General features: G+C 43.8%; 1 protein-coding gene across 1 annotated transcript; it reads right to left on the minus strand.

Moving 5' to 3' along the window:
- Positions 1-3,826: 3,826 nt before the first annotated feature.
- LOC137420805 (A disintegrin and metalloproteinase with thrombospondin motifs 17) lies at positions 3,827-58,567 on the minus strand (the record flags this gene model as incomplete). Its single annotated transcript, XM_078769273.1, has 6 exons — positions 58,472-58,567; positions 43,547-43,687; positions 27,934-28,033; positions 8,561-8,809; positions 6,575-6,750; positions 3,827-4,002 (listed from the first exon to the last, which is right to left on the minus strand). Coding segments are annotated over exons 2-6 (841 nt in total), but the record flags the coding sequence as incomplete, so codon positions are not given.
- Between the last annotated feature and the right edge of the window lie 13,522 nt (positions 58,568-72,089).

Raw genomic sequence — 72,089 nt, forward strand, 5'->3', positions numbered from 1 at the left:
CCTGTAGGTCCCGTGTTGACATTCTTAGGTTCTTGGAGACTTCTTTCAGCATCTTGCGGTCTGCTCTCGGGCTGAACTTGCTGGGGCGGCCTGGCCTGAACAAGTTGGCAGTTGTTTGGAGTCTTCTCCACTTGTAGATGATCTTCCGGACAGTCGAGTGATTGATTTCAAATTGTTTGGATATCTTTTTAAATCCCTTCCCAGACTTGTCGGCATCTATAACCTTCTTTCTGAAGGCCTCAGAGAGCTCTTTTGATCTAAGCATGGTGACGCCACACACTTCAACAACAAAGAGCAAACCAAACTAAATGTCTGAGGTTGAAATAAGACAGGTTCATCCAAGATCCTATCTAACAATGTTCTAATCATTTGCACCTGAGCTGGTGCACCTGATTCTAATTTTAGGTATTTGAAGTAGTGCTAAATGTAGGGGTGTACTTACTTTTTCCACATGCGAAATTTGCATGTGTGTTTATTTAAATTATACAATGGACTACAAAATGTAAATGTTTCATGATATTTGTTATATTTTATCACCTTTATCTATCAATATTGTTGAAATGAAGATCAAATAGCTGTATGTTGAAATATATTGAAAACGTCAAAAATTTACATGGGGTGTACTTCCTTTTTCACGTGACTGTATCGTGCTGTCAACATTCATCTTACTATAATTCACCAAATGTCCGTCCGTCCGTTCGAAGGTACCGCAAAAATGACTCAACCGATCGCAACGATATTTTGGGTGGGTATTCCTGGGACCCCTGGGAGTAAAATAGGCTTATTGTTTTTAAAAGTTTTCCAATTTTCCCAAATACGATGGAATAATATTTACCGATATGAACAGTGATGTGGCTTTTGTTGAAATTTTACAAATACTGTTTATTCTACGTACCAGGAGAGAGTAGATCGACTCCTGACAAACTCTCCCTATATAAACGTGCGGCTCCGAAGTAACATGGCAGCGTGTGCAAAGCGACTGAGATACAGGTGTAGTGGCCGCTTCTGTGTTACAGATTCGGTGCGCACTCTTCACACATAAACGTGTGACTGAGAAAGACGTGTAGCGGCCACTTTCATTTTGCAGAATTCAATCTTTTTTCAAAATGGGCGCCATGTACTGTTTCGATTTTGATGATTTGCTTGTGATATGATTACCTTCGCAAAAGTGGAAGGTTATGTTTTGATCGCTGTGTATTTATTTTTCAACGGATGTTTATATGAATCGTTTAAAATTAAAAAGCCTTCAATTTCTGATATTTTGCCTTTTCATTTGGGCTTCCAAATTGAAGCCCCGCCCATAGGTCGGGTACCGTTGCTAGTTTGGATAATGAGAAATATTTGGGTCACAAATTATTGTGTTATTTTAAAAAGGCCAAAACAAAAACAAACTATTTCGGTGCTTGAGAAGGACAACAAAACTTGTCATGAAAATCTTCTGCTGGATGAAATTTTTTTATACCAAAGATGAATGATGTCGTCATTTTTTCACATCACCTTTGTAAACTTAAAGCAGGAAAAGACATTACCTCATTCCTGTTTTAGCCAGATTAATTAGTGTGATTACAGATTATAAAGTGTGAAAGGTCAGTGGGCTATTGCGGTTGAAATGGCTCTGGCCATAGAAGACTGCCATCAAATGACATCCCTTAATATTGGAGGAAATTGTTAATTATCTGCTTAATTTAATTCATGCATATCAGCATCTGGCTGTGTGTTTGCATCATTTCTAGAGACGTGACTTTGTCTCATTGGAATGAGGGAGGAATTTGGATTTTTTTCATGGTACTGTTACGGATTTATGTGAATTACTATTCAGGTCTTTGCTTATCAATGTGTCGTTGATTAAAGGTTGTTGTGATTAAAGGGTCAGGAGCCCTTCTGGGAAAAAGGAGACCGGAAACGGAAGAAGAAAAGACACGAGGTCCTGGAGAAGCGACGATCTTCTTCCTCTTCCTCGCCGAGCTCCGACGAGAGTGGGTATCGATATTGAGCAGCGTGGAGGACGCTGCGTTTGAAAGCCCGTCTGACAAAAGGAGTTACCTGCGCGGGGTAATTACCCCTTGACACGTCAAGTTGCCGTGGGTTCGTGCACGGAACCAAGCGTCCGGCACAGTTCGCCTCACCGTCTACAAGGACGCGTACGGGTCGCACCTTGGGCCTCGCGCGCGTTGCAAGCCGCGCTTGGTTTTGCCCCGTTGCTTGGCAAGGAGGTGTGCGCTGCAGCAGCTGTCCCCGGTATGAGACGTGCACGTTTGGAGCACGTCCGCCCGGGGTTCGTTCCACCGCCCGTGTGCGGAGAAGAGAGACATTGTGAGGGACAGTGGCCGAAGTGGTCGTGAGGGGGGACAGGGGGGGACACATATGTAAGATGGCCATCTTAGTGATTGATTGTTGATTGTTGATGGTTGTTGATTCCTTGGGGGAATATACTATTGATTACTCCGGATCCTTGGTGTGGGGTTTCTTATTGACTAGAATTCATATTGATTGCGTTACGAAAGCGTATAAATCATATATCTTTCTGGCGGGGTGCCTCCCATGGTCCGGGGGTCACCGAGACCAGGTAGTTACCGGGAGGACCACGTAACAGTACGAGCAGGCAATGGCTTCCAGTTTTCGAAAGTGACCGTGGGATCCTTAATGTCTAGACCTGCTAAACATCTCTGAAGGACACTGCACTGATTGGTGCAACTCTCTGCTTGCAAAGCACCAATAAAGCAGTTTATAGTCAGGTCGGAATCAAACCAAGATATGACAGCTCAAAGGAGAGCATCCATGGATTCATAACATGGGTTCATCACTTTGATCATTAATCTCCACCTTAACCATTAGATTTCCACCTTCCACCATTAGATTTCCACCTTCCACCAGCTTCTCTTCAATAAATATAATTTTGGATATCGTAGGTGTTATCCTGGTAGATTATCTGAAATGCGGTCAAATAATCATAGGCGAATGCTATTTATATCTTTTGGTTCGTTGTAGAGAAGAGAATAAAGAGATGCATTGTGGAAAGGTTTAGAGGTGGTGTTCACTTGCGCTTAGGCCAATGCTCCTGCTTACAGTGAGCACTGTAACTTTGTGACTCTAGATTTCAGCTGTTGCTCCATCCACCTTATTGACTTGTCAGCACCTTGACACTTCTTTCTCTTTCTAATGTGAATAACTATTTGAGATGAATTTTTTTTTAAAGTCTGATTAAGAGGTCATTTTTTTTGCTGTGTATAACTGGTAAAGAACCAGGAAAAACAAATTCTCTTGGAGGGCCTCCAGAAACCTGCACGACATTGGGAGAAGTGCATAACATGTTCCAGAGGATTATGCTGGGAAAAAGGATTACTGGTATAAAATTTCCTTTGTCTACAACCTCCCTTTCTAGGTTTGGCACAAAACCTTTTGAACGACCCCTTTAGGTGCATGGGAGGGCTGGGATTTGGTTACATTACAACAGCCTGACACAGGTATGATGAGCCAAAGCTCCTTAAACCCAATGCATACATTGTGTTGTGATCATTGTACCTGGCTTGCATGTGAATTTATAGATTGTAAATGACATAAAGAAATTATGGATAAATTAACATAATATATCAAATCTTAACCCATAATCATAAAATCATCAGGCAAGCACTCGGACAGGATCATCAAACAGTCTAGACTAAATTATTTGATTTAAAGTACTTTATACCAACTGGCTTACCTCCCAATTGGAATCAACCTTGTGCTACAGAGGTGATATAATAATTTATCATTTGCAGAAAGCAGAGCATGTTACAATGATGTTTGGAAAATATGTACTGACAACATATCCTGCACTGTGCCTCACCATGCCTCAGGACAGATAACCAACGCCGAGCCTGGGATTCAGGAGGATTTCTCTGGTGATGCTTTTGACACTGTTGGTCTCTCCACGAAGGTGTACCTGGTGAGCAGGCAGCTACTGTGCATACACCATGCTGAATGCCAGTACCATTGCAGCTCCTGTCTGATACACCAGGCCAGCTGGAAAAAAACAAAAACAGATGGGTCTTAAATTTCCAAATGCATGCACTCAACATACAACCCCTGGCTATGAACAGAGAGTACATTTTCAACATTTTAATGGTCAAACATATTGTTACGTTTGTAGGGGGTAGGTAGTGATTACTTTAGACCAGGTAGATTTGGATGGATTAGTGTGCTCCGATTGTCGTGAAGAAGAAGAACCACCATGTAATAAGTCGGGATCCGGTAGGTCGTGTGTTCGGATTAAGTGTGACGTGTGGCCATACGAAGGGTGACTTGTGCTAATTAGCTCAGGGATTATGAGTAAAATGTCCCTTGTAAGTCGTTACCTCTGTATCTATTCCTTTGTCTCTTTTGGCACCGCACCATAGACACGTAGAGCTAGAATCGCGCATTTATAATAATAATAATAATAATGCATTTATTTTATATAGCGCTTTTCAGGGAGCCCAAAGACGCTTTGACAGAGTGCAAAACATAATGCATAGCAAAACATAAAAACAATTGCAAAAAACAAGAATCAATAGGGAAATATTCAAAGCAAAAAGGAGGGAGAAGGAGAAGAGATAGTCAGGGGTTAAATGCTGTGGGTTAAATGTTGAATGCAGTGTTGAACAGGTGGGTCTTGAGTGATGTTTTGAATGTGGTGAGTGAGGTAGGAAGGGGCCAGGTTATGGAGGGCCTTGTAGGTCAAGAGGAGGATTTTGTACTGGATTCTCTGGGAGATGGGGAGCCATTGAAGCTTGTAAAGGACGGGGGTGATGTGGTCGCGGGTCCGGAATGGGTGAGTAGACGGGCAGCGGAGTTCTGAATGTATTTAATGGCACATTTAATGGCACTAATTGAATAATAAAACCACCGGAAGCTAGTACATTGAGCGCTACCGCTAATGACATTGACTTTTGAAGCGCACAGGATGGGCAGGCCGAGGCCACGCCCCGAGGAGCCGTGATTGGCCAGGGAGTTGATTGACGGGAAGGACGAGTAAGAAAGGACTCGCTGATTGGTGAAGGAAGGACAAATGACGTCAGAGCCTGGGTGATAAAAGAACACACCTGCGGACATTTTTCTCTCTTCGCTTCACTCTGCTCTCTGCTTCTGGTCTTGATTGCGGAGTCGACATTTATGTCTCGCGATTTTGGATGCGATAGTAGACCGTTGTGCGTTGACGTTCCTTCTTGCTCTTGCTCTTCTCATTCTGGACATTGAAGTGAACGGTCATCCTTGGACGACGGGCTCCAGGAAGCGATCAGACCAGCCATGTTCGGAGACACCACTGGTAGACGTGTGGAGCCGCGGAACAAGGGCTGCAGTTTTCCGCCAAAGACGACGAAGACAGGCACAACTGGAGGAGCGAGCTGCACGTGGCCCGTTCAATTTGCCCGGAAGGCCTGTTGCGCGCCAGCAGGCGTGGCATAGTGAATGAGGGCATACAGAGACCTAGCAGCGCGGGAGCGAGCGGTTCCCGCCAATGACCGGGCGGCTCCCGCCAATGCCCAGGACGATTTTGACGACCCCTGACAAGACCCCACCAGTGATCAGAATTAAGTGCACCCACACACACATTGTTTTCAGTTATCTTTCCCTGTGTCCGTGTTTAAAGTCTGTTTGTGGGGACGTTCGGTTAGGAATCTAGTTTATCGTGCGTTATTTCATTTGTTTTAATAAACCTGATTCTTTTTGTAGATTTTAAATCCGTTTCCGTTTGAGTTAATTTTTTTCAGGGTATGTCGATCGCCGGTGGGATCCGTGCAGGTAAGTGCTCTTCAGCATCTTCCTCCTCCTCCTTCCTTCACCCCCCCCGCCCCCCCCCCTCTCCGCTTGTATTAACTCCGTCACATATTGAACTGAATGCTTCGGAGTAATAACTTGTTCGGCTATCCGTTCCGTGGAAAGATTTTAATCGCCGAGAAATGCGATAATATTCAAATTAAATTGATTTGAGAAATGCAGCTCAGTCTTTGAGAAATGTGGGATGTGCTAGTGTTGATGAAACCAGGTTTCATTCGATACTTGTCTTTAAAATCCTGCTTGTAACACCATGTGAATACATTCAAATTAAATCATGTCTTAAGCACAGAGTTATAAATCATATTCATATTTTTCAACTTGTAACATTGTGTGACGCATACACTGACATTATGAGCATCCATTATATAATACTGAGTCAGTTTTTTTTTTTAACAAATCGTTAACATGCTTGCCAATTGTTTTCATGTCTGAAGTTTGGATAATGCATCACTCATGTTATGGACCTTCACTGTGTGTGATTGACCATGAAGGGTATTCTGAAAACGTGATTGTGATTGACCATGAACCCTTTTTTGACATGTTTTGTACACTCACTTTTTCCATTTAACTTGTATGTTTTTAAACGTGGATTTTTCCACGGGTATTGCTGGTATGTTATGAATACCAAGTTTCAAACGCTATTGCATGCACAAGCAATCCTATTATAATCCTAGCAACAACACAAACAAATGGTCATCTTGTGAAACTCTACACACCGAAACAAATCCCACTTCTGACACCAATACTCAAGAACATTTAATTAGCCCGATGCACTCACACTGGATTGTTGCACCATCGGTAGCGAAAATGAAGACCTGGGCCGCATGACTGGCTGCAGCTACTCCAAGGACTCCAGGCACTCCATATTTCCATTTGAGGGCCTACCGATTTGACTGTGCTTTCTTTATTCCCATCCGCAGTTGTATGAACAAATTCACCATCCAAACTACTCTCCTTCAACACAAGATTAAGAAGGTTTTATACAATGTTTTTTTAAAATTTTATTTCGAAAATGTTTTTATTTCAACAACATCTGAAATGAACATGATTATTTTCAACAAATAAAAACGGAACTCTTAAAATTCATAGACAAATCAGAAAATAAAAATGGACAAAGCTAATTTAGAGATATATAATGTACTCGTACTTATAAATCATGTACATTGTCGAGTAAATGAGACAAAATGCTTCATTTGCAATGAGAAACTAGAATGAGGAATCAAAGATTGCATACCTTCGCCCGGACTTGATTTGTGTGGCTTTATAGCATATATTTTATAGATGTACTCACATTATAAATGTGCCTCACATACTTTATATACGTACTCACATTATATTTGTACATACTTTATCGACATACTTGCTTTCTATTTGTACATATTTTATCGACATACTCACATTCTATTTGCAAATAATTTATAGATATACTCACATTCTATTTGTACATACTTTATAGACATACTCGCATTCTATTTGTACATATTTTAAAGTTGTACTCACATTCTAATTGTACATAATTTATAGACATACTCACATTCTAATAGATAGTACATACTTTATAGACGTACTCGCATTCTATTTGTACATATTTTACAGACGTACTCACATTCTATTTGTACATACTTTATAGACATACTCACATTCTAATAGTACATACTTTATAGATGTACTCACATTCTATTTGTACATAATTTATAGATGTACTCACATTCTAATTGGACACTTTATAGATGTACTCATATTCATTTTGTACATACTTTATAGACATACTAACATTCTATTTGTACATAATTTATGAAGGTACTCGCATTATATTTGTACATACTTTATAGACGTACTCGCATTCTATTTGTACATACTTTATAGATGTACTCACATTCTAATTGTACATAATTTATGGATGTATTCACATTATATTTGTATATATTTTATAGACATACTTGCATTCCATTTGTACATACTTTATAGACAATATAATTGTACACACTTTATAGACATACTCGCATTATATTTGGTCATACTTTATAGACGTACTCACATTGTAATTGTACATACTTTATCGACGTACTCTCATTCTAATAGTACATACTTTATAGACGTACTCACATTCTATTTGTACATATTTTATAGACGTACTCACATTCTATTTGTACATACTTTATGAATGTACTCACAGTCTAGTTGTACATAATATATGGATGGACTCACATTCTATTTGTACATACTTTATAGATGTACTCGCATTCCATTTGTACATACTTTATAGACATTCTAATTGCACACACTTTATAGATGTACTCACATTCAACTTCAAATTGTACATACATCATAGACGTACTCACATACTATTTGTACATACTTTATAGACGTACTCACATTGTAATTGTAAATACCTTTAGAGGTACTCGGTTGAAAAAAATAGATTGTGCACTACTGGCTATCACTCACTAGGTGGCATTTGTGGCCTATGTTAGCACATTCTGTGCGGAACAAACAAACAAACAAACAGAAAAACGGACAAACTGACAAACTGACCCAAATGCTATAGCTCCTCCTTTGGCAAAGATAATAAGTTGTAATATTTGGCTTAATTATATTTTACATACAAAATATACAATGAGCCTTGTTTCTGAAAATACAAAACCCAGGGGCATCACACAATAATAGGTAATTGGTCATAGTGTTAACTTCAATAAGCCTATATAACAACATGCCAATCTTTTAAAAATCTGTATTTTTCTTTCAAAACCCTTGCCTAGCACACCTGGTAATTTTTCCCCAGATCATTCACAGGTGCAGGGTGTGATATTCGAGGTGATTCAGGCTGATATCCAGCTCTATCTTGGTTTGGGAGAGCTTGAGATCCACAGTCACGAGGTTGAGGCAAGCTTGGATCATGCCTTGGAGTCTGGGGTGGCTGGCCGCTTCTTGATGGTGTTCGCCACCAAGGATGCAGCCAGTTGCTATGTGGTCTTTGTGGCCAAGTGGTTGCGTTTTCACAGCCTGTACATCCCTGAAGGGGGACAATGAACACATATGTTTCTCATGTAGAAGAAGTTGGAGGTGCAAGGTGAAATGTCAATGGGATTTGTGGACCTGTAGAAGGCATATGGCACTGCCCCAAGATAGATGGTGATGGCGACACTAAGATGGATGGCATTGCTGGAAACAGAGGTTTGGTTGTTGGATGGAATGTACAAGGGAAAGAAGGGAAGAGTTTTGGTTGGTCCTGGGATGTTGGAGGAGTTCTGTGTGAACATCGGTTTGAGGAAGGGAGGTGCTGTCAGCCCACACATGTTTATCATGGTGATGAAGCTGTTAAGCAGGAGGGTAAATATGGAAGGTATTCTGGTGAGGATGTTGAATGCGGAGGATCTGGCTGTTGTGCCGTAGAGGGTGCGGGAGATGCAAGAAGTACTGGGGGAGTCAAATGAGGGATTTGGGAAACATGGGCTGGGATGAGCATGGAGGTGATGTGGGTTGGGCAGCAGAGAAAAGAAAAGAATATCAGGTTAAAGCAGAAGGAGATCGGACAAGGAAATAGGTTTGAGTATAATATGTGCGGGGAACAGTGACTTTGACTTTGACGAGTTTGAGTATATGTGCGGGGATGGTAAGTCGGAGGCGGAGGTGCGGAGGAGGATCCAGTTGGGCGTGAGTACTTGGAGGAGGGTGGAGGGAGTAATAGCAGACAGAAAAGTATTAAGGAAATTGAAAGGGAAAGTTTTGGTGTATGACGCCGGCCTTCCTTAAAGTTCTTCTAAACAGTGAACTGCCAGAAAGACAATAACATAGGTTCCAGGTCTGTGAGAACAACTGGGTCACGAGGATTGCGGGAGCGAAGAGAGTGGATAGGAGAATGGATGAACTAAGGGAGGAGATTGATTGGTGTGCAGAGGAGCTTGACGGGGAGATTGGTGAAATGCTGGCTGAGACGAGCTGGACACTTGGTGTGGATGTGGGAAGAGAGAATGGCAAAGCAAGTGGATAGGTTGAGGGAACAAGGTAGGAGGAAAAGAGGTAGACTGTGGTTGAGATGGGAGGATTGTGTGAAGAGGGATACAAGGAAGGTGTTGGTGTTTGTAGAGTGGAGAGAGTTGGCTGAGGACAGGGGGGAATGGTGGAGTATTGTGGTCACGGCACGGCAGAAGCTCAGTGCCATTCAAACTCACCGCTTATAAAGGGTAGAGGAGAAGAAGAAGATGGTCTAAATTTATTCCCTCCCTCACATTGTTCATTCACCCTTAATATATATATATATATATATATATATATATATATATATATATATATATATATATATATATATATATATATATACTGTATGTATATATTATATATATTATATATATATATATGGTATATATATATATATATATATATATATATATATATATATATATATATATATATATATATATATATATATATCCTGGAGCCTATGGTGTATATATATATATATATATATATATATATATATATATATATATATATATATATATATATATATATATATAACCGAAAGAAACGGTTGGTGAAGCCGTGAGTCCGGAATTATATGTCTATTAATTACGTACTGGTTGAACGCTAGTTGCATCCTGTCTAATAAATATGTACGTCTATTAATTCCGTACTGTTGAAATATACCTGGTGACCATTTCGACTGCTGAGAACCCAAAAGACCCCGAAGACCCAGAATATCCGAAAGACCCAAAAGACACTTAAAGACCCAAAGGACCCCAGAAGACCTTGAGGACTCAACATACCCAAAATACCTCAAAGACCGTTAAAGACCCAGAGGATGCAAAATACCCCAAAGACCAAAAAGACCCTGAAGACCCAAAGTACCCCAAAAGGCCCAAAGGACCCTTGAAGACTCAAAATACCTTGAAGATCCAAAATACCTAAAATATCCTGAAGACCTTTAAAGACCACGAAGACCCAAAAGACCCGCAAGATCATGAACACCCAAAAGACCATGAAGATCCAAAATACCCAAAATATCCTGAAGACCCCAAAAAAACAAAATACCCAAGGGCCCAAGAGCCCCTTAAATGCCCAAATGACCCAAAAGACCCAAGATACCCTGAAGACCCAAAAACCACAAAAGGACCAAAATACCCTGAAGACCTCAAAGGGCCCAAAAGACCCTGAAGACCCAAAATACCCCAAAAATCCCAAAAGACCATGAAGACCCAAAATACCTGGACGACCCTTAAATACCACGAATACCAAAAATACCCCAAATATCCCAAAGACTAAAAATACCCAAAATATGCTGAAGACCCAAAAAGACCCTGAAGACCCAAAATACCCCAAAAATCCCAAAAGACCATGAAGACCCATAAGACCCCAAGATCCTGAAGACCCTTGAGACCACTTTTACCTTTAAGACCCTTTCAATACTTTAGGAACCTTTAGATCCCTTCACCCTTCCAGCCCTTTAAACCTTTACAACCCTTAAGTCCTTTTCGACCCCTTCGACCTTAACACAATTTAGACCCCTTACACCCATCAGACCGATTAGACAGCTTGGACCCTTGACCATTTAGATAGAGCTTTACACCACTTGGACCTTTTTAGATTACATATAAATTACAAATAAATAATATCACCAATATTAGAAATACATTTGTACAAAATAAATTTTTGCATTGTAATTGGTGTAAATCATGACCACCCTAATTCAGTGAGGTCATTATCTTCAGTTTAAACAGGCTCGTGCCTTTGGGGCGACGTGTGGTGAGGTGAGCATAGCGAGTGAATCCATGCAAAAAAATTATAAATTCATTCTTCATTCACGTTTGTTGTTCATTCATTCATGCTGGTTGTTTAAACTTGTATCATGATTAATATGCGAGTCTGAATAACAAGTCATTACATTTTGAAAGCAGCAAACATATTTCACCAAGCACAACATACCACAAAGTAAACACTGCACAATATGAAATAAATTTGAAGATTTGCATGGAAGGTTACAAAATTTGTTCAGAATGTTGAATGTTCAACAAAAAAACTTGTCGGATATTCACCAAAAGTGTAATTGAAATAAGTCTGGGGTAGCTATATACGAGGTGTGTTCAAAAAGTATGCGACCTTAATTTGTCGTGCGTAAACAAATGAAGCTAGGGAGGCGTTGATTGGTGCACGTATATCGGCGATCCTAATGCGCACGCGTGAATTTTTTCCTACCTGCAGAAGCTGTCATTCGACGGCAGACCGCCGATGAGTGAGGAAGTGTAAGTGAGCGCAGTCGGATTTTCGTTTTTGACAAAATGACGGAAAAACATGAACAACGCTACTGCATCAAATTTTGTGTAAAGCTTGGCGATTCCCAAGTGGAAACGATCCGCAAGATTCAACAGGCCTTCGGGGACGAAGCAATGAGCACCACACAGATAAAGGAGTGGTACAACCGCTTCAAAGATGGCCGCACATCAGTGGAGAGTGAAGCACGTTCGGGTAGGCCCTCAACATCCCGAAATGAGATAGTCATTGACCAATTGAGGACCCTGGTGATGCAGGATCGTCGAATCACGATCAGAGAACTTGCAGACGAGGTGGGCGTCAGCATTGGATCCGTTCATTCCATTATGAAGGAGGATTTGGGCTTCAGGAGAATCTCAGCGAAATTCGTACCAAAGCTGCTAACGATTGAGCAGAAGCAACTCCGTTTGGAGATCGCACAGGACATGCTGGAGACTATGAACAGCAATCCCAGCTTCCTCAACACAGTGATCACTGGCGATGAGTCCTGGGTTTATGGGTACGACCCAGAAACCAAGTTGCAGTCATCACAATGGAAGCATCCAACATCCCCGAGGCCAAAAAAAGCAAGGCAGGTCCGCAGCAATGTCAAAGTCATGCTGACCGTCTTCTTCGACTCCAGTGGCGTGGTTCATCACGAGTACGCACCACACGGCACAACCATCACCAAGGAGTATTACCAAGAGGTTCTGCGTCGCCTTCGTGACGCTGTGCGACGCAAACGGCCGGACCTGTGGGCAGCGGGCAATTGGCAGCTCCATCACGATAACGCACCCGCCCATTCTTCACATTTGATACAGAGTTTCTTGGCCAAACACAACACACCTGTGCTTCGTCAGGCTCCCTACTCTCCCGACATGGCTCCGTGTGACTTCTGGCTTTTCTCCAAGCTGAAAATGCCCCTGAAAGGGACCAGATTTCAGTCCAGAGAAGACATCATGCGGAATGTGACGGACCAGCTGTGCGCCATCCCAAAAGAGGCGTTCCAGCGCTGCTTCCGACAGTGGCAGAACCGTTGGGAGAAGTGTGTGGCAGCCCAAGGGGACTACTTTGAAGGAGATTAGTGTAAGTTTGTTGTGTCTGGATACGAGTATTTTTTATGAACAAAGGTCGGATACTTTTTAAACACACCTCGTATGTAGATACAAGTTGGGTCACACAATCAAAATCCAGTTATTTAGTCTTCAGCAAACCATCAAGAAGATTGATATTTAAAGCTTCACAAAAATTAACCTGGGAGTGCTCCACAGCAATGTTGGGCCAAATGGCCTCATTTCCTTGTTTGAGGTCAATTTCCCATGAGTTATGTTGTAGAGCCACTCATGTTGTCATTTCTTTCTATGATTTTGAGACATACCTACATACATGCATGCATACAGAGATTTTCCTTTCTGTTGAGGTGAGGGATGGGATGGTTTTGCCCATGACCTGACCCTGGGTAACCCCCAGCAAATATGCAAAGTTTGGTGGAGCTTAGGCATGTGGAATTGTGTAGAAATCAAACAAAATGCTGGATGAAATCAAATAAATGTTGATCGATGTATGCTAACCACCGTGGAAAGCTCGGAGAAGCTGACATTTCGGGTGCTAACCCTTCGTCAGAGCAAAAGAGGGATTCGATGAGCCCTCAGAAAAAAACTCTGAGAGCAACAAAAATCCAAGAGCTTGAAAATTCAATCACCTCCACGCTCGTGAAGTGCCGATATCTGTTCTTTGATTTACCTCCTACTGGGGTGGGAGTAGAACCCCTGCATGTGGATGCTGCTGCCATGTAACGCCGAGCCATGTTGCAAAAGGTGTTTGGCCAGATCCAATGTGCGTTTGTGCAGTCACGTTTCACCTTCAAACGAGTTAGCACAAAAGTATGACCTCCAGCTGCTTTTGACTGCACTTACATCTTGGTATCCGGCGCACAACCTGCCCTGGAGAAAAAGCGCCGCTGAGGTCTTGCTGACACTATCACTTACCCTGATGGCACGTGAAATCCCTTACCGAAGAGGAGGTGGATACTTTGAGTCCTGGGAGGACTCCGTTCCATCTCCCGAAACCCGTAAATGGAGATAACAACTAATGACAAACACACCCAACCTAACACAACAAGGAAGCAAGAGACAAAAGAGAAGGGATGTAAAAGAGGATGCTATGAAAAAATAGACCACCTAAAACTAAACAAGGTCATTCTCGAAAACTGTAAAATGAGAAGAATTAAACTGTCCACAGCCTAGATAGAATATGGACTATAAAACTAGAACAACACTCTTCGACGTCACGACGTTGACCGATATGCCTCCGCCCACATTATTACATCATTATAATACGTGTACCAAGTTTGGTTTACATCCATTCAGCTGTTTAAATCTTGCAGTGTTAGTGTGCGGTGTTACTTCTTGCAGTGTTTCTGTAAATTTAAATCCATTCGTGAAACGGTACTCCAACACATTCAAATGGAACTTGACCTACAAAAGTGTGCCAAGTGCACATTCGTACAAAGTAATCAAACAAAACACTCACAATACCAGTATTCCAATACAGCTGCGGAATAATAAACTGGCCACAATCGTAAACTAGAACGGGCACTCGGTAGAGCGCATACCTTCGCCGCAGCTACTGTTCTGTACTTGGTAAAAATACGATTTTGACCTTTTCGTGACCTTGACCTTGACCTTTGACCCGATTGCTCCCAAAATCTAATCAAATGTGTCCCGTATAATAACCAATCATCCCACCAAATTTCATGCAATTCGGTTGAATACTTTTTGAGTTATGCGAATAACATACACACACACACACAGACATACAAATAAATACACAGCGATCAAAACATAACCTTCCGCTTTTGCGAAGGTAATCAACAAATGAGATATAAAACAAGGAAACTCCTAACTTTCCACATAATGTTATTCAAAATCGATGCATCCTGAGAATGTATCTGCTGAGACGAGGAAGAGGTAGAGGCCTGATGGAGCTCAACCAAGTGCGCAGAATGATAACTGTAGGATTGGCTTATTACATGACTAGCTCAACAGACTACCGAATCCAATTTGTATGCAAACACGAAGAGAGCAAACCAGAAAAGGCATCCCTAACCCACCAAGCAAAAAAATTCCAAAGACAGGTGTGAATAGAAGGCATCACATAATAAACCAAAATAGCAACGAATACAACTCCTGGACTTGCAAAAAAGACAAAATAAAAATATAAAACGAAATATATGATATACTCTGACAACTGGGCAAATGAAAAAAGAACAGTAAAGTATAACAAAACATTTGGACAGAAAATGACAAAAGAGCAGGAATGTATAAAAAAACAAACATTTGGACAGATTGGGCTTAGATAGACCTCAACTCCTGAGAGACAATATCTCTCTACTCTCAAGACTGAACTCTCAAACCTGTCTCCCTCCTCCAAATCCTGGTGGCATCTGGTCAAATCTGTTTCTGGTGTTTGTTCCCCTTCCATCCCGTCCTTTACCTCAAACGGCTACACAGCCGACTCCGCACGTGAAAAAACCGAATACCTCAACTCCTTGTTTGCCTCAAAATCTTGTGTTCCAAACCCATCTCTCTCTGTACCCACCGTACCCAGTCGTACCCAGCTGCTCCTGGACTCTGTGTCCTTCTCTCCTGACAAGGTGGAGAAGTTTCTGTTAAACCTTGACTCTGATTCTGCAACGGGACCAGACGGCATCAGCCCACGGGTCCTAAAATCCTGCTCTGCCGCTCTTTCTCACCCTCTCTCTGTTCTTTTCACCCTCTCTATTGCTCAAGGTCATCTGCCATCATCTTGGAAATCAGTCAACATCGCCACTTTACACAAAAGGTGCAAAAACAGATCCTTGCAACTACAGACAAATCAGCCTACTCCCAATCAACAGCAAGGTCATGGAATCCACCATCATTGCTTCTGAGATTAAATCCTTCCTCTTCTCCAATAGCTTGATCTCTTTTTATCAATTTGGATTCAGACCAGGTCATTCTACTCTGGACATGCTGCTTCTGCTGTCTCAACAATGGATGCAGGTCCTCTACGCCAAACAGGAAATCAGAGTCGTCTCCCTTGACATATCTCGTGCCTTCGATACGGTCTGGCACCCCGCTCTGCTCACCAAACTCTCCTCCTATGGTATCCATGGAAATCTCCATGCATGCCTTGCGGACTTCTTCTCTGGTCGCAGTCAATATGTATGTGGCCCTGAATGGAATTCTCTCATCTCCCCTTCCTGTTCAGGCTGGAGTTTCCCAAGGTAGTGTTCTGAGCCCTCTGCTTTTTTTGGTATTCATCAATGATCTTTCTGAATCTCTGGAAAATCCTCTATCTCTTTGCTGATGACTCCACTATCTGCCGCTCCATATCTCAGACATAACATGGCATGTGGAGTAATCTACTGGCAAATCTGCAAAAATTTCAATGTCCCAGGCAACGTCTCTTGAAAATCTCTTGAACGTCCTCTCTATCTCTTTGCTGATGACTCCACACTGCAGCTCCATTCCTCAAATCTCAGATCAGCAGTCTGCAGCCTCCTCGATCTCTGCAGACCTGGACAAAATCACAGACTGGTCAAACAAGTGGAACATGTCTTTCAATCCTGACAAATCTCATACTCTTACTATGTCTCTCTGAAAAGACCAAGTGGACAACCCTCCCATCTACTTTCTGAACAATCCTCTCCAAGAAGTTCTGTCACTCAATCCTTTGGGTCTCACTATCTGCCATGATCTTTCCTGGGAAAACCACATTTCCAAGCTGGCCTCCAAAGCCAGTCGCTGACTGGGCATCCTCCATCATGCGAGGTCCTTCCTTGGCACACCTGAGCTCCTCACCACATACAAGGCTTTCATCCGCAGCTCAATGGAATACTGTACTCCCCTCTGGGCTGGTGCTCCTGCCTCACACCAAGCTCGTCTTCACGCTGTTGAAACCAAAGCTTTCAGAATCATTGGAATCTCCCACGATGAAGCTAACTCTGAGGGCCTTTCACTTACTCACTGCAGGCAGGTAGGTGGTCTTTCTGTCTTCTACCGACTCCTATCTGGCTTAGCTCCCCCAGCTCTATCTGTGCTCTGTCCCCCAAATATTCCTACAGGTCGCACAAGATCTCCCAGCAACCCCCTTCTGGTGAAATTGCCAAAATCAAGACTTTCTGCTCACCTTCACTCCTTCATTCCTCTTTACTCCTGCCTCTGGAACAAACTCCCTCACTCTCTTCAATCCCACTCCCCCCTCCAGGTCTTTAAAACAGCTGTTCACCACAATCTCTTATCTTCCCCCATCCAAAACCTTGATCTCTTCTACCCCCGTTAATTCACCCCAAATCCACTTCTTTTTGAAATACCAAGTTTTTTCTTTCCTGGAAGTTCCAGCAGTGTCCAAGTGTTTTACACTTTCCTACCCCCGCCTTCCCCTGCCTCCTCCCCCCAAGCCCCCGCCCTCCCACAGATCTTCCGTTGTCCCTGTTCTCTGCTGTAGTTCTTGTGTGCTTCCCTCTTTCTCCCCATGTTGTCTCCCGCTCCCTTTTTTGTATGTTTTGTGCGTCCGTTTGTTGTTTTCTTGTGCTTGATGTTAGCTCTTTCGCGAGCCTCGATGTTGTATCCAAAAAAAACAAAACATGAACAAAAGCAATCATTGAAAACAAGGAAGTAACACTCACATATGACCTAATGATCCCATCGAGCGTGACATAAAATGCATTCATACTACTGGTTATGCCTTCATACTTAAGACATAGGTACAAAAAAGAAAGGAAGGCATTGCTAATTGAGGTATTGGTACCCAGCGATTTTGGCCTAAACAATGAAGAAAATTATCGAATCAATTCGTCCTTGTCACTCATTCAACCTCCACCAGGTTTTGGCCGACTCTCCATAACATTTTGAGATATCGTGTTATACCTGTATATAGTTTTTAGCTCAATCATTCAATGGTGAAGAATCACTTAAAAATTATCGTCTCTGGTTCCTAATTCGGATCTTCACCAAAATCTAATCATTCCGTTGTTGTCACACACCCAACCTGTCCACTAAATTTCTTCCAAATCCGTCCACAACTTTTTGAGATATCCTGCACACAAACAGACAAATGAAAAATCGGTCAGAGACCGAGGACTTGCCGGAATGTACTTTTTTTATCGGCTATTTTGGATCAAAATGGCGGGAAATCTATACATGTATATACGCCAAGCAATGGAAGGTAACTGAGTAAGTGTATGCATATCTCTTGTCCTTTCAGAGTTATAGTGGATTGAAATATATTTTCAATGAAAACTTGGCCCCCTGACCTTTGACCCCAAAAATAATTAAAACGAAGAATTTTTGACCATTTTATGCCACATGTTATTTTTCGGGAATTGAATAATGAACATTTTGGTGTTGGTTAGAAGGGAATCGGATAATGTTTGGCAGAGTTATTAGTACAAAAGCAATTTTTGACCTTGAGTTTGACCTTTCAAGGTCACTCAAGGTCAAAGGTCATGGTGCCAAATGGAATGTCGTATGTGACTTCCTATATGTCAGTAACAGTAAGTGTATGCATATCTCTTGTACTTTTAGAGTTATAGTGGTTTGAAATATATTTTAAATGAAAACTCGACCCCCTGATTTCACGTTTTAGGTGACCTTGAGCTTGACCTTGGGCCTAGAGTTAAAAATTGGGCACAGTCTATTCCAGGGCAAGGCAAATTTGTGTGTAAAGTATGGCGATGCTAGGTGCAATGATGTAGACGTAGTACTGCACACAAACAGACAGACAGACAAACAAACCAACCAACCAACATACTTGCCAGAATCTATTCCGGCAAGTAACAAAGAGACAGGGGTGAAAATACAACCTCAGTCCACCTTCAGTGGTCGGAGGTAATTGTTTGCTTTTGTTCAAAAATGTTTTCCTCTTATATTGTTGGATTGACGTAACCTTGAAATTATTTCCAAATGTAGAAATTATGGTACAGTTCAACAGCTGATCTTAATATAATCCCCTCCACGAGTCCCATCCACAGAGCTACAAGATTCTTGTATTTTTGGGAAATACGATGATGATGATAAAAAAACGTGGTTTTTTTGAGTTGCAGAAATTGAAGAAATATCAGGCTTTAACGAAGTAAATCTACTTGTAAAATGGAGAAACCTTTTTACAGTATGATATGCACATAAGGAGGCAGCAATGTGTCGGCTGATATGATGTAATGCATTGAAAATATCAACACGTGATAAACATTTTACTGATTTTTTTTGTTGTTGGGGAAACTGCTGGGGAAGTGGGGGTTCTGGCTTTTTATTTGCTAAACAAATGACAGCTGACCACGATGATCAGACACGTTGAAACAGTTCGTCTATGTCTGACATTAATCAATATATAATGCAATACATTAAAGCAGAGGCTTGCAGCTTTGATCATTTGTGAATCATATGAAATCCCAGTGCAGCAGAACATGAAAGTACCAAACACTTGTAGAGATGTTCGATAAATCAAAGCCAAATGCCCGACCAATATGTACATGCTATACTGTAAATGGGTCATTCCATGTCAAATCATCAAAGAATCTGCCGGCATCTCTCAGATTTTTGTAAAACTTTGGGAACCAATTGGGACCCATGAAAAACAGCTAGAACTCAAATATTTTTGCTAACAGCCTCTTAATTAGTGAGATACAGGTTAACGAACTTTGGACTAATTAGCGCGATGTCGCGAATTCAAATGGCCATATCTCTAAAAGTATAACACCTAGAGAGCTGGTTTTGGTGTCATTTTAAAGGTATTTTCATGCCCTATAAATTTGTCTGGGCAACATTTTCCTACCTCCAATCACAAAAAAGTTATCACAAAATATAAACTTCAATCGTGAATCCAAAAAAAAAAAAACCTTCAAATTTCCTCAAATTCATCCCAGATGTACCTTATGATGTCAAGAAGCTTCCACATAAGTTTTGTGATGGGCACTCCAATAGTTTCTGAGATATGAGCAATAATGTACATGTACGTATGGCATATAGGTTCGAAAATCAGCATTTGTAATGTATTATACAATCATTCTAACCTAGCCATGACAGGGAACACAGGGAACAACCATCAATTGCTTTGAAGTATCATATACTTTCATTTTCAACTGGGCCTGAGGGGAATTCTCATCTGGGGAATTCCAACTGGGATTTCCCATGTGGGTAATTCGAGGTGATGCAACTTTCACAGTCTAAGATCCCCAGGGAAAGTCCAAGTTGGCTTAGTGTAATGCTTAGGCCTGCCACCAACAGAAATTGGCAGTTCACTTCTGAAGGAGCTGCAGAAAAATGACGACTGCCAAGGAAAAGTTCATCTTGAAGCAGAAATCCTGCTGCAATCCCTTTGGAGCTCATGAAAAACCAAAGTCGTCTGGCTTGAGAGCTGTTAGCCAAAAAGCCATAGCCGCTCATCCAAGCCTCAAACTGCAAAGTGCACAGAAAATCTGTACCCAGTGTCGTAAGAAACTGGCAAAAAGACAACCAGGTGTGGTAGAGACTCAGAGTGAAATACCATTACCAGTGACCAGCAGCGCTATTAGCAGTAGTGAGGACAATGATGGTGGAGGTGAATCACCAATACCAGGCAGTTCAGGGGAGTTTGAATTTCATTCTCCTGAAATGGAACTGAATACACTGAATGAGTCTTTGGGATTGATTGGAGAATCACCTATTCCAAAAAAGAGACTTGCTGCAGATAAATATGTGAAATCCAAAACCAAGAAAATCGGTGACACTGTGAAGAAAAAATTGGAAATCGCGACAGGATTGCCATCTAACAAACTCCAGGATGCAGGACTGGAGATGATAGAACAACTCAAGCACAAGTTTGAATCAACGACCAAGAAAAGTGAACAAGTGCAGGTGCTGACTGTTCTGCCAAAAAGCTGGACAATTGCTGAGATCACAGAGGAGTTTGATGTGTCAAGCTACATGGCTAGGAAAGCAAAGGCATTGGTCAGAGAACAAGGAATTCTCACCATGCCTAACCCAAAGACGGGAAAAGCGATTTCAAAGGAAATTGAGGAAAAGGTCAGGGAATTCTACTTGTCAGAGACCATAAGCAGACAAATGCCTGGCATGAAAGACTTTGTTTCTGTTCTAGTCAATGGGAAAAAGCAACATATGCAAAAACATTTAGTGCTATGTAATCTGAAGGAAGCATATGAGCTTTTCAAGGAGGCCCATCCGAATGTAAAGATTGGATTTTCAAAATTTGCTGAACTCCGTCCAAGGCAGTGTGTTCTAGCAGGATCAAGTGGAACACACTCAGTCTGTGTTTGCACAACACATCAAAATGTAAAGCTCATGTTCACTGGAGCAAAACTGGATTCTGTGACTGGTGGTGAGTTTAAAGACTACAGTCACTGTCTTGCAGCTATTCAGTGCAACCCACCTCGCATTGAGTGTTTTTTTGGCAAGTGTTCAGAGTGTCCCGGAATGGCGGGTCTTCGAGATAAGCTTGAAACATATGCAAGACAAGACAACATGATCGACCAGGTGCAGTATAAACAGTGGACATCAACTGATCGGTCGAACCTTGAGACGAAAGTTCAGACAGTTGCTGACTTTCTGGATTCTTTCCAAAGCAGCCTTCAGAAACTGTTACCACACAGTTTCATTGCCAAACAGCAGTCGCGTTACCTACAGAATCTGAAGAATACACTTGAGCCTGGTGTGTTCCTGGTCATTGCAGACTTTGCGGAGAACTATAGTTTTGTAGTTCAGGATGCATCTCAGTCATTCCATTGGAACAACCTGCAGGCCACAATCCACCCGTTTGTGTGCTACTATCGGCAAAGCATGCAAGATAAAACTCCTGAACACATAAATTTTGCCATCATATCAGAATGTAACATTCATGATACCGTGGCAGTTCATCTGTTCCAAAAACTGTTCCTTCAATTCCTAACCACCAAATTTGGACAGCGCCCTAAAAAGGTTTGCTACTTCTCCGACGGATGTGCAGCCCAGTACAAGAATCGGAAGAACTTCAGCAATTTATGCCTCCATGAAGAGGATTTCTGTGTCCCAGCTGAATGGCACTTTTTTGCTACGTCGCATGGGAAGGGACCATCTGATGGAGTTGGCGGGACAATTAAGCGGTTATCAGCTAAAGCCAGTCTCCAACGACCATATGATCCAACAGATCATCACTCCTCGCCAACTTTTTGAATTTGCTGATTCAGAGATTGCAAATGTCAACTGCCAGTTTGCAACAGCAGAACAGTATGAACAAGAATCAAAACTACTCAAAGCAAGATTCGAAGAGACCCGCACAATCCCAGGTACACTAAAGCTACATTGCTTTGTTCCTGTGTCTAAGGAAAAAGTCACAGTTCGAGCCTTTTCGTTCTCAGCCGAAGAACGAAAGGAACATGTGAAACTTACACCTGGGATGATCGATCACAATGTCTCAGCCATAACCGGTTATGTTACAGTGGATTATGATGGTCACTGGTGGGTTGCATGTGTCATGGAACATACCCCAGAGAGGCATGAGGTGGATGTTAAGTTCCTCCATCCACATGGACCATCCCCATCATATACATTTCCGGAACCATCAGACCCTCTCACTATTGACTACCAGGATGTGTTTACTACTGTTGAACCAACCACTGCAACTGGAAGGACATATTGTATTTCCAAGAAAGAAACAAGTGCTGCTGTTGCTGCATTGAAGAGGAAATTGAAAGCCTAAGTCAGGTTAGTGAACACTGTGTACTTGAACTCACTTATTGATTGTATAATACATTACAAATGCTGATTTTCGAACCTATATGCCATACGTACATGTACATTATTGCTCATATCTCAGAAACTATTGGAGTGCCCATCACAAAATTTATGTGGAAGCTTCTTGACGTCATAAGGTACCTCTGGGATGAATTTGAGGAAATTTGAAGGATACATTTTTTGGGGATTCACAATTGAAGTTTATATTTTGTGATAACTTTTTTGTGGTTGGAGGTAGGAAAATGTTGCCCAGACAAATTCATAGGGCATGAAAATACCTTTAAAATGACACCAAAACCAGCTCTCTAGGTGTTATACTTTTAGAGATATGGCCATTTGAATTCGCGACGTCGCGCTAATTAGTCCAAAGTTCGTTAGTCTGTATCTCACTAATTAAGAGGCTGTTAGCAAAAATATTTGAGTTCTTGCCGTTTTTCATGGGTCCCAATTGGTTCCCAAAGTTTTACAAAAATCTGAGAGATGACGGCAGATTCTTTGATGATTTGACATGGAATGACCCAAATGGGGAATATTCAATTTTTATCACACTTGATTGTTTTGGGTTGATGTTGTCAAACTCAAGTAAAACAAATACTCTCTATCACTTGAAATCTCCAGAAAATGTTGCTTGTCGATCTGTGCTAATGCTACGTACTACATTTTTCATATAAGGTATTTATCCACCGACTAGGCCTTCATCCGCTGCTTGATGGAGTACTGCTCTCCCCTCTGGGCTGGCGCTCCTGCCTCACACGTTGCTCAGCTTGACGTCATGGAAACCAAGGCACTCAAGATCATTGGAAACTCCCGTGATGAAACTGCAAGTATCTGGGCCGATCACTTTCACATCGCAAACAGCTCGGTGCTCTCTCTGTCTCCTATCGCCTCCTTTACTCTCATAAAATCCAGAATCACTGCTCACCTCCATTCATTCATTCATCCTTTTCCCACCAGTGGAACCACCTTTTCAGTATCTTCAACCTTATTCTTTCCTCCATGTCTTTCACACAGCTGTTCACCACCATCTCAGATCACCCCCACCCAAAACCATGATCTCTTATACTCCCTTTTTACCTTCCCCAAGCCCACCTTCTTCCAAGTTTCCAGTTTTTCTTCCCGACATTTTGCGGCTATATCCATCTTGTTTATCTAGTGTATTCTCCTTAGCCCTCATTCTTCACCACATACCTTATTTCTCTAAGTCTCCCTCTATTTTGTCCCTCATCCCTCATTTGTCCCTCATTCTAAAAGTTGGAGCATTTCCCCCTTCTCTTTCTCCTGTTTATTACCTCCGCCACATTTACATCCATCACCGAAGGTCGACGGAGGTTATGTTTTCACCCCAGCTTGTCTGTCTGTCTGTCTGTTTGTTTGTTTGTTTGCATCTGAGCAGGGTATCTCAAAAAATTATATGGATTCAGACTAAATTTGGTGGATATGTTGGGTGTGTGAAAATGACGAATTGATTCGATTTTGGTGAAGATCCGGATACGGATACGAGAATTTTAAAAGTGATTCTTCACCATTCGGGGGATGGGGATGAGATGGGGATGGGATGATATTGAGAGATGGGTCCCAACAACGATATATATCATGATATTTAAAAACAATGTGGACGAATTATGACAAAACGTGGTGGACGGGTTGGGTAGGTGACAAGAACAAGCCAATTCGATTTTGGTTCAGGTCCGAATCCAGATCCGGCCTATCAGTGGGATAGAAAACGTAAACTGTTCAGCCTGGCAGAAGGTAGGTATGCGATCTACCGAGTGCCGTGCCAGTTTTGGCCAGTTACATCCTAATCCGTTATATGTTAAAGCTCTTCCATGAGCCTCGACATTATATTAAAATATATGCCGGTAAAAAAATAATGGTTATTTAATAATTTCATACGTTCTAGCTTATGGCTGCCATTTACGAAACCTGCTTCTCTTTAATCTTTGCTACAGACTTGGCATTTAATATGGAATTTTTTTTTGTGGGGGTGAACTTACTTTTCAAGATGTCTTAGAACCTAAAGTTCATTGGAATTATGTTGAAATTATTCTAGATTTTGTTAATGTGACCTTTAAAAGAAACAAAAACCACATTTGACATTTCGAAGCAAATAAATTGATCCTTGAAAGTGATGTAAACTGATATCGAATTCAATTCACGTACAGTACTGTGTTAAACTTCTGTGCGTTTTCCAGAAGTATCTCTTTATTTTGCACATTAGCCAAAATTTTTTTTAACAAAAACAAAAGTTAAATTACGACTGGGATTACGGACAGTAAAATTACAGTTCAGTACTTCGTGTAACCCCCACGAGCATTCAGGAGAGCACGTACACGTCGAGGCATGCTGTTCACGAGATTTGCCAAGGTTTGGACAGGAATCGCTTGCCATGCAGTGACAATAGTCTGCTGCAATTCACGCACAGAGGTCGGCTGCTGGTCCAAGTGGTCGATTTGACGCGTTAATTCTGCCCACAAGTTCTCTATCGGATTCATATCCGGGGACATGGCAAGCCACTCCATATGCTCAACACCACGGTCAGCAAGAAAGTGTTGGATCATGCGAGCACAATGAGGCCGTGCATTGTCATCTTGGAACACAAAGTTTCCTCGAAAGGCTGCACGAGCAAATGGAAGCAATGTTTCTTCCAGAATGGCCCTGTACTTGAACTGGTTCAGGTTTCCATTCAGAACAACCAGGTCAGTTTTGCCCCCTGCATGAAAAGCAGCCCAAACGGTCACCCCCACCACCTCCAGCTTGGACTCTTGGCACTATACAATCTTTGTTATAGGCTTCATGCACTTGTCTGCGCACTCGGACGCGGCCATCTTGACGATAGACCAGAAATCTAGACTCGTCACTGAAGATCAGGTGATTCCAGTGTCCTGGCTGCCATTGACTGTGCTCTCTGGCCCACTGCAATCGGCGCTGGCGGTGTTGTCTGGTCAGGTGTGGCTTTCTCAGGGGACGCCTGGCACGATAGCCTGCTTGAACCAGTCGTTGGTCGACTAGCCTTCTGGATACAGGCACATTTGTCAGTTGCTGCCACTCAGCCCTAAGCCGATTAGCTGACTTGGTACGGCCATTGCAGACTAACCGGTGCAGCTGGCGATCATCCCTCCTTGTGGTTCTGCGGGGATGTCCTGGCCTTGGTCTTGGAGTAGGGACACCCCTCTGAGCATTTCGTTTCAGGATCTTTGACACCTGACCTTGAGTGATGCCATACTGCCGAGCAATAGCACGCTGTTTCATGCCGGAATTTCGTAAAGCCACCACTCCATGACAAACAGCATTGTCGAGTTGACGGACCATCTCCAGAGGAAGCGGCAATAACTTTTGGAGACGTGCAGCAGTTGTTTTCCACAAATACAGAACGCAACAACCCTTGCAAACCCGACTGTGAAGCCAATCGTAAAATGCACCTGTCGTACATTTTGCCACGCCACCTGTGATATAATCCTGTTGTTGACTTCTTGCTGCGACAGACAATCAGTGACATGGTAAACCCAATTCAAGAAAGAAAAAAAAATCCATATTAAATGCCAAGTCTGCATAATTCACCAAATGTCCGTCCATCCGTTTGAAGGTACTGCAAAAACCGCTCAACCGATCGCAACGATATTTTGGGTGGGTATTCCTGGGACCCCTGGGAGTAAAATAGGCTGTATTGTTTTTCCAATTTTTTCAGGTTTTCCAATTTTCCAGTTTTTCCAAACGATGGAATAATATTTACCGATATGAACAGTGATGTGGCTTTTGTTCAAATTCTACAAATACTGTTTATTCTACGTACCAGGAGAGAGTAGATCGACTCCTAACGAACTCTTCCGATATAAACGTGTGGCTCCGAAGTAACATGGCAGCGTGTGCAAAGCGACTGAGAAACAGGTGTAGCGGCCGCTTCCGTGTTGCAGATTCGGCACGCACTCTTCACACATAAACGTGCGACTGAGAAAGACGTGTAGCGGCCGCTTCCGTTTTGCAGAATTCAATCTTTTTTTCAAAATGGGCGCCATGTACTCTTTAGATTTTGATGATTTGCGTGTGATATGATTGAACGGATGTTTACATGAATCGTTTAAAATTTAAAAAGCCTTCAATTTCTGATATTTTGCCTTTTCATTTGGGCCTCCCAATTGAAGCCCCGCCCATAGGGCGGGTACCGTTGCTAGTTCATAAAATCATACAAGTGTCTGTTGAGGTCTTGAAAAGTTTATTTATCCATTTGGATTGATGTGGACTGAGAGTATCAGTCCACATCGTTGCCCTTTTATCGTTTCCCCAACTCCCCCCTTTTATCGATTTGGATCGATGTGGACTGAGAGTATAGCAAAAATGTAGCATTCTTCCCTTTAACTGTGTCACCTGGGCTTTATTCCTGACATAATAGGATCCAAATATGAACCGTTGCCCTATTGCTTTGCAGGCTTTGTTGCATCATGAAGCATGTCATTCTTTCAGAGGGAATGATTAGCCGTGTCTTGTCCATCTGCATTTGCTTGTGGACATTAACTCCAGCTTCACTGCTATATAGTGTGTTCTATGATGTGCTATAAAGTGTGCATGCATTATGGTATTCTGAGGTGTCCCTGCAAATCAGTAGTTCATCTTTCACAGATCAATGGACTTTTCTTTCATTCTACGTACATTGAATATATTGAATTCAACGCATATTACATCTTTATTTATAGAGTCTTGAACATGTTTCGTGGACAGTATTAGATACGTAAGGGACCCTTCTTTGAAATGGAAAGGATATGAATGCACACAATATATGCAGTGAAGATGTTTGGCTTTGAGAAATAAAGTTGTGTGCCAGTGCCCTTCTTGAATGTCAAATTGCTTCCCTGACCAGACTAACAGAGGAGATGCTGATTGGCATCACTGACTGCAGAAATTTAATTGTTGTTAAATGCCAATGTCAACCATTGGTGACATAAATCAAGGGACAGACAAAACAAGTTGACAGTTTCTTGTTCAAACTAATAGATGCGAACAAATCTGTTGCCTTCATGTTTTTGTAGAACTTTTACCACTTAAATCTGCAAGCCGAAAAAAACATTTTGCAAACGAGAACAATTCTTCAATGACAAACATCAAATTGTGTTCAGATAAGCTCGAGTCATCCGTTTCCTCATGTCCTCACCTCAGCCTGCTGGATGTTGTTGGCCTGTTGAGGGTAGTGTGTCACCTCTACCTCTGGAGGTGAAGCATCACCGCTCACCATGCAAGCACTTCCCACCGCCCTGCAATTTGCAACAAACCACCCGCATACTTGGTTGGCTTGACAGCTCTGCTATTTCAACAGGCACTGCTACAGTGCTACAAAGTCTGCAGGTGTCATATAATTCCTCACATTTACAGCTGTAACCACACACTTCATTCAAACAAAACAAACTTAGATAATAATGGCTAAACGCAAATAAATTAAAAGACACAAACAACTTTTATTTAGAAGCAATCAGTCTATTCTGAAACGATCAATCATTTCATGATTTGTAAATTTTGCAGCCAATATTTACAGGTCTTCAGGATTTGGCCTTATGTATAATGTCCACTGTCCCTAACATACATGGGTGTTGAAATAATGACAACAACAACTATAAAGAGCAATCAGAGACTGCAGACCGTCACCAGGACTTGTTTTTGTGTGGTTTGGTGTGGTGTATTTTGTGTGGTGTTTCTGTGCTGGTGTGTTTGTGGTGTGTAGACAATGCATTGACGACGTAAGGTTATTTTCATACAGAGGTCAAACAGATCTTTTCGGTTTTACTAGAACATACGACCCATCGCTTTGTTGACGGGAATACCAATCTTATAGATGTGGAGATAAATTTACGTATGCACGTGAGAGGAATTTTTGAGATCATGTGCGTCCTGCCCTCCGTGAAGCACCATGTCACATCAGACCGCCACCACTCATGTATAGAGAATACAGTGCAGAGGGGAAGAGGGAAATTCTGCAATTTTGCTTATGTAATAAATAGATGATATAGTGTTTTGACCGACAGGTTTTCAGAGAGAAAAAAAAAAAAGAACTTTCACCCTTTAAAAATCGTGCGAATAAATTAATGACACATCAGCTACTTTTTTGTTCGTATCGTTTTCTCACCTGTGTTGCAAGTAGAGTGACCTGCTGTGTGATGCTTTAAAAGGTGGTGTATAATGAGCAATACTGTTTGATAGGGTGATATATATTACTGTTGTATGAATAAAATGGAAATGTTGAAAGCAAGCATTTTCTAAATCGAATTGATATGAGAAACGGGATTGAATGAGACTCACCATAATTATAAATGAAGAAGAAGATGAATAGCCAGAGTTTTTGTTTTAAGCCCCTCTATCCTCACCTTACTCAACTAAATCATATTGTTTGCAGATTGCCTCGTACCTGATTGATAAAAAGATGGCGATCTGAATTGATAAAAAGATGGTTAACACCCCAAGAGGATGAATGACCGAAACGAGCTTTAACTCTGAGGCGTATTTCGAACCTTGGCGGGATTATCTTTTCACGTGCACAGGAAAGCCCGAAGCCTTACCTGATCGGACGGCCGACACTGGGTTAATCCGAACCCACAAACAAAGAAACGAAACAAGACACACAAGTGAAATTCAACAAATATAAATTTATTTGCAGTAATGTAAAAGACGATGAAAGGTGAGGTAAACTAAAATTCCTAGGTTGAGGATCCTCCGCTCCAACTCATATACAGACAAAGGAATTATAAAAGAAAATAAAATACGCTTATAATCGGCCGGCACTCAGCTTTGAGTTGGTACGAGGACGTTTGGGTGCCTGGTGGTCATTGAGCGGGTGCCGTAGGTCGGCAAATGTCCCGAGCGTCGACGGGATCAAGATGGCGCCGAGTCACTCCTTCGCTGCGCCACTAACGTGGGGCAATCCATGCAGACGGTCTCCTTTCGCTCTCCACTCCGCCGGAGACGCCATGAGTTACCCAAACTGTCGCTTTATTACTCCTCTTCGACGGCCGCGCCAAGCTCCTCCTCGACAGTGCCAACAGTTTACAAAGGCTCCGAAATCACCCCACTAACGCACACGGGCAAGAAAACGCAGCCGTTCCCTCACGCGAAGCCAGAACCAGGTCCCGAATGTGGCCGCCTTTAACGAATGCCAGCACAAAAGAGAGAGAATGCGACCGCCTCCAACGAATGCCAGGACAAAGAGAGAGACCAAGATGGCGAGAGAGCGTCTTTTTCCCTCCAGTTCTCGAATGTTGACCGCTGACGTCACACTGTCCAATCACCCAGGTCTGTTCATCACTCCATGGCTTTTTAACCAGTCACGAAGCTCAGGGCATGACCTACCTGTCACGAGTCGTCAGGTGGCGAAGTCTAGTCGTCATTCGGGAATGTTCGGATGACGTCGGGGTTTCCTTGCCGATCGGAAAATGCTGTTTTTGTCCACCCTGATGGTGTTGTGAGTGCATAAGTCCCATTACAGCACTATTGTTGTTTTACTGAGCCCTAAATTTCCTGGCTGGCCAAATGTAATAAAACCGAAGGGAAGACCACAAGACGCAAATTACACTTTAAGGCCTAGAATTAATTAGCACAAAGCCCCGCCCCTTATGGCAACATGCAAATGCTCTTACCCAGGTGGACAAACGGCTTACTTATGTACATCGAGATGGCTCCGCGGCATACGGAGCATTCTAAACCTACACATTCTGAACTTTCTGAAGGTATTCCATGCCCACCCCCCACAAAAGTAACAATACGTACAGGGTATAAATCCTCTATAGGACAATTGTTGATGGACAGACGGACACATGCATGCACTTAGGCATGCCGAGACAGAGCTCCTTTTATATTATACTTATAGCTTGTATAGATTCATGTTAAATTGTATGTTTTTTGTTCTGTTCTGTGGTCATGTTCTTTACATTCTAGATGTATGCACGTGCTAATACTACGTACCTTATAGATGCACTCACATTATTAATACGTGTACTCACATTCTAAATAGCGCATCTTTTATAGATCTACTCACATTCTAATAATACGTACCTCATAGATGTGCTCGCACTGTAATAGTGCGCACTTTATATGTGTGCTCGCATTGTAATAGTACATCTTTACAGATGTACTCACATTATAATTGTACATACTGTTACGTTTATGGGGGGGGGGGGGTGAGGGGGGTAGCCAATGCAATACCTTAGTCCAGGTAGAATTGTATAGGTGGCGTGCTCCGACTGTCGTGAAGAAGAAGAACCCCCATGTACCATAAGTATGGATCCATTAGACTGGATGTTGTGTAAAAGTGCATCTTTGTCCCCATGACGAGGGGTGGGGTTATGTTAAATAGTTAGGGAATAATGGTAAATTCCCTGTATGTAAATGCCCTCTGTACTTTTTCCCCTTGTTCTTTATGACACACAACACACCCGCCATGCACTCCACAGCTAACAAATAACATTAAATAAAACCAACCGGAACAGGACATTGAGCAATAACGCTGGCGCCACCAACTGCCACATCGCAACATCAAGCTGGCAGGTCCGTGAGGCCATGCCCTGAAGAGCAGTGATTGGTCCAGTATTGTCGAGCGATGAGAGGGACCCGCTGATAGGAGCATGCATGGGGATTGTCGGATGACGTCAGGGCCTTGAGAATAAAAGACTTGAGTCCCCACATTTTCTCCTCTTGGGTCCTGGATTTGGTGGCAAGCAGACGTGGACATTTTAGCTCTTGCGCCAGGGACATTGCAAGCAAACGGTCACATAAACGGTGCTCTATTGCGTTGGGTCCTCGTTGTGTGTGGTTGGAGTTCGGGCTCACTCTTGACAGTGGCATTCGCACACCACACCTTCTCGCTTCCTGGTGTTTGTGAAACGCTGACGCAGTCGCGCATTTTGTCTTTGTGGTCCCTGGCTTTCATTTGTTCGAGCGACTGCATTGTCCTTTCCTTGGCCCATTGGTGCTGGTTGTATGTTGTCTGGGTGTTGTGTGAAGCAGACGGCGAGGACGAGTGCGACTGGAGTGAACGAACGGCATGCTAAGGCCTGCCTACCGCCCATGGACTTCGCGCCAGGGCGAGTGCATTTCCCGCGCATGGACCTCCGGATCCCGTTCGCGGACTGACGGGGTTCAAGAGCCGCTCAGAGCTAAGTACACCAACACACGCATTGTTTTCCAGTTATTATTCCCCTTGTGTTGTATACAAGTCCGTATAGAGGGTCCCTCGATTAATAATTTTAGTTTACCGTGCATTCTTTTGTTACCGGCATTTCTTTCAATAAAGCCGGTATTTTTACATTATAATTCCATGTCGGTTGAAATAACTATCGCAGGGTCGAAGACGTCCAGTGGGGTCTGTGAAGGTGAGAGCTTCGTTACCCCCCGCTGCCCTCCCCAGCGCATATAAAGAAGGTCCGCCATCGTTGACTCAGCGCCTCGGATTGTAAAGCTCGTTCGACTATCCGTCTCCAAGGGTGTTCACCCCGGGAACGCGACAATACTTTATAGAGGTACTCGGTTGGAAAAATCTAACGTGTAATACTGGCTACCACCAGGTAGCATTTGTGGCTTATGTTAGCATATTGTGTGTGGACAAACAGACAGACAGACAAACAAGTGGTTATAAACCGGTACTTGTAAAATCAGTCGCTGTGCCCTTGCCCTTTGGACCTCAAAAGCAATATGCTTTTTCATTTTGATTTGTGAACCAATTCAGTGACCCAATATTCAAATTTCAAGTCAATTGGATGGGCGATTTTATGCTACCTTGACCTTCGATATTTTGATCTCAAAACAATAGATTTCTAGCATTTGACTATCCCTACAATGTGGTTAAGTTTCGTGAAGATCGGTGGAGAATTGTGACCTGTAAGCGGTTGACATACGAGACAGACAGAATAACAGAGCAGACCAACCAATATACTTGGGAATCTTCAATTTCGCAAATGATCAATGGACCCAAATGCAATACCTTCTGGCGAGGGTAATTATGATATTATGTCGTTAATGTCGTAATATCGAAATCACCCATATATTCTGAGACTTAAGTCCGCAGTCTCTCCGTAAAATCTGCAGCCATTCTGTATGTATCGGACATGCCAAAACGACGCATCAGGCTCACACGAGGTCCAAACTCAGAATTATCTCATCATCCACAAAAACCTGGTGGTATTAGTCAATTTCCAGGTTCCTTCATGGCCACCATCTTCCCTGCTCTGAGAAACCATCTTTGAAAGCTGAGGATATCTCTCCCGATATTTCTTGTTTAACAGTTTTTGTTGATTGTTCATGTAAATTTGTTGACATGTATTTGTGCGTCTCGTTGAGTGCCTTCACATGTTTCTGTCTTGGCTAATGTATCCTTATTCACGGCTGCATGCTCTTGTGGCCCGTCGGGTCTGTTGCTATGTTTCCTCTCCTTTCTCTTTCCCTGTTTGCTCATTCACCTGCTTGCTCATTCACCTGCTTGCTGCCCAGCTACCCCACTGTTGGAGTTGTATGTTTCCTCGCTCTTCCATGAGCCTAAACTTCGTAGAAAATACATGTTCCTTCATTGTTGATGCACAATCTCGATGGGCACTATTCACATGAAGTCAGAGTACCTTAACTCTGTATAGAAAGGGCACTGACCACTGATCCCTCTCTTCCTGTACCTCTCCAGTGTAGTTGCCAATGTTACCTAAATTCATAGGAACTATGCAAATATTACATACTTCAGTCTTCTTCTCATCATAAGCAAAATAATATAATTGATCATTGCAGCATACCTTAAGATTAATCTCTTTTCTTACTTTCTGGTCTCCAATCATACGTTGGCCTGAACATGCTGCTTTGTTATGTCAGCAATGCGTGGATACCCTCAATGTTCAACAAAAAGTCAGGGATATCTCATTGAACATCTTCCATGTTTTTGATGTTGTCTGGCACCCCGTCCAGCTTTACATCTTCTCAGCCTACTCTATCCGTCAGGTATCCTCAGAATCTGAGTACTAGATTTCCTTCATGCTCACAAGCAACAGGTTGCCTGGAAAGGTATCCTCTTCCATGCCACGCCTTTTGAGGCTGGTATTGCTCAGAGTCGAGTTCTGGGACCCATCCTTGATGTACTTCACTTAAATCAATGGAACATCTTTTGTATCACTTTGCAGAAGACAACTCTCTGGAGGATAATACCTCACCACTCCACTAACTATGCAGGCTGTGACAGCATTGCTCTTAGCTGACTTTGAGAAAATAAGCAACATCATTTACCTGGAACTTTCCTAATACAGGAAATAACCCTATTTTTACTTTGCAGAAGACCACTCTCTGGAGCGGCCGCAATTTATTTTTCATCGTCAACCTCTGGGAAAGATTCAGTTTTTCAAGTTTCTGAGGGAGGTTCTGAGGTTTGGCAATAACCTTTGTTGAGAGATAGCATCTTAATGCTGGCCTCAAAAGCTGGCCACCACCTCAGAATTCTCCACCAGGCCAGGTCTTCCCTCTGCTGTCCTCCACTTATTATGGTGTACAAGGCCATCATCTGAAGTGTCATGTGAAATGACCTCCTCTTGTGGCTCAATGCTGTTGTTTACAATGTTTCCCCTCTGTCGCTAACCTCCCAGCCCCATCCCCAAGAGTATGCAGTCAAAGCATTCAGTGACATTGCTATGATGGAACAGGAAATTTGATTCTTGCTCACGGCAGGCAAGCTGTTTTGGCCAAAAACCATAGTCATTTGCTGCCTATACCTTAATGTTGTTTCTCCACATTCTACCTGAATCCTTCACATCGTTACTGTTCCTTGTCAAAGCTTATTGCTCACCTCCATTCATTCATCCCCCTCTTTTCTTGCATGTTGAGCTATCTTTCCGTTTGCATTGTCTCATATCTTCTTTTCATGATTTACAGTCTGCTGCCCACCACTACCTCATTCATAGTCTATTTCATTTCTACCTCGAAGCTTTACTATACATTTTGAAACACAGCCCCGACCTTCCTCCCTTTTAACCTACAATGAATCCCCTCATGCTGTGATACATCCATAATTCTTGTCTCATTTTTTCCTTTTACCCATTTTCTGTCCATTAACCCTTTTCCTGCTGCTATTCCACTTTTCCACGAGATGTGATTTCTATATTAAAAAAATAGGAACAATGCCCCTGCGCTCATCTGGTAGAACCAGGGAACAACTGCCCTTGTTGGATGACCCACAAAATATGTAAATTAACCGATCGTTTGAACAAACTTGTGAAGGGACCGTGCGGAGATGATTTATACCATGTTACATCGAAATCAGGTGAATACTGTGAAATGGGGTGAATAGGGACAGCAAGGTGAATAGGGACACAAACTGAAAAAAAGTTCGGAAACCTTTTTCGCTGAAAATTGATAACCATACTGATTTGTTGATATTTGGGTTGAAAGTGTTCTCTTGTTTTAAAAAAAAAAAGCAACTTATAGTCCCTATTAACCCCATATATGGGTTAAATAGGAATAAACAGGATTTTTATGGCTGTCCCTAATATAGGTGAGTGTATTTTGAGGCATGTGTGACTTCAAATAAAATTGTAAGCCAGGAAAAACGTTCGTTTCATTCCTTAGGGATACAACACGTAAAACTGGCCCAAACGTCAAAACAAAACTCGCTCATTTTAAGTCGTACAAGCTAATGCGACCACTCATTCTTCTGGGAAGAATCCCGTGCTTGTCACACTTCAGGGGCGGATCCAGGAATTTCAAGACGGGGGTGCATGAAACTATAGCGCTGGGGGGGGGGGCGGAGGGGGATAAAGGGGGGTTCTGGAGGTCCTCCCCCAGGAAATTTAAAAAAAGAAGATCTTCAGAAACGGCATTTCGTGCATTCTTGGAAGTTTCTGCAGTTCCTTGTGTTCTTCCCTGGTCCAACAGTTCAACAGATTCGCACCGCCTGCACCCTCATCCTGGATCGAAGGGGGTGGGGGCGCACACCCCCTGGATCCGCCCCTGCACTTATAACTCACCTAAATCTTTATAAGTTCATCAAATACTGACACCGCGATTGACATTCGCTGAAGTATATGTTGATATCTCTTCTGAGGTTTAAAAAAAACAAAAAACAAAAACAGTTTTAACGCATTATGCGTATCAAACGATACATTTTATGAAACGCGGAAACCTAATACACACTTTGGTGGTTTTAAAATGACAGAATATGTCTTTATTAGAAAAAAAACAAAAAAAACCTTGAAGACAACGCTGCTAACAAAATACACCGCTCTAACGCATAACCACGAGTTTAAACTACATTTACAACAGATATGAAAACTATTTTCATATCACAATGTTAAATATAGAATATATAGAAGATAATGTTAAAAAAAAAAGAGCCCTATCTTCCAATGGTAAACAATCCTTCAAAAAATTCCTGGATCCGGAATAATATCCTGAGCTTCACCAAAAACTGATCAATTCGTCCTTATCCCAAGGGCAATCATCCCACCAACTTTCATCCAAATCCGTTCAGAACTTTTCCAGATATCTTGTTAACAAACACACACACGCACACACACACACACGGACACGATCGAATGCATTACTCCCTGGCGGGAGTAAAAATAACAAGTATAATTCCCAGTGAAGGCCTAATGAAAACTCCATTTGAAAACGACACACTATGCTGGCTTATGCCTTCCGAAAGAGGTAGCGGAAAACAAAGCAAGAACACAAACTAAGCTAGAGCATTTGGCAAAGCTCTTTGTCATTTTACTCCATAATTATGAAAGCTAAAAAATAGTATTGTCTTTAGCATGTGTTGAATGCCAGTCAAATGTCGAGGCAAGAACAGGAGGAAGCATAGTCTTGTGGGAGCTGTGCTCGCATGAATAAGCCAGACAAAATGGACGACACAGGAACTAAGTTTCACCGAGCTATTTATTGTAGCTCAACACGAAAGAACTCAAAAGCACTAAATCAGCCCATCGAACGGGCGGCAATTTATAAGGCAAACAACACACAAAAAGCCACGCCTCTCAGGCGGGGCATGGTATGCAAATAGGTGAGCCACGCCTCTCAACGGGGCGTGGTATGCAAGACGAGCGTTCGCCCGGAAAAGGCAAGTCTGGACACGCCCGGGCGAGTCCGGACAAGTGACCGCTCGCCGGTTGCGTCATCGGCCGGTGCAGGGTAATTGTGCCATGCTTCCGGTAACCGCTACATGCGCCCCCCCAGAATTAACATGCACCGGGAGAGTCAGCTTGAGGGCGGTCCTGATGACCCGGCCGAAACGACCCCTGGTGATTCGTGTGGGGGTGGTAGGTGGCGTGGCGGCGGATGGTCGGGCGGGGGGGGGCTTGGTTGACGGGGGACGGCCCCGTCGTGGAGGAAGGGCCAACCGTGGAGGCTGGTCGAGGTCCAAATGGGCCGGCTTGAGGCGGTCCACGGAGATGCGGTCCGGTTTGCCGCCGATGTCGATGATAAATGACTTGTCGTCCCTCTTCAGGACCCGGAAAGGTCCATCGTACGGCGGCCGGAGCGGTCCCCGGTGTGCGTCGTGCCGGTTAAAAACGTACTCCGCAGTGCGAAGTGTTGGGGGGACGTGGGGTTGGGGGCAGCCATGGTGGGACGTGGGCACGGGGGCAAATCTCCTGGCGGCCTCCTGGAGGACCGAGCGTTGGCGAGCCGTGGACCAGGGGCCGGTGGCGTCAGGGATGAATTCGCCCGGCACGCGCAGTGGCTGGCCGTAGACCAGCTCGGTGGTGGAAGCCTGGAGGTCCTCTTTAGGGGCCGTTCGGAGGCCCAATAGGACCCACGGGAGCCTGTCGGCCCAACCGTCGCCCTGAGAGCGGCCTTCATCGAGCGGTGGAACCGCTCGCACAAGCCGTTGGCTTGGGGGTGGTAGGCCATGGTGGGGTGAAGCTTGACCCCCAAGGCCTGGGCGACCGCGCCCCAAAGCTCTGAGGTGAATTGCGGGCCTCTGTCGGAGATGTCCGAGGAGGCGCCGAAACGGGCAATCCAGGTGCCAACGAAGGCCTGCGCCACATCGGCGGATGTTTTTGATGCCAGCGGGACGGCCTCCGGCCACCTGGTGGTCCTGTCCACCATCGTGAGGAGGTGGGTGAAGCCCCGCGAGGAGGGAAGGGGTCCCACCAGGTCCACATTGACGTGGTGGAAGCGCCGCGCGGGCACGTCAAATGGTGCCAACGGGGCCTGGGTGTGCCGGTGGACCTTCGCGCGCTGGCAGGCGACACAGGCATTGGCCCAGTCGCAGACGTCTTTAGGGAGCCCGTGGCAGACTAATTTCGCTGCCACGAGCTTCTGTGATGCTTTCCGGCCCGGGTGGGAAAGGCCGTGGAGGGCGTCAAAGATGTGCCGCTGCCATCCGGTGGGCACGATGGGGCGAGGTTGGCCCAGGGAAACGTCACACAGGAGAACTGTGCCTGTGTCCTCGAAGGGGATGTCAGCCAACCGCAGGCCTGTGTCCGCTGTCCGGAGGGCTTGCACCGTGGGGTCGGCGGTCTGGTCGGCCACCATGCGGGCGAAGTCCACACCCAGGTGGACGGCGTTCGCGCCGGACCGGGAGAGGCAATCGGCCACAGCGTTGTCCTTGCCCGCAACGTGCCGGATGTCCGCCGTAAATTCGGACACGGCGGAGAGGTGGCGCTGCTGGCGGGCCGACCACGGCTCCGTAACCTTGGCCATGGCGAAGACCAGGGGTTTGTGGTCCACAAACGCCGTGAACGGGCGGCCCTCCAAAAGATGGCGGAAGTGGCGAACAGCCAGGTAAAGGCCGAGGAGCTCGCGGTCTAAAGCGCTATACTTGCGCTCGTTAGGTCGAAGCTGCCGGCTGAAGAAGGCCAGCGGTTGCCAAGCTCCGTTCACCCACTGTTCATGCACGGTGCCCACCGCGTAGTCGGAAGCGTCCGTGGTGAGGGCGATGGGTGCGTCGAGCGCCGGGTGTGCCAGCATGGTCGTGTTGGCGAGGGCCAGCTTAGCGCCCGTGAACGCCGCGTCCATCTCTGTGGTCCAGGCGACGTCGTGCTTGGCCGGCTTGCCCCGGAGGGCTTCGTACAGGGGGCGCATGAGTTGGGCGGCGCGAGGCACGAACCGGTGGTAAAAATTTACCATCCCCAAAAATTTCTGTAGGGCCTTGATGGAGCGGGGGCGTGGGAAACTTGTGACTGCCTCCACCTTGGTAGGCAGCGGGACGGCCCCGCGCTTCGTGATGCGGTGCCCCAGGAAGTCGACGGCCGTTACGCCAAACTGGCATTTCGCCGGGTTGATGATAAGGCCGTGCTGGCCGAGGCGCTCAAAAAGCGTGCGCAGGTGGACGAGGTGCTCCGCCTGGGAAGTACTAGCGATGAGAATGTCATCCAGGTAGACGAACAGAAAGGTGAGGTCGCTCAGCACACTGTCCATCAGCCACTGGAAGGCCTGGGCCGCGTTCTTAAGGCCGAACGGCATTCGGAGGAACTCGGAGGCCAAAAGGTGTAATTACAGCCATCTTCGGAACGTCGGCCGGCCGGACAGGTACCTGGTGGTAGCCCCGAATAAGGTCGACCTTGGAGAAGATCACCCGCCCCGCCAAACGGGCGGAAAAGTCCTGTATGTGTGGTATCGGGTACCGGTCGGGGGTGGTGGCGTCGTTGAGGCGGCGGTAATCGCTGCATGGTCGCCATCCGCCACCCGGTTTGGGCATGATGTGCAGGGGCGAGACCCACGCGCTATTCGAGCGTCGCACAATGCCCAATCACTCCAGCGCGTCGATTTCCACCTTCGCCACGGCGAGTTTGGCCGGGTCGAGGTGACGAGCCCTGGCGTAGACCGGTGGACCTGTGGTCGGGATGTGGTGTTCGACGCCGTGCTTGACGGCGACGGCCGAAAACGTCGGCTGCGTGAGGGCGGGAAACTCGGCGAGTAGGCGGGTGAAATCGTCCACGGCCGGGAGCGCCCAGGCTAGCTTGGTCGGAGCGGAGCCGCTCAATGAGCAAGCAAGCGAGCTGAAGGTCTCCGCGTTGATGAGCCGACGCCGTTTGACGTCGACCAAAAGCCCATGCGCGCAAAGAAAATCTGCACCCAGCAAGGCCATGGGCACGTTCGCCGTGATGAAGTCCCACCTGAAGCGCTGGCCCCCGAAGCAGAATGCGACGCTGCGCGAACCGAAGGTGCAGATGGAGGAGCCGTTTGCGGTGACCAAGGCGGGGCCGCACAGCGCGGCCTGTTTGTCCTGCACCGAGGCAGGTATCACGCTCAGCTGCGCACCGGTGTCACACAGAAAACGCCACCCGGACTCTGTGACAGTGATAAACAGAAGGCTGCCTGAATGGCCGACGCTCATGGCAGGCAGCGAGCGCCGGCCGGGTCGTTACCCGACCCGCCGAAAGTGCATGGGTGGGCGGCACGTTCTGGCCTTCTGCCCGAACCTGGCGTGGTAATAGCACATGGTCCGCTCTGGTGGAGGCTCCGGCGGTCGCGTCGGGTTCGGGCGTCGCAGCGGCCGTCAGTGGCGCGGACTCGGCCGGTGGTGTCCCCGGCGTTGCCTCGGTCGGCCCAGGGTTCCAGGTGACCGCTCCGATGTGTCGCCTGGCCGAGAAAAATTTATCGGCCTCCTTGGCCAGGGCGCGAGGGTCCGTGATGGGCGAGTTAGCCAAAGCTAACCGTACCTGCCCGGGTAGCCGCCGGAGGAACAGCTCGCGGAAGACGAAGTCCGGGCTGTGGTCACCGAGAAGAGCAAGCATGTGGTCCATGCGTTCAGATGGACGGGCCTCGCCCAGCTCCGGGAGGTCGAGTAGTTGTCGCGCGCGTTCGGTCTCCGTGAGTCCAAACGCACCGAGGAGTAGGCCTTTGAGCGCGCCGTATTTGTCGGCGTCCGGCGGGTGCTGTAGGAAGCTCAGGACCCGGGCAGCGGCGGAGGCGTTGAGCGCGGAGACCACGTGGTGGTAGCGCGTCGTGTCCTCCATAATTTTCCGCAGAGCGAAGAGAGAAGCCGCTTGAGCAAACCAAACGGCCGCGTGCGACTCCCAAAAGCCCGGGAGCTTCAAAGCTACAGCTGACTCCATCGCCGCCGTGTTCTTAGAAAGGGGTCACCAATTGTGGGAGCTGTGCTCGCACGAATAAGCCAGACAAAATGGACGATACAGGAACGAAGTTTCACCGAGCTATTTATTGTAGCTCAACACGAAAGAACTCAAAAGCACTAAATCAGCCCATCGAACGGGCGGCAATTTATAAGGCAAACTCAACACACAAAAAGCCACGCCTCTCAGGCAGGGCGTGGTATGCAAATAGGTAAGCCATGCCTCTCAACGGGGCGTGGTATGCAAGACAAGCGTTCGCCCGGAAAAGGCAAGTCTGGACATGCCCGGGCGAGTCCGGACAAGCGATCGCTCGCCGGTTGCGTCATCGGCCGGTGCAGGGTAATTGTGCCATGCTTCCGGTAACCGCTACAGTCTGTTTCTAAACGTTGTTGAAAAAGATGGATTGGTATTTTCGGTGTAGTTTATGTTATTGTCATTTTAAATTCCCGATCAAACAATCAACAACAACCATGGTCGATTGAATGCTTTGGTGTTGTTCAATATGTACACAAAGATATTGAGTTTGACATTGAGAGGGCAGTGGACATGTATGCAAGAAAACATCCCAGAAAGATGTTATTCATGAATCCCCTGTCTGATTTATAAATAGATTTCATCAGACAATCGCAGTGACATCACACATCAACTTGATTGTCCTCATGGTTACCTTCGCAAAAGCGGAAGGTTATGTTTTGATCGCTGTGTATTTATTTGTATGTCTGTGTGTGTGTGTGTGTGTGTATGTTATTCGCATAACTCAAAAAGTATTCAACCGAATTGCATGAAATTTGGTGGGATGATTGGTTATTATACGGGACACATTTGATTAGATTTTGGGAGCAATCGGGTCAAAGGTCAAGGTCAAGGTCACGAAAAGGTCAAAATCGTATTTTAGTACAGTACAGAACAGTAGCTGCGGCGAAGGTATGCGCTCTACCGAGTGCCCGTTCTAGTTATTAATGTTGCAGTTTAAATAGGAACAATTTATGTTTTGATCATTATGTCATTTGTTTCATTAAATGCAATGTCTACTTTTCATTGGTGTTGGCTTAGCAGTTAGGGTGCCGGCTTGGGATCTTAGGATCCTGGGTTTGAATCCCGGTCGATCGCTGAATTAACGCCAGGGGGGTTGACTCAGCCTGTCATCCTTCCCAGGTCGGCAAATTGAGTACCAGTTCACTGGTAATTCCCTGTGTGTCGCATGAGGCGACTAGCAGGGTTGGCGGCAGGAAGGGCATCCGGCCATAAAACATTGCTCCAAAAAGGGGGAACACGGTGACCGAACAACTGAGGCTCACCTCTGCTCTCGCAGGGAAAATGGCCTTAAAATGCCTGTTGTTGTTGTGTGTCTACTTTCCATTCAATTGGATTTTTATGACAAGACAGTAATTAAAATAAATGTGTTTTGAGCAAACCTTTTTTCATTAGAGAACTTATTTTTAAGTGTATTTGAGCGTTCTTTGTCTATATTTATAATAGTATTTAGAATTTATGACAAAAAAGCATCCATTAAAAATGTTGGTGAAATTTGTTGGTTTGCTTTGCTTGGTGAAATTTTTCAGTGTAATGTAAAGTTTTGTGCTCCCTCCCTCCCCTCCCTCCCCCAACCTAAAATCATGGACCCATGCCTGATTGGGGTAATTATGAGACAACTATTCTAACACTGATTAGGAACTACCTTTTTAATTAATTATTATTTAACCACTTTAACCTCGAAGTCTAAGGCCTAAGTCATTGTTGTCACAGTGTTTTATTACTCGTACATTTTATTAGGAAATGTAAAAAAAAGAAACCAGCTATTACACTGCTTTGAAACAAAGTTGACAAAGTCGAACTTGCTTATAAAACAGTGTCGCATAGTTTTGGTTTTATCTCTTCCACATTGATCCCAGGGGCCTGCTCTCATTTTAACGGTTTCCCAAAATAACGGACTATTTTATTGCACCAACAGAGTCCGTTGTGTGTGTGTGTGTGTGTGTGTGTGTGTGTGTGTGTGTGTGTGTGTGTGTGTGTGTGTGTGTGTGTGTGTGTGTGTGTGTGTGTGTGTGTGTGTGTGTGTGTGTGCGCGCATACGCGCGCGTGTGTGTGTGTGTACGTGCCTAAGAAGGGTTTAATGGGATGGTTGTCCCTGTGCTGCCCTACACCTGAAGCTGAGATTGAGAGACAAGTGAGACAAGACCCGAGGAAGTTTAATATTGATGAAGACAGCTTGTTCCATTTAGCTCAGGAAAGAGAACGAAATGCGAAGAAGAGTTCCATATCTGTACCAAGAAGAGAGTGGAGATGGACAGAGCAATCCGTGATGCTGCCATTCGTGCTGTTGTCGGACAATAACTGGCAGAAAGTGCTCACGCCAATTTCACAAGTGATACAGCAAGGATTCTTCTTCTTCAGAGGAAAAGATATTCCGAGACATAAATACCTGACAACTGACAAAGCCAAAGCCAACGAAACTAATAATTTTGTGGGAAACGCCAAATATGCCACTTTATGGCAGAAAAACAACATCCGTATATTGGCCATTTAAGGTTACACATTTGGCAGACCTTTTCCTTCTTATTGAGGGAACACATCAAAGCATGTTATAATAAGTATACATAAACACATACCTATTTCTTTGTTGGTTTGCTTGTATTTTCATCAGAATTCATCTAACATATAATTTGCCTTCCCGAGAATCTGCTGTATAACGGTGGGACCAGGCAATGTATGCCAGCACATGAACTTTGTTGCCAATCTCACCGGATGAAGTGCTGCAAGTCTAGGCGACTGCACGCCGACCAGCCGACTTGAGTATTATTCCTGCCGCTGATCCATTCACCAGCCATAATGTTTGGCCCCATTCCGCAGACCGAGTTGTCATTGTCATGACCCATGCCCATGCTGCTTTCACACACACACATGTTTTTCGTTAAAACTAGCACTGATGAAGACACTTTACTCTTGTAGAGTTTACATTCCAGGCAAAAAAAAACAAAAACTTAATGTTCATTCTTCATCACATCAATGACACATCAATTTGACTTTTAAGTGAGATACTGAGGGTCATGATAAGATAAATGCTAAGATCAGACACCTGGGAGAAATGAAGAGTCATTGAAGCTAACCAAACATTACAAATGTCCAACATTTAATGAGGAATGCATTCTTTTTTGAAACCCAGCACATCCTCACTGGTGAGAAGATGAGCTTTTTCTTGGCACTCATGCCATGTTTTTTGCCAGCAGGCATTAAATATCTCCAGCAGGCATATTCTTGGCACTGATCCTTTGGCTTGCCTCATTTCAGGCATTAAATATTACTGTATGTTCAAGAGTATGCAATTGCGTGATAGTATCATGTGAGGCCTGGCAGGTTCAACTGTCGTATGACACAATTTGTAATTTTCCAGAAAACTTTTAAAATGCAACATAATCTTCCTCCTCCTTCCTCACCACTTCCTCTCTGGGCTTGTATGCTCTGCTCTTGTTGTGCCTTGCCACCCCCATCTCCGACACCCCACTGCTCCCAGGTGCATGCAGTCTGCCAGGAACCTCCTTCTGGTGAGACTCTCAAGATCCAGAATCACTGCACACCTGCACTCATTCGTTCCTCTTTTTCCCCAACTGTTGTACCAACTTCTGCACTCTCTTCTATCTCATTCTTCCCTCCAGGGCTTCAGCACAGCTGTTCACCATCATCTCAGATCATCCCCCATCCAAAACCATGATATTTTCTTCCCTTGATCACCCTCCCCAAGCCCAACCATTTTAAAGTTTCCAGTTTTTCCTTCTTAAGAATTTGGACTGTATCCATCTCATTCCTCCCTGCACCCTTATTTATCCAAGTCTCCCTCTATTTTGTCCCTCATCCCTGCTCTTTCTAATGTTATTTTTGTTCTGTTATGTCCTGATCCATTCTATGTTCTAGTTCTTCCACGAACCTTCACATTGTATACAAAAAAACATTATTTCTACGTTAGACTTCTGAAACACAGTTACCTGGTAAAACATCTTTTGTTGCCGAATATTGGTTTCCTCGATGGGATTTTCATTGAAATATTAAGATACGTGAATCAACTCAATAAACATTTTCAAATAATGCAATTTATCGGTTTGTAGTGTATTTGTTATTGAGATCGCTTTGAGAGTCACTTAGGAAACATTAGGAATGATGTAAAAAGTCATGCAAAGTTTCAAAGCTTTTCAACTTAACCGTTCCCTAAATTTTACACTTCAATGGAATGCTGTGGAGAGATTTATAGCTTCCAATACAGTCTACCTTGGATGTATGGACCTTGTGTTGTAAGAGTTGTATTGAGCCTGCTGTAAATAAAGCAATGAGTACGAGTTAAAGCTCTGAATAAAGCAATTAAGCTCATTGTAGAAGGAAGAATGCTGATAGGACGTCCAAAAAAGACATGGATTAAAACTGTCAAAGATATGGAATGTTTGATTTTGCACAAAACCGACACAATAGATGGATCTGTACGCTGACCCTTCTCTACGTTATTCTGGAAATTAGACACTAACTAGGATATGTCCTTCAATCCACGAAAATCTCACAGTCACTCTATTGCTCCAGTTGGATCATCAAACGAAACCACCGACCTATTTCCTTGGTCATCTAACTGGAAGGGGTTTCGTGTGTGGAACTTATAGGCCTCAACATCAGTCATGACATGACCCTTCCTTGGCCAACAAGCAATGTTGTTCCTTCTGCTCTCTTAGTCCCTCAATCCACGAAAATCTCACAGTCACTCTATTGCTCCAGTTGGATCATCAAACGAAACCACCGACCTATTTCCTTGGTCATCTAACTGGAAGGGGTTTCGTGTGTGGAACTTATAGGCCTCAACATCAGTCATGACATGACCCTTCCTTGGCCAACAAGCAATGTTGTTCCTTCTGCTCTCTTAGTCCCTCAATCCCCCATACACAAGAAAAAAAACACTTAAAAATGAAAACAACAGAGGGATGGTACCTCATAAAAACAGCCGAACAAGCTAGGAATGACACCAGAATACGACGTCACAATTCTTTTATGGATTACCATCGGGGCATCTTTTGACATTTTACTTTTGTTGTTTGATTGTGATGGAATGGTCCAATGTTATCCTCTCATGATAATGTATCGCTCTTGGCGAATGGTTCTGTCCATTTAAGCCCTACCCCTCTCCCACATTCCTTGCTTGTTTTGGTTGAGTCCACATTTCCGTTCAATATATTTTCATAAAACGCCATATTATTATATATATATTTTAATTTTTTTGGGGGGGGGGGGTTACGCGCAATACGCCAGAGACACAGTGACTTCCTGCCGTTGGAATCAACCTAATCGCTTCAGCCATTATTGTGTTAGGTTGGGCAACAGTTTAACGTTGTTTGAGAGGGTAAGATAAAGAAGAGGAAGAAGTACAATGTCGCGATTTAGCGAGCCTCCGATGTGGTACTTAACGATGTATTCTGACATCTTTTAAAGTCTTGGTGGTTCAGAAAACGCTTGAGAATAAAAAGTAGGCTTTTATGAAGCTTATTTATCCTTACTCTATATTATCTCCTCAGCATATCACTTTGTGCGTTTTGATGTGGCGGCCATGTTTTTTTCCATGTTCATCCCTCTATATGGAGTACTACCGTACTGCATGATACTCTGAGATTCAGGCATTCTTCCAGTAACGGTATCCTGGTTAAACCTCCAAACTCCAGGCTGACTACACACCTCAACACTTTTATATTTCATTTATGGAACCCCTTTCTAGAGACTGTCCTGTCTTACCCTTCCCTCCGTGGGTTCAAAGAAGGAGTGCATCACCATTCCTTGTCATCCCCAATTCTGTCCCATGAGCTTTATTACCTCATTAACTCACCTAACCATCTTACTTGCTCGTTTTGGTGTTTCCACCTATCCTCCCTTTCTTCTTATCCTGTTCTTCATTCGTTCTAATATTTTTTTAAACCACACCTTATTGTTGGGTTTTCCACAGGAGATAGATTGGCTCAAGTCTTTCATAAACCGGCTGGTCAGACCCGACGTACGACTTGAGTTGGCCAGTCCTAAAAATATTTTCCACATTTATGTCCTGCCTCACCAATCAGATCCTTACATTTGTGGGCAGAAATTTAGAATTTGGCCATGGTCTCATCGATAACTAATTCTTCACTAAAGACACAATGAGCTATTTAACATCTATGAAATGATGCTACCTTAACACTCCATCTGAGAGATAACGCACTTTACGATGGAATGCCCTACCTGCAAAGAACAAATCTGACAGCTTAGAGTTGGGCTCAAATTAACCGGGACTAGATAATCATATCACTGATATCCCACAAAGCTTCACGAGGTCCCTATGAAGCACATGAAAGCACATTTGATCAGGCTAATGTTCACAATGCTCAAGACAGAATAAAATATTATTACACATCAAAACCATCTCCCTCATGTGGTTTAGTTTATGTCAGAAAAGTGATTAAATGGGTATAACTTATGTTAATGTAAACACACAAGCAGTGGCAAAACGAGTACAGAAACTAATGAAAATGTGGTCCAATATGATATTGCAATTAAAACCCACCTAGAGGCGACATCCTCAAATATTGATATATAAGCTGTATACATTTTTTGTAAAAGGAACAATTTTCTGCGAGCATGTTAGGGTTAGGGTTATTAGGGTTAGGGTTTCTTAACCAACTTGAGAAACAAGAACGACACTCGGTATAGAGCATACCTCCCCCAGGCTGGACAGTTTACGTTTTGAATCCCACTGATAGGCCGAATCTGCATCTGGACCTTAACCAAAATCGATTTGGCTTGTTCTTGTCGCCTAACCAACTCGTCCACCAAGTTTTGCTTGAATCCGTCAACAACTTTTTGAAATATCATGGCTATGATAATTATGTGATTTATAAAGTGATTCTTTATAATTGAGAAATAAGGCCAAAAACGATGTACTGTTTATCATTTTTTGCCTAATCTCTTGTTCATGAAGAATCGCTTTAGAAATGAAAAAAAAAATTCTCGCATCCAGATCTTCACCAAAATCTAATGAATTCGTACTTGTCATACACCCAACCTGTCCATCAAGTTTCGACCATATCCGCCCATAACTTTTTGAGATATCGTGCTATGTATCATTTTTGTAAAAGGAACAATTTTCTGCGAGCATGTTAGGGTTAGGGTTATGGTTATTAGGGTTAGGGTTTCTTAACCAACTTGAGAAACTAGAACGACACTCGGTATAGAGCATACCTCCCCCAGGCTGGACAGTTTATGTTTTGAATCCCACTGATAGGCCGAATCTGCATATGGACCTTCACCAAAATCGATTTGGCTTGTTCTTGTCGCCTAACCAACTCGTCCACCAAGTTTTGTTTGAATCCGTCAACAACTTTTTGAAATATCATGGCTATGATAATTATGTGATTTATAAAGTGATTCTTTATAATTGAGAAATAAGGCCAAAAACGATGTACTGTTTATCATTTTTTGCCTAATCTCTTGTTCATGAAGAATCGCTTTAGAAATGAAAAAAAAAGTTCTCGCATCCAGATCTTCACCAAAATCTAATGAATTCGTACTTGTCATACACCCAACCTGTCCATCAAGTTTCGACCATATCCGCCCATAACTTTTTGAGATATCGTGCTATGTATCATTTTTGGTTCCGTCTCTCAATGGTTAAACACTTGTAAATCAGTAGTATCCAGATCTGGATCTGAATCTTCACGAAAATAGAAAACAATTGGCCTCATCACACACACCAAACCTGTCCACCAGGTTTCTTCCGAATCCGTTCACAAGTCTTTGAGATATTGTGCTTTATATCGTTTTTGGCCCAATCAGATCTCAATGGTGAAGAATCACTTTAAAAAATTGTAGCATCCGGATCCTGATCTTCACCAAAATCAAACCAATTAGTCCGCATCACACACCCAAACTGTCCTCCAAATTTTTTCTGAATCCGTCCACAACTTTTTGAGATATCCTGATCACAGACAAACAGACAGGGGTGAAAACCTAACTTCCATCCACCTTCGGTAGTCGAGGTAAATAATAATAAATAAATATAATAATATAATGATAAAATAATAAATAAAATTAATAATAATAAATTTAAATAAATAAAATAATAATAATAAATATTTTAATGGAAATGGTGATTTTGTGTAAATAGTTAAATGACTTAGAGTATTACTTTTGTTATGAAAATGAAACAAAGAATGTATGGATTGTTATGTTGGAGGGGGTATGTATACAGAAATGTATGAGGTAGATGAGTTAGGTAGCCCGTGTGTCCGAGTAGACTAGAATATTTTTCTGTAAGTCAGGGACCCATTAGAAGAAGTTGGCCTGTGCTTATATATGTCGTGAAAGACGACAGAGCTAACATAAACATTCGGTCGGAAAGCATTATTCGTTTTGTCCTCTCTGAAAACGAGGCAAGATGCTAGGTGGGGTGGTACCAGAGAGTACTTTCGATGACGACAACATGCTTGCATAGACCCTGGAAGCAGTGAGTGCTCCCTTATTGACCAGTCCCAGATGGTGAACAAATGTCCTTCAGGTGCAGGGTGGAGGGATGGTGATAAAGGGAAATGCCCCAAAGGGGTGGGAATGGAGTTGAGCTGGTCCATTGTGGAGGATGGAGTCCCATTTGTGCAGGGCCGCGAGCTGAGCCTTGCAGACGTGCTCTTGGACTTTGTAGCTCTCTTGAACTCCCAGTTTAGGTTTCACCTTCTCCGCACTCCATGTATGGCTGCCCCATAATCTCTTGCCACTTTGCTTTCACTTCTCTCTTTGCTCATGGGACACTTCACCTCCCTGCTAGTCCCCCCAGCTGCTCATTGGACTGTGATGTTTGCTGGTCTATGCCGTGGCCTGGAGATATGTTTGTGGTGGAGCAAATTACAATACTCGGTACTAGTTTCCTTTTCAAAGACTACACTTGCCCCCCCCCCCCCCCCCCCACCCGTACCCTGCCCCATCGTGTGTTAAATAAGCTCATGGTCGTTTTAGGTATTTTGCCCTGTATTAAGTGCTTTTCATTTTCATTATACCGGATGTGCTTTTATTTATTTGCTTGTGCTTGTATTAGTGTCTGTCCATCTATTGTCTCAAGATTCTCCGTTTTCAACATCCCATGCCTTCTTTAAATAAATATGTTATTCAGAAGAACACGTTTCATGTGATGGCGCACCATAGCAGACCTCCTGCATGAGAAACCATTTTGGCGTGGTTTTTGGTAAGTCCCTGGAGGAGGTAAATATTGTAACTTTTAAAATATCGGTGGAATAAGCAATTCGAACAGGATTGTTTCCGCACCCGTGATCTCTTTTTGCCCTCATAAAGCATACCTAACCAAACGCTATTACTTTCAAGTTTACTCTGTTTCCTCCGTTCTTCTCTCTCCTCTTTTCCTGTTTGTTCATTCTCTTGCTTGTTGCATCAAAATGTGATCCCACTGTTTGCAAAATTTCAATCCTAATTTGTTTGCATTCACAAGTACGTCAACAGCATGAAATCTTAAAGGTGCTGAGGATATACCGAATAATGATATAAAACTAAGGATCCAAAAGTATTACTAAAAGGAAACTTTTGTTGGAATAATTTGCTTAATATAAAATAATTGATTGTGAAGTTATATAAGAGTTTTATATTTGGCTTATTCTACGACACCCACTCCATCGACCTATTCCAAGAACCCAATTCTGCATAACTTCTGAGATGTTGTTAGATTGAGTACATTTATGCTACTTTAATGTATATGTACTCTACATTTATTCTGCCAATTTCAAGTAGTGACCCCTAAACTTTGTGATAGATTAGTTTAATAGTACATGCAGTGTTCTCCATAATTTATCAAGCAGCAGTAAGAATCTAACAAAGTATGCGCCAATGTAATGTATGTATCACCATCATTCATTATTTGCTGAGATGGTTCTTTTCGCTTGTGATTTTTATTACATGTCATTAATTTTGAAATAGAGTAAACCCTCACAGACACGAGATAAATTATGTGTGGAGAAGGAGACATGAGTTATATTTGGCTTTGCAAAAGATCTACCTGCACTGAAAAGTGTAAAACATAATGAATAATTTGATCCTTTTTTAACAATTGCAAACCTTTGAATCGAGAAAAAATGCGCAAGGAATAGCTATAGATAGACATAACCTTGAAATGAAAAATCACTCATAGAGCGACACTTGGAAAAAGAGAACACAGTAGAATGGCACAGGCACTTAGTAGAGTATTCTTTTGACCTCAAATAATAATTGGTGGTTGAATTCAGTAAGCTGATATGAAAATCCTATTCAAATTTCAAGTCAATCGGATGAAAATTGAGGATTTTAGAAATTTGAAAAGTTTGTTTACCTATGGCCTATGTTGACCTTTCATTTTGGCCTATGTTGACCTCAAAAATAGTTGGTGGTTGATTTCTGTAATCTGAAATGAAAATCCTATTCAAATTTCAAGTCAATCGGATGAAAATTAAGGATTTTAGAAATCTGTAAAAAAAAAAAGTGGTTGACCTTTGGCCTATGTTTACCTTTTGGCCTAGGCTGATCTGAAAAATAGTTGGTGGTTGAATTCAGTTCGCTGATATGTAAATCCCATTCAAATTTCAAGTCAATCGGATGAAAATTGAGGATTTTAGAAACTTTAAAAAAGTGGTTGACCTTTGGCCTATGTCGACCTTTTGACCTCAAAAATAAATAAGATTCTGTTGGACCACCAACTACCATTTGGTGCAATTTCGTGAAAATCAGTTTAAAATTGTGACTTGTCGGCAAGTATAAGTGAGCAGACAGACAAACACACAAACCGGAGTGATCAACATACTTGTCAAAAAATTCCTTTTTGCCAAGTAATAAAATATATGTGTACAAAGTGCATATCTCAAAGGTGAAAAACGATTCAAAGCAATACTACATTATAAATTAAGAAAGAGTGAAGGATGTTGGTTGAATATCATGGATAAATATTGCTTTCAATATGGTAGTGGTACGGAGAAATAAAACAAATTTTAATAAAGCTCCTGAACCAAACAATGAGGCAATAATCTATAAGGGTGAAAAAGGAACCAAACTTAATCAAGAAGAGCAAATGAGGGAAACGAGCTTTTTGGTAATAGATAGTTTTATGGTTAAAAGAAAAATGAATCAAATGTATTGAGGTTTCATGTCCTCCAAGAACCTTTTCGTTGAGTAAGAACAAAGGATGGCATTGTTTAATCGAGAAAGGGCCGAGTATATTAAATCAAAGCCCATGCTTGCTCTTTTACACACAGCATGCCAGCCAATACAAAAACTCTAATGGGTGTTGAAAGACTTAGCGATGAACAGCAATTCCTCATGGGAAACTTTAGAGGCAAGCAGCCATATGCATGGGACGTGCTCACTGCCCGCCGTGACATTTCCTCCATAATCTTTCAATAACCTGAGAAATCAAACTCAACAACAACCAACAACAAAAAACAACTTTAAAGAAGTTGCAGAATCTGGAAATTCTTCTTCTTTTTAAAAAAAATAATGAATCATGAATCCTCGGTCTTATGTCATTTTTATCGTTCTTTTCCAACAATCGTTTCCACATGTGGTTTATGATAGTAATTGATGTCTTATGTGTATATTGTGGGTTTCACACTGTTAGAAACCCTTTTAAGGTGCTAATGGAAAAATTCTGAGAACTCACTTAACTCTGACCAGAGTTTTTCTGAATATGCCCCTTGACTAAACACATAAAATATCGAAGGCTTATAAAAGGCAGTTTCACAAATTACCAAAGTTGAGAAACAAAGACAACAAACGATGTATGTTCTAAAAGCAGCAATTAATAGCACATAAATATAAATTTGCTGTTGTGACTTGCACTTTAAAATTTCCTGAGGATTGTATACTCAAAACGATTTTAAAAAACACATCATTTTCTATGGCTTGATGAATAGCAACTTGAAGTCGAAGCAGAAGTTCTTATTTCACCAATCTGATGACATTATTTCATGGAAACTAATTGTTCCACTTGAACTTAAGTGCATGAAAGTTCTCAAGACCCACTTAAAGCACACATGAAGATTTATTAAAAGTAAACATAATTTTCCTATTTGTTTATCTCATAACTAATACAACAGTTACTGATGTTTTTGTCTGTGGAGTATTTTTTGTAATGATAAAAAATGAGGTCGGACCGTCTGTGGGCAGGTCCAAGCCTATGCTAGTGAGCGAGGCTTTGCCCATTGAAGTGTGTGAGCTGGTGTCTGTGGCAGTCGTGCTTGGTCTCGGGGTGTTTGGGACAGACCCTGTTAGGATTGATTCTGCACCTAGGGTCGCTGACTTGCCGTGCTGACGGGGTGCGTGCTCGAGACCACAGTGCAGGGTTTAAAAGACAGTAGGGGACTTAGAAAGACGCAGGCCATTGTGGAAAAATTGTCAGGATGAGACCCGATTGGGAATGAATTGTTTTTATGCTTCTAATGCAAAAGTAGGAGTTGTGAGTCATGAGCAGCTGGCGGCATGTAACAATGGAGGCAGGTAGAAAGAGCGGGAGCCTCAAGGCCAGCAGCGGCTGCAGGGAGAGGCAGAAAGGCTCGGTCTTCATGTGGCCATAGCGTGCAGTAGCATTTGGACAAAAAGGCCCACATTGAAAAAAATATTTTAAAGTAGCCTTGGTGAGAGTTGGTCCCGGGCTGCAGAATTCGGACAATGGGGGGGGGGGGGGTGGTGGAGCGAGGGCGGGCAGAGATGTGGGAGGGATTAATGGGGTCGGCCTCATGGGAAGTTGTCCCCCTGAGAGTTTGAGTTTCGTCAAGCAGCTGCGGAGCTTAACTTGCAGAAATTGAATGTGGGATCTGACCACGAGGTGTGTAGCCCAACCCAGGCCCCACAGGGAACCAGGTGTAGTGAGTCATCCCCCGTCCATTGGGGAGCCATCCGAGCGAGTCTCGGGCCTGTGGGTTGGCCGGACCCCACAGGAGGCCAAGACCTCTGGGGGTCCAAAATGGTTCTCCCTGGGTGCTTGTCATCATGCATCATGAGGACAACTAGAGGGAGGTGTTGCAGGTCATGCTATGGTGGCGGCACCACAGAGGGCCTGAGGAAGTGACAGTCGGGCATGTGGCCTAGCAGCCTCTCCCTGGGGCTCTGTGACAGCCAACATGAGGAGACTTGTGATGCTGGGCTGGGCTATATATAGACACGGGCCAAACCGCATGCATGGACCGGGTGAGAGTACAGCCTACGACACAAACACCGGAGCATCTGTGGAAAGTTAGAGTGATTAGGAAAGGCCCAGTGAAGCCCTGTATGGCCTTCCAAATATATTCTGCTGTGATTAATGGCCTCTCAGTTTGGGAAGAGTGTCATAAGTTTTAATTACCATGGGTTACATTTGATGATTGGCTGCAGCAGGCGCTGCTGGTATTGAACGGGCTCTCCAAGTAGTAGTTGGAATTGTTGTACTAAAGTTACCTTTCTCCAGTCACGACTCCCCATGCCTTGCTTTTGGAGGTAGGCAGGTGAGTTGGGGAATTTGTATGGGTGACGGGCAAGTGTGGCCATTAAGGGCCGGTATGTGGATCGGGTGGATTAAGGGTTTCAAAAAGGGCTTTGGTGACATCTTGGTGATTGTGACAGGTATTGACAGTTTGATATATGTATACCGGTGGTAAAAGTTGGAGCAGGCCATGGCAAGTAGGTGCCACGGTAGCTTGTATTACAGGTGATGAAGAATTTTATGGCAACGGGGGGAGGGAGTGACGTCTGGGGTTTTGTGGTTTGTGGGTGGAGAAGGTGTGCTTGTCCACTGTGATACAAACTCAAGAAGAGGGGGAGCTGGAGGGCCCCTCCCTAATGTGCCTTGTCCGTGACAGCCAGGGGTATCTGGAATTTGGGGACCAATTGGAGGAGGGTCTAGTATGGGCGACCAGTGGGCAAGAAACCCTTAGTGATTCTCGGAGGCCTGGAGTGCCAGTTCTAAGAGACCCCCTCCAGTGTGGCGTACAGCGAAGGAGCTGTTTGGCTGTCAGGGGGCCAGAAAGTTTGAATGTGGGGGGGGGGAGCAAGGATGTGAAGAAAACGCCCAAGCTGGACTTGTTTTGGACTGCGGGCACCACAGCCTGAAGCGCTCCCATCTTGCTTGTGCAGGACCTCCCTGTTGCTGAGTTTCGGGCCACACTTGCAGTATTGACTGATTAAGCCATGGCCTGGCTCATGATGGAAATTTTTATGGTTTATTATGATTGTTATTAATGAATGTTCCGCTCAGTTCGGTGTAACCTGATATGTGTATTGTGTATGGAAGGTAGATCACTTGTGAAATTGTCTAGGTAGTTTCAAAATTGGCAAACCATGCTGACACATTGCCTCTTCCCTGCTCATCAACAATTAGGAGGTTTGCAGTCAGGAACATTACATTTAACTAAAGAAGCACACTAACCGTATGACATGACGCTGACATCATGTGCCTAAATTATACTCAGTCTGCAAAATCTCAGTCTGTAAAGACTTGAGTACCATACAGATGCCTCCTAGTTTGGAGGTGATGTGTTGGTATACTTTTGGCAGGGTTGGCAGGGGGAGGCCTGGCTCAAGTCTTTCATGTACCGGCTAGATAGGCCTGACTTTCGACTAAGGTTTGGGGTAGGAATTTGGAATTTGTTCAGGGTGCCAGTGATAGCTCTCTTCCTCTTCACGAAGGACACCATGGGATCTTTAACGTCCACTACCTAATTCCAGCCTGTTTAACATCCATCCAAGAGACGACACACTCTGATAAATCGCCCTGCCTGTGAAACACCGGGATGACAGTTTGTAGCTGGGTCGGGATTCAAACCCAGGCTGGACAGCTTAAAGGCGAGTGTGATCGATGGGATTTATCTATGCTCTATCCTTTAAATGCTGAGCATCAAGCAAGGAAACAGCACATACCATTTGAAGGTATTTAGTATGGCTCAGCCAGGGTCGATCTCGCAGACTCACAGCGGACACTTACAAGTATAACAGAGCAAATTTTCCACTACAGTAAAGGGTTTTGAAGACTTTTCAGCTACCAACAATAAATGTTACAGAATCCATTGGACAGGTTTTTTTTTTTTTCTTCCCTTTAAACTTATGGGGGCGATAAAACAGAAAAATGCAGCAACGTGTGTAATTACCCTGTTTCACCTCGAAACATTCCCATGTGCTTTGCAGTGCAATAAAGGGCTGCAGGGCAGGGCCTATAGTAGGTTCCTTATGCAAATGTGGAGCAGAGCATTTATTCAGAGGAAGTGAAAGGAAGAAAAGTGCACAGTATTATAAATCATGAATCATCCCACGTGTCAATGTAAAAGTAACTGCATTTTATTTTATTTGTTTGAACCATATTTACTCCCGAACCACTGGACAGAATGAGTTGAAAACTGGTGGTTGTGTGGTGTGTTTTAGGGGTTAACATATATCATATCCCTAGGGGATCAGGGTGGGGAGAAGACCCCAATTCTCTCTATTTATATAATTATGTATGGCATAACATGCCGCTCTAGTGGGAGGGAGGGGGGGTCTGTTACAATTAGTCATCCTAAATATTCCAATTCCAGGGGAATTAACCCATTTGTAATAGGCTATGAGCCAAGGGGGTTGGTCGGTACCATACAGATGGAGTAAGGCTCATTGTGATTTTTAGCAAGATATATGTCCCAAGATATGAAAAAAAAGTGATAGCAGTGTATAACTCTCGGCCATCTCTGTGTTATCACCCGAAATATTATTATACGCCTGCTTCGCTTCGCCAAAAAATGTGATATTTGCTAAAATTGGAATAAATATATGTTTTTAAGGACCACAGAGTGCCAATAATTTGCATACTGGATGCCAACTAATATAGTAATAGAAAATAGAACATTTGTGGGGGTTATTTATCAAAATATTGATATAATGACAAAAAATATGTTAAATTTAGTGAAAAAGTGGTCGAAGAACCACCATATTACAAAGTAATGATATATTCCAATGCAGTGGTTCCTTGCGAAGATTTTGAGGGGTCAAATGTTACTCTGGGAGTTTTCATTTTTGAAATATTGACAAAAATGTACAATGTGAATTCTGAACTCGAAGCGATTTCGACCACTTTTTCACTAAATTTAACATTTTTTGTCATTATATCAAAACTTTGATAAATAACCCCCACAAATGTTCTATATTTCTATTACTATATTAGTTGGCATCCAGTATGCAAATTATTGGCACTCTGTGGTCCTTAAAAACATATTTATTCCAATTTTAGCAAATATCACATTTTTTGGCGAAGCGAAGCGGGCGTATAATAATATTTCGGGTGATAACACAGAGATGGCCGAGAGTTATACACTGCTATCACTTTTTTTTTCCATATCTAGGGACATATATCTTGCTAAAAATCACAATGAGCCTTACTCCATCTGTATGGTACCGACCGGTCAATTTGGGGGGTCTGGCTCATAGCCTACACTCTGTGGTCCTTAAAAACATATTTATTCCAATTTTAGCAAATATCACATTTTTTGGCGAAGCGAAGCGGGCGTATAATAATATTTCGGGTGATAACACAGAGATGGCCGAGAGTTATACACTGCTATCACTTTTTTTCATATCTAGGGACATATATCTTGCTAAAAATCACAATGAGCCTTACTCCATCTGTATGGTACCGACCGGTCAATTTGGGGGGTCTGGCTCATAGCCTATAACTCTGGGGGAATTAGCCCATCTGCAAGGGTGGGTTCTTCACTAGTTAGTATAATTGAATGGGAAATATTCAAGAGGCGGTCAGCAAGAGTGTGCACACAAGTCGATGAGCTCCATCCCACCTTCGCCCAATCCCCACACACCCCCAAAAATATTGCTTCAGCATGTGGCTGTAAGTTACATCCCTAGCACTGGGATAGAAGAGCAAGCACCAGGATATATTGAAACAGTAAACTGTGAAATGAGCTTTACACAAGATTACGTTTACTTCAATCCATGGAAGCACGTCTCTTTTCTGTCTCATTTTTTTTCTCCCCCTTATTACCTCCGCCATCGAAGGTGGATGCAGGTTATGTTTTCCTCGCCGTTTGTCTGTCTGTCTGTCTGTGAGCGGGATATCTCAAAGTTATGGACGGATGCTGACAAAACTTGGTGGACATGTTGGGTGTGTCAAAAGGGCAAATTGATTCGATTTTAGTGAAGATCCGAATCTGGATCAGGATGTCAGAGTTTAAAAAAATCTTTAAGTGGTTCTTCACCATTGAGAGACAAGGCCAAAAATGATAAAAAGCATGATATGTCAAAAAATTATGGACCAATTCGGACAAAATTTCGTGGATGAGTTGGGTATGTGACAAGAAAATGCCAATTTGAGAGAGATTCATGATCCGGCCTATCAGTGGGCTACAAAATGTAAACAGTTCAGCCTGGTGAAGGTATGTGTGCTATACCAAGCGCAGTTCGGGTTACGTGCTGTTATACATGTCTGCATCATTTTCAATACTACCCACCAACCTACTGTTGGTATCTAACCCCTCTATGCTGTGTTGCTTCACACTTAAACAATCCTCAACAATATTTAGAATAAATGAAGACTAATATTTTCACAACAAAGCTGAGACAAAAGGAGATACGAGACAGCCAAAGGAGAAAGCCAATTAGTCGTGATCCCATTTAGTGTCGTCCAAAGGAGGGAGGAATGCATACTTGTGCCCCAGCTCATGGGCGATAGTGAAGGCCAGGTCACGCCCACGTGCCTCGCTCAGCACACATTTCCTCCATCGGCTGCACAGGCCACCGAGGTAGGCGATTCCTGACCCCAAGGGAGGGTGAGACAAAGTACAGAGAATTTTAAAGCTTTCACACTATGCATGCTCATTCAGTCTACAGATGGAGGCAAAAAGTAATGCAGTGTTTGGTCACATTAACTTCTTTTTCATTTGAACAAATTGCTGAAATGACATTTAATCTAAACACATATCATGATGGTAAAAGTTTGTTTCATAATTGATTTAAGTTGATGAGACGAACCTGTTTCGCGTTACCCACTTGGCAAGGTCATTGTAATGGGTAAGAAAGCCATAACCTGAATTAACTTTTTGTGTCATACTTGTGACGTCCATTTAAACAACTTATCGGTTGTTATCACTTGGAGGTCAGACGAATTATAATGAAGCAAAACACAAGGAAATAATAAGAAAGAGCAATCGGATATTGCAAACCCTCGCCAGGATGTATTTTCAGTGTTTTTTAAGGCTTTTGTGTTAAAACAAATATGGCAGCCGAACCACGTGACCGATGACGTCATCATTTTTTTTTCTAAACTAATTTATTCCTCGATAATGCTCAATAAATTTCATCTTGATCGGATGAAGTTTTGTACTTGTCGAATTATGACGTCATAATGGAGGCACCTATGACATCATTAACATATTTTATTCCCCCATGGAGAGTTATTTACAATGAGCCACATCTCAATTTTATCTATTCAGCACTTTCGGAGATATAGAGGTGCAAAGTTTTTCGGTTTTTCCAAGATGGCGGCCAAACCACGTGACGATGACGTCATGATTATCATTAAAAAATTATACAGGTGGAGTTGCACCTATTGTGAAAATTTACTGTCAATCGGACCAACGGTTGCAGAGAAAATCATATTTATTCTGTGCGGACAAACAAACAAACAGACAAACGTACACAAATGCAATACCCTCTCCTCTGGCAAGGGTAATAAGTATACAACAACAACAACATGCATTTTAAGGCCATTTTCCCTGCTAGAGCGGGGGTTAGCCTTGCGGTCCCCATGACAATTTTCTCCATTTTGCCCTATTTTCTGCATCTCTCCTTGTTAACCCCCTTGCCCGCATTTCTTCTTCCACCATCCTTAGCCAAGTCTTTCTCGGTCTTCCCCGTCCTCTACTTCCTTCTACATTAATTTCCATCACTCTTCTCAACCAGTCACTTTCATCCTTCCTCAACACATGACCAAACCATCTCAACCTGTTCCTCTTCACAGCATCAATCACAGGCAATATTCCCATCATCTTTCGCAATTCATCATTTGTCTTCCTCTCTCTCAACGATACTCTGCACATCCATCGAACCATTCGCATTTCCACCCTTTCCAGCCTTCGTTGCTGCTCTACGTTCATTACCCATGTCTCGCTCCCATAAATCATAACACTTCTCACACATGCAGCATACACCTTTCCCTTCAGCTTCAGCGACACTCTCCTCCTCCTCATCAGCACGCCACTCAGTTCCCGAAACTTCTTCCATGCACATCTCACTCGAGCAACCGTTGCCGAGTCTGATCCACCTTCTCCATTCAGCATGTCTCCGAGGTAGAAAAATGTTTTCACACCTTCCAGCTTCACGCCGTCTCCAAGATCCAACTCAACATTTCCTCCATCTGCAGCTCCCCTGTGCACACCTTACATTTGAATGTAGCTGCCACACTGGTAAATGACCCTCTCAGACCACTACATTTTTGATGAACCCACTCAGCGCACATTGTACATTGAATGGAGTTCACTCCGACACCATTCCTGCACACAGCACACGGCCACTTCCCAGTTCTTTCCACCTCACCACATGCTTTACCACTTGCCATCACCTTCGTCTTTCCGATATTCACCTTCAGACCTTTTGTCTCCATACATTCCTTCCACTTGTTCATCTTTTCCTTCAGTCCATCCATACTTTCCGCAATCAACACCAGATCATCTGCAGACAACAACTCCCACGGTAAACCCTCCTTTACGTTCTGAGCCAGCACCTCCATCACAGCTACAAATAGTAGTGGACTTAGTACCGACCCCTGATGCACTCCCACCTTCACCTCAAACTCACCACTGTTCCCGTCCTTCGTCCTTACCGCTGTGCGCGCTCTTTTGTACATTGCCATCGTCAGCATCACGGCTGTGGTTTAAACATATTCCAACAATATCCAAACAGAACCATGAAAACCATGAAAAACAATCTGGGAAAAGTCTCCAAGCGAGAACGTGGATTTGAGAAAGAAGGAGCAGAGGCGGAAGAAAAACGAGATACAGGGAGCGGGGCACAAGTCGAGACGAGGAGGAGAGCGAACAAGCACGTGTCCGGGAGGAGAGAAAGAATCAATATAGAATTCTTTGTCTAGGGAGGTGAGGTGAGGCAGAGAAAATAAAATAAAAGAAACAAGTAATACAGCGAAGGAAAGAACTTAAATTGACAAAACACCGACGGGGGGAGGGAAGCCTCAAGTTACCAGGCCGCGCATGAGGTACGACCCAGAAAACGATTAATTACACACAAGTTTGTACGAATTACAAACCAATACTAACTAGAAACACACAATAACACGTACACAGTAAAATAACCAGTGGAAATTTGACAAAGACAAGAATGGGAAAATACTTAAACTTTGATGCCGTGGAGAGCTCGAAGTACGCTTCACTCGCCCGAGTGACACAGAGACAGAGAGAGAGAAAAAGAGTTAGAGAGAGAGACAAAGAGAGAGAGAGAAAGACACAGGGAGATGGAGAGATACAGAGAGAGTTAGACAGAGAGGCAGAGACAAAGATAGACATATGTGCTATTCCAATCATCTCCAAGGGTAATAAGTATGAACTACAAAATAGAATTTGACATGAACGCATCAATGGATGTTCCTCTCCCTGTGTTAGATCCCACTGTTACGCATGATCTCAATTAAAGGTCACATGAAAAATTAAAGGTCACATGGGAGAGAGAGAGTGCAAGAGAGAATAGAGAGATATGTTGAAGTGAGAAAACATCAGATGCTTCCAACTCGAGTTTATGATCTGCAAAAAGATTTTCAACGGTCACATGACCTTTGATCTGTTGAACCCAAAACTTAGTCAGTTCATCTTTGTGTTGCAGTCCATACCTGTGCCAAGTTTGGTTAGAATCACTCCTGTGGTTCAAAACTTATTGTGGTAAACAAAGATTTTAAATGAAATGGCACCTTTTAACCATAGACCTTTGACCTTTCCAACCCCAAATCAATCAGTTAATCTTTGCATCACAGTATATACTTGAACCAAGTTGGGTCAAAATCCTTTCAGTGGTTCACTAGTTATTGTGGGAACGAAAATCTGCTATGCACGCACGGACGAACACACAGCCGGACAGACAAACCAAAAACACAATGCCACCAGCGGCTTCAGCTGCGTTGGCATAAAATTAGTTTTGTCTTGCTTGACTACAACAATCCTCAAGGAACCACAAAGACAGCAGCCATTGTATCATTTCAGTACATACAATGGTGCGCCTCTGCTTCGCCGGGTGTAGCAAATTTGGAAGAAATTTGGAATTCGGCCATTGTACCAGCAGACATCGCTGTACATTTATTCAAAAGGCATTGTGAATCTGTCACATTCACTAGTATATGCTTGGAGAGAGGACAAGCAGTTTAACATCCCTCGGAAAAGATGACATTCTCAATGATGCAATACCCTGCCTGCAAAGCATCAGATCCTTTTCTTCTGGGAATAAGAGCCAGACTAGATTACTCAAAAGGAAAGTGCATTATCTCTGAGCGAACCTTTCTGCACGAGAAAGAGATGCACTCAAATACTCAAATATGACAGAGAAGGTAAGTGCAAATAATGTAATATCATCAACAAAATATATACTGCATTTTGGGCATTTGCAAAGACAGATAGTTAATTTGAGGTTAAACTAAAAGCCAAAGCATCTCTGCAGCTGCAACAACCAGAAACCAAAACAATAAAGGCAGGAATATTCAGAGCAATGGAAAAGGCAGAAATACCAATTTTAAAACAAGATTTCAATCACTTTCTGCATTTGTAGCTGAACAACAAACCAAGTAACCCTGCAGTCCCCAAATAACTGCAATTAATTAAAGGTTTCAGCCCATCTCAGCCTTCATATATATATATATTTATATGTATATAATATATATGTATAATGTATATAATACTATCAACGGAGGTCCGTGGTTCGAGCCCCGCATTGAGTCCGAATTTTTTCACACTTAGCCCCTCGCAGGAATTTGATTCCTGTTTCTAAAATTGTATTTGAATTAATCTTCAATGCATTTCTACTTATTCACACATACATACGCATGCATATACTTACGCTAACATTCGGGGTCTGCTTAGCAGGCACGTAAGACATCAGCCATGATAAAGCTCGCAGTGTTAAGTGTGGAAAAGTTCTGAGGAGATTGCGGCTGGGTCAATAGCGCAGTGGGCTGTTGACGCGTTATCAACGGAGGTCCGTGGTTCGAGCCCCGCATTGTCAGAATTTTTTCACACTTAGCCCCTCGCAGGAATTTGATTCCTGTTTCTAAAATTGTATATAACTAGGGCATTGCCCGTACTATATCTATATCTAAAATTATATCCCCCCCCTCTATTTACATGAAATGGTTTGGTCCAAAGCGAACGGCTTGCGAGTACGGTGACAATCCCCCCCCCCTCTATTTACATGCAATGGTTTGGTCCAAAGCGAACGGCTTCCGGAGTTTGGTAAAGAAATCGCCATCGCGTGCACAAACGCGCAGGAAAGCGAATGAATCGCAAATTCGGTTTTATTAGTTTTAAAACATAGTTTAACGCCAACATAGTTTGCAAACGTGAAATAAATGAATACGCTCTCAAATGTGCCATCCGAGGCAGAGTGTGTCCTCCACGTTCGGCACACGCGATCGTTCGCTGCTCTCTGATTGGTTGAATCGTTTTTTGGACATAGCTCGGTAAGTAATTGTCCGATTAATATGAAACCTTGAAAAGGCACATCCTCGGGTCCCCAGCAATATACCTGGCAAGTTTCAAGTATATCGGACCGGTGGTTGTCGAGAAACAGCGGTCACAGACAAACAAACAAACGTACAGACGTACAGAGATTACTGGAATTATAGATAGATATATATAATATGTATATAATACTAAATATATATATATTAATATATAATACTATATATATATATATATATATATATATATATATATATATATATATATATATATATACAGTGATCCCTCGTTTATCGCGGGGGTTACGTTCCAGAACCCCCCGTGATAGGTGAAAATCCACGAAGTAGAAACCATATATTAATTTTATTATTTTTATATATTTTAAGCCTTTAAAAACCCTCCCCATACTCTTATAAACCTTTCCCACGCTCTTATAAACCCTTTCTACACTCTTAAACACACTTTTGAGACCCATCCTTACGTATTAGAAAAATATTTGTACGTGTATATATAGCTGTACAGTATATTTGAAAATACTGTAATAGATACTGGGTAAGTATATCAATAATAGTTTTTGCTGTACTGCACAGCAAAGAAGAGCATTACAGCTCTTCTGAAAGTGGTGCAGTATCTTCGTCGTCGTCCGGAACTTCTTTTCGTGCTGAAGACATAGGCGTGTCTTCTTTCTTTTTTCGGGTGAGGAACATAGTGATGGGCAGTTGCTGGCGCTGCCTTTTCTTCTGGGCGAGGAGGTTTTTATAGACTTCAATGCCTCCGTCGATTACATTTCTGAACTTAAACGAACGAATCATCTGGGGGTCCCATTCTTCAGCCCTTTCCTTAAGTTATTTTGCCATTCTCACTAGGGTTGCGAGGCGTTCCAGTGATGGGCCTTCTTCTTCTTCATCCCCTGGACCCTCTTCTTCCTCTTCTTCTTCCTCACTTGCTGACTTCGTCATCTCCGCCAGGTCTTCGTCCGTTAACGGATCTGAGTGGGTCTCGAGCAGCTCCTCAACGTCATCGGGAGTCATATCGTTGAAGCCATCTCCTCCTTGTAATTTTGCCAGCTTCACTGCCTTATCTACTGCAGAGTGGTGGACTTCGTCAGGAGAGAAACCCTTGTACACGTAATCGTGGACTACTTCTGGCCACAATTTTTTCCAGCAGGCATTCAAAGTTTCTGTCTTCATCTCCTTTATGGCCATCTGAATATTTTGCAGACACGTTGCAATGGTGTACTCACGCCAGTACGCCTTCAGTGAGAAGTTTTCGTCCAAGTCCATAGCCTCGACCAGGTGCTGCAGGGTGTTTCGCGTATAAAGTGCCTTAAATGCGCGAATGACGCCTTGATCCATGGGCTGTATCAGCGATGTGGTGTTTGGCGGTAAGAACTCTATTTGTACGCCATCATACGACAGGTCGAGCGCGTGACCTCCTGCAAATCTAAAAAAATTAAAATACCTATAGGCCGCAGAATCCCGCGACATAATGAAAAATCCGATATATAATTTTACATATACTAGCGAGAAAAACCCGCGATGTATCGAAGCCGCGAAAAGTGAAGCGCGATATAGCGAGGGATGACTGTATATATATAATACTATATATAATATTATAATAGCCGTAGATGATTCTGTCTGTCTGTCTGTCTGTCTATCTGTTGGGTGTCTGTCCGGGGTGTGGCTTACTCGGTTTGCAGAGTAGCTCCACCCATAGCTCCACCCATTCTGGGAGAGGCTTCATATAATTATAAACAAATATCCACCATTTAATTAACTCGCATAGCTTTGAGGCCTGTTTTGTAGGCCCGTGGTGTCTTGCTCTCTCTCCCAGTTTTATTTCAAATCAAATTCGATATATCATTTCATTTTTCACAGTCGCTAACATAGTTTTAGACTCGGTTGAAAAAAAACGGGAAGAAAATCCGATGAAAGTTTCCGTTTATAGAACGAAATGAATTCTCAAATGCCTGTAACTTCAAGGCCATTGAGTCTCTCTCACGCCTTTATCTCCAATCTAACTCACCATATGATTTCATTTTTATCGATGGTTTTAGACTCAGTGTCAGCAATAATTGAGAACATTCCACACACGTGGGAAAATGCAGAGATATATTTTTAAAAATCGCGTCATGGTGTATCATACACCGCCCAACATGACACCGACGGCAACGTGTCGATATATATTAAAAATTCGCTTTTGCTTTTCCGTTAAGATATATTACTTTTTCGTTTGATGACAGTCGTCACAAAAACGTCAACAATGATGCCGACATATATTTCTTCGTTTTTATTTCATTCAACATTATTAGCCGGAAGTAAAATATGTTTCAGGAAATTACCGAGAGATATTTCTTCGTTTTTTTTATTAGTTATGTGCGCATACACATTAAATAGGTTTATTTGAAATCTTTAATTTTCCACAATATAATTTACTTGCCATTTATCATTTGATGATTACGAGACACTTCCTCTTGAGGATCGTGACAATTCATGCGCTGCGTGGAAACTTCTATTTCCAAAATGAATGAGACGCTCGATGAAGAACGCAGACTTGAACAGGATGCAGCAAGAAAACGAATGAGACGGGCGAACGAGTCCATCGACGAACGTCAATGCAAACTTGCGGGGTCACCCGTGGGAATCCCACGGGCATGGATGTGTGTGACATTTCGACATATTGAGTTAGATGCTGCACATTCATTTTTACAAAATGGTTACTGACAAGTCATCAGATCCAGAAATGGTGTAATGAACACAATTTATTTACGCGCAAGCAAGAAAGCAAGACGGGCCGATTTCCGATTCCGACGGGCGAGACGGGCCGATTTGGAGCAAGAAAAAGAACGAGACGGGAGAAAAACGAGAGAAACGAGACGGGGAAAGCCGATTGGAGAGGCGAGTGAGGAGTGATTGGAGAGGCGAGTGAGGAGCGATTGGAGAGGCGAGTGAGGAGCGATTGGAGAGGCGAGTGAGGAGCGATTGGAGAGGCGAGTGAGGAGCGATTGGAGAGGAGAGTGAGGAGTGATTGGAGAGGAGAGTGAGGAGCGATTGGAGGGGAGTGTGAGGCGCGATTGGAGAGACGTGTGAGGCGCGATTGGAGAGGAGTGTGAGGGGCGATTGGAGAGGAGTGTGAGGGGCGATTGGAGAGGAGTGTGAGGGGCGATTGGAGAGGAGTGTGAGGCGCGATTGGAGAGGAGTGTGAGGCGCGATTGGAGGTGAGTGTGAGGCGCGATTGGAGGGGAGTGTGAGGCGCGATTGGAGAGGAGTGTGAGGCGTGATTGGAGAGACGAGTGAGGAGCGATTGGAGAGGCGAGTGAGGAGCGATTGGAGAGGAGGGATTGGAGGGGAGTGTGAGGCGCGATTGGAGAGTGTGAGGCGCGATTGGACAGTGCGAGGCACGATTGGAGAGGAGTGTGAGGCGCGATTGGAGAGGAGTGTGAGGCGCGGTTGAAGAGGGGTGTGAGGCGCGATTGGAGAGGTGTGAGGCACGATTGGAGAGGAGTGTGAGGCGCGATTGGAGAGGAGTGTGAGGCGCGATTGGAGAGGAGTGTGAGGCGCGATTGGAGAGGAGTGTGAGGCGCGATTGGAGAGGAGTGTGAGGCGTGATTGGAGAGGCGTGTGAGGGATTGGAGAGGAGTGTGAGGGATTGGAGAGGTGAGGGATTGGAAAGGAGAGGAATGTGAGGGATTGGAGAGGTGAGGGATTGGAAAGGAGAGGAATGTGAGGGATTGGAGAGGTGAGGGATTGGAAAGGAGAGGAGTGCTAGGTGGAGAGAGGAGAGTGTCAGGTGGAGAGGAGTGAAGGGTCACATATTATGTGAAATAAATAAATTGTGTTCATTACACCATTTCTGGATCTGATGACTTGCCAGTAACCATTTTGTAAAAATGAATGTGCAGCATCTAACTCAATATGTCGAAATGTCACACATCCATGCCCGTGGGATTCCCATGGGTGACCCCGCTAGTATATAATATTCTATCTTCTATCTTATCTTATATTAATATGAATGAATGAATGATCGTTTTCAGGCCATTTTCCCCCGCTAGGGCGGGGGTTAGCCTTGCGGGCCCCATGACAATCATGGTTCCCTGTTTGAGGCAATGTTTTATGGCCGGATGCCCTTCCTGATGCCAACCCTTGGTCACGCTCTTACGATGCGCAGGGATACGGTGTACCTATTCTAAATCGGGGTACACACCGTGATCATTCATCCCAGCAAACTGGTACCCAATTTGCCGACCACGGAAGGATAACAGGCTGAGTCAACCCCCCTGGCGTTAATTCAGCGATCGACAGGGATTCGAACCCAGGATCCTAGGATCCCAAGCCAGCACCCAAACCACGAAGCCAACACCAGGCTCTTTTATATAGCCAACACCAGGCCTCATTATATTTATTTATTTATATATATATATATATGTATATATATATATATATATATGTATATATATATATATATATATATATATATATTGTTGGGGTTTTGAGAACCCTGCACTTGTAAATTGTTGTAAATATACCCCTTTGTAAATAATTATCTTTGTAAATACCTCCATTTCTTATAAAGGTCAAAGGTCGTACCCTAGTTAGTCCACATTGCAACACGTAGCGAACCATAGGCCCTCTTCGTAGTTATTTCATTATTATGTGTTTCAGGTAAGGCTGTGTTTCCAATAGTTTGACTCTACGTTGCATTAATCAAATAAGATAGGTCCCCTTCAACTTCCCCAATCATCTCTTCAACGTGCCAGTAACAGTAGGGCGGCGTTCGCCGCCATTGCATTGGGCTGTTTATGTTGGCACCACGCCGCCAAAACTCCATTGCGCACGAGGCCAAGAACAGAGAAGAAGGGGGGAGGAGCCGCCAGATCACGGGCGTGGCATCAACTGTCATCAAAGGTGGAGTCAGCCAGCCCGAACCAGCCAACCAGTACCGCGGTGAGCGACCCGGTAGGCGTGTCCTCGCAGCCCGCGGCTTGATTTCGGGGAGGGCAATAAAAGAGGAGTGAGGGACTGCTTACGCAGATGAGTGAGGGAGCACGAAGAGCAGATGAGAGAGAGAAGGGATTTGGCGGGAACAGATACGAGAGAGCAGATACGGCAGAGCAAAACGAGGACAAAGAGAGGAGTGATCCAGCCAAACCGAGAGAGAGAGATGGGAGGGGGTGCTCGTATTGCGGCAATAGGCCGAGACCCTCTAGGCCCTATTGCCGGTCGGTGAGACGCGAAGCTGTTTTGCCGGGTTTTCGCCTCGTGGCCGGAGCGTGAACCGCGAGCGTGGACCTCAACGCCTGACCCATCTGCCCCGGACCTTCCTCCCGAACCATCTGCCTGGATTCTTCTCCCCCTGCCATCTTTACCATTGCCATTTTCTCCCATTCGTGTAAGTGTGTTCGTTCTGTCTGTATTGTCCTGGGGATAAGTTAAGCCTGTGTCGATAAGCTTGCTCTGTGTCCTGCTCCTTCTATTTCTTGTATAAATGCCCTTCTTTCGTTTCCTCTTGAAGATAGAAATAAACCTGTGTTCTTCCTTTACCCTTGTTGGTTCTTTGGCTTCCTCTCATCCGATCGCTTTAGTCTTTTCTTTCAATTGAGTACCTGTGGCACGATTTTTGGCCAAACGCGTTATAATCGGGTTTAGTCCTTTGATAACGGCTCGAACCGCGGATTGCTAAACCGCTCGGCAAATACCATCTTGTCCGTGGTTCGAGCGGTACTTGTCTCCCTGTTCTGCGTTGCGTGAAGTTGAAGAGAGTGGAAAGGATGAAGTGGCGAAGAAAGGAGAGGCAGAGGAAGAGAAAAAGGTTCTTTGAGAAGCCTTTTCAGTTTATGAAGGATCTGTTGGAGCCGTCTCGAGGTGGTGTACTGAAGGTACCAAAGGAAGAGTTGGAAGGTCACCTGCGTGTCACGTATGCAGACACAAGGAGGAACGAAGTGGTGGAGGACATCGAAGGATTGGTGAGACCGACAGAGCCAGGTGTTCCATTTGATTTGTCAGAGCCAAAGATGTCTGAGATTGAGGCAGTTTTGAGGAAGGCACGGGCGGCATCGGCTCCAGGGCCAAGTGGAGTGCCATACAAGGTGTTTAAGAGTTGTGAAGGCATCAGGCAGTATCTGTGGAAGGCTCTGAAGGTGGTATGGAGGCAAGGAGTGGTGCCCAGTCAATGGACTAGGGCAGAAGGAGTTTATATTCCAAAGCAGGAGGAGGCTGTGACACTGGAGCAGTTTAGACCAATATCATTGCTCGATGTAGATGGGAAGAGATTGATGAGTGTCTTTGCGGCACGGCTCTCAGGCTTCATCAGAGGGAATGGTTTTGTAGATGGTTCTGTGCAGAAGGCAGGAATACCAGGATCACCAGGATGCATTGAACACTCGGCAATGTTCTGGCAAGTGTTACAGGAGGCAAAGAGGCAAAGGAAGGATGTGGCGGTGGTATGGCTGGATTTGGAGAATGCATATGGGTCAGTGCCGCATGCCTTGATCAGGTATGTCATGGATTTATTTTGGGTGCCACGGAATTTTAGGGATTTTTTGATGGCATATTATGATCAGTTTTGGATGCAGTTTGCGACACAGTCCTATGTAACAGAGTGGCAGAAGTTGGAAGTGGGGATCCCGATGGGATGTACCATCTCCCCTATTTTGTTTGTGCTGGTTATGGAGTTGTTGATACGTGCGGTGAGTGGACATGGGAAAGAAGTGGAGCTAGCCCCTGGTTAAAGGTTGCCAGCAATGTTTGCTTTCATGGATGACCTGACAGTTGTCCAACAGTCCGCTGATGCAGCAGTAGAGGTACTGAGACGACTGGAAAGGTTGATGCAGTGGGCAAGAATGGGATTTAAAGCAAGAAAGTCGAGGAGTGTGGTAGTGAGACGAGGAGTGGTGGATAACTGGCACAGGTTTGAGCTGGGAGGGGAGGTGGTTCCATCATTGGTGGAGGCCCCTGTGAAGAGTTTGGGAAGATGGTATACAGTGGACTTGAATGATGTGGGAAGAGTGGAGGAGGTCAGAAACAAGTTTTTGAGAGGTTTGAAGAGGATTGATGGTTGTGGTTTGCTGGTAAGTTGAAGGTATGGTGTTTGAAGTTTGGATTGATGCCACGAGTATTGTGGCCATTGATGATGTATGATATTGCAATTGGGCATGTAGAGAGGATGGAGGGTGTGGTGAGCCAGTTTGTGAGGAGGTGGTTGGGAGTGCCACGCTGTTTGACGAACATTGCCTTTTATGGTCAGGGTGGAAAACTCCAGTTTCCCTTGACATCATTAACCGAGGAGTTTAAGGTGGTGAGGGTGCGGCAGTTAATGATGTTGCAGGATTCAAGTGATGCAGTGGTAAAGAATGCTCTCCCAGAGAAGAAGGGAAGTCGGAAGTGGAATGCAAGAGCAGAGGTGGAGGAGCGGTTGCAACTGGAGGAGGTCATGGGGATGGTACAGCATGGGAAGCATGGCTTGGGGTGGATGAAGCATGAGCGATGGGGAAAGGCATGTGTGAAAGAGAGGAGGAAGATGGTTGAGAGGGAGGTGAGAAGAAAGGAAGAGGAGGGGAGATATGTGAAAGCAGTCGGTCAGGCACAGCAAGGTGCTTGGACTAAGTGGGAAGGTGTGCGGGTGAGGATATTGAAGTGGCAAGAGATTTGGAGGATGGAGCCCATATTGTTGAATTTCCTGTTGCGGGCAACGTATGATGTGCTTCCGTCATCAGTAAACTTGAGGTTGTGGGGATTGTTGCAGGAGGAGAGATGTTATTTGTGTGGAGGTGTGGGAATAGTGCAGCATGCACTGAATGCATGTTCAGTAGTATTCGCAGCAGGACAATACAGGTGGCGACATGATCAGGTGCTGGCGGTGGTGGTGCAGATGGTGCAACAAGAGGTGCTGAGGTCGAGAGAAAGAAGAGTGGAGAAGGAGACTGATGGGGGAGAGGTGTGGTTTGTCAAAGAGGGCCAAGTGGTAAGAGGTGGAAAGAGGAGGAGGTGGAAAGCAAGAGGGCTGTCAGATGCTTGTGATTGACAGGTGGTGGCAGACCTAAAGCCACAATTGGTATTCCCAGAGGAGATCTGTGTGACAAGGTTGCGGCCTGACATTGTCATTTGGTCAGGTGCAACAAGACAGGTCATCTTAGGGGAATTGTCGGTACCTCAGGAAGAGAACATGGAGGAGGTGCACGAGAGGAAGAGAGGAAAGTACAGTGAGCTGGAGGCAGCGTGCCGGGAGAAGGGTTGGCGCGTTTCGTGCCAGCCATTTGAGGTGGGGTGTGGAGGGTAATTTGGCAATTCCTTTTCTGCATTTCTTGCTAGGCTGGGAGTGTGTGGGACAGAAAGAAGGAGGATGTGTGACAAGGTGGCCCAGGTTGCCTTGAAAGGCTCATTTTGGATATGGAGAAGTTTATGGAGGCGTGTCGAACGGTGTAGGTTGGTTGTGTTTTTTTTTTTTTTGTTACTATTATTATTTCTTATTTTGTGTATGTGAGTGAGTGAGTGAGGGTGTGTGTTTTTGCATGAATTAATTTTTGCATGAGTGTGTGTTTTTGTATGTTGAGTGGTGTATGTTGTAAGGGTAGGTGGTTGGTTGGTTGGTGTTGTGTG

The sequence above is a fragment of the Myxine glutinosa genome, unplaced genomic scaffold (assembly GCF_964187855.1).
Source record: "Myxine glutinosa unplaced genomic scaffold, kmMyxGlut1.1 SCAFFOLD_1896, whole genome shotgun sequence".
Classification (NCBI taxonomy): Eukaryota; Metazoa; Chordata; class Myxini; order Myxiniformes; family Myxinidae; genus Myxine; species Myxine glutinosa.